The following is a 72,089-nucleotide window of genomic DNA, read 5'->3' as shown; positions in this document are numbered from 1 at the left end:
TTCAGTGTGTTATGAATGAGAGGTTCTATTTTAAAATTCCCTTATATTACGTTTTTGTTTATGTTTTACTTTGGAGTTGAAATCTTACACTTTGATGGCAGAGTCTAAATGCCAATTTTTGAAAATTTATTTGCAGAATAGAAACTATTTTGCAGGAATGCGTTGAATAGCATCAATATTGGTGACATAGGTGACATATATGACCCAGTTCTGAAGCTTCAGTGAATCTCACAACTGTTTTAGAATATGAGTTCAGTTGTGTCTTCTGCTGTGTAGGTGACAGTAAAATCTAGAAGAAAAGTTAAGTTGCTTCTTGCTGAGTTAAACGAGGTTCATTAGACAAACGATAATCTGCAAGCAGAGCTATCAATATGCACATATGAAAATCAGTAACTTTTCAGGCAGAAGAATGTTGTGGAAGATGCAAAAGTTGAAGTTATAACACATTGTGAAAATTTATTAGTAGATAGGCTATATCAAAAGGATTCTTCATCCATGGAGTTTGTTAACATTGGTAAATAGGTTACCATTAGTTATTAAAGAGTTTGTTATAGTCAATAGCAAGACTGTGAAGAGAAATGAAAAGGAAATGAAAGTAAGCATTGCCAATTTGCAAAATGAATTTCTTTTCCTTGAACTATTCATGATACATTTCCTAAACATGTAATAACTCTTCAAAAATATTGCAAAATTAGCTTTTTCTTTTTTTGACGTCATTCCAAAATCAGCTAAATATACAAAGAGAGAGAGAGAGAGAGTGAAAAAATGTCAATGCTTTTCACTTGATAAAAACATAGGTTAAAGGTTACGCTGACAGCATATCTCCATGGTAGAGATTTAACTACTTGCACATATTCTCAAGTTTTTTTGGAAAGTCATCCTAAATATTTTACACGCTATCATGAATAGGTGATATGTACTTTTGTAAATGTATACATTAAAATTTTTGTTATGAACAATATCCCACCACAGTCTAGCGGCTAAATCACTATTTTTACTATATATATATATATATATATATATATCCAAAATCAAATATGTTCCATGTTCGAATCCAAATTTTTTTCCTTTTTGATTAAATATTAAATTTCTTGGAAGCCCTTCCTAAATATTTTAATTGTTATCCTAAATGTTATATGTTCCAGTGTAACCTATAGGCTATATTACTCTTACTGTACTTGAACCACACATACATGCATTCAATTCCAATCGAAATTCATACACTTTCCCCTTCTAATTTAGTATACAAACGATTTAATACAATTTTTTTTATTAGCTAGCCCGATAGATATAACATCCTAACCCATCAGCTAGCCATTATAATCCATACGATATCATTCAGAATATGTTCTTGGAAGCAAATATTTTACACAATATATACAATTAAGTTTTGGCTATGAGTAATGTTACAGAATAGAACCATACCCATGCTGCATTTTTCTTCACTGTTACAATGCTCCTAGCGAGGAAAACATGTATCATCTTCTCTAACAATGCTAAATGCATCTCACTCAGTTTGCTTAGAGGGCCCATAAAATTTCTCTAACTTAACAATATTCCACTGTATTATAGCGGTTAAATCACTATTTTTACTATATCCAGAATCAAATATGTTCTATATTCATTCTCGTGGGAATCCAAATATTTTTTTATTTTTAATTAAATATTAAATTTTCAGGAAGCCCTTCCTAAATATTTTACTTGCTATCATAATATGATATATATATATATATGTGTGTGTGTGTGTGTAAGTTTGTTTATATACATTTTACTTGCTATCCTAATATTTTTCCTTTTAAAATATTAAATTTTCAGGAAGCCCTTCCTAAATGGTTTATTCACTTAGAAAAACATCTCAATATGAATATTTCCTAAAGATGATTTCCAAAGATTTTAGTATTCAAGAGGAAGATATAAGTTTGAGCTATGAAATTTTTTTGGAGTTCAAAAGTAGGGTTGAAGATGTTCCCTCAATCTCCATAGGAAACACTCGTCAACTAAGAAGTTTCATCGGCAAACCTTAAAGGATTTGATGAAATCTGTCGGTTGTGTGTAAATGTTTGTTGTTTTATATCAACTAAGCATTATTCATGATAGCTTTCCTAATTAAGCCTTCCAAGAAAATTTGAATCATGCATGTTCTTCGTGATTCAGGTAGCTGTAACAAGCAATCTACTGATTCATGTGCTTCTCAAAATTCTACATCACAATTTGAAACTTACCAAAACTGCAGATATCAAATCCTTAGTTTTTGATATCATTTCATTTCTAGTTTAAACTTTGTTAGATAAATACACACTAATATATTATTTCTGGATGCCCATCCAAAAATTTCCAAATGCTTTCCAACTTATAATATATAATTTAGGTTTAAAAAAATTTATGTGTTTGATTATAACAGATGATTATCTTCAGCCTAGTGGCTAAACCACTGCTCTTCCTAAACCTGAAAGTCACCCACCCCCCCCCCCCCCCCCCCCCCGCGTTCGATTCCCCATGGAATCCAAACGTTTTATGTTGGTTATATTGTTTTACTTACATCGACAAACAGTTGTAACACCCTTGGCCTGTTGGCCACAGACTATGATTTCATATCCTAGAGTTCTCGGGTTTGATTGGTGATATAGTTTTTTTCTCAAAATTTTACATCACAATTGAAGTCCTTATTTTTTTTTATCATTTCATTACTGGTTTAAACTTTTCTAGATATAAACACACTAGTATACTATTTCTGGAAGCCAATCCAAAAATTCCCAAATGCTTTCCAACATCTATAACATTTTTTCTATTTTTTTTTTTTGGTTTTCTAAAGTCATCCAGAATATGTAAAATGCTTTCTTGTTACATTCAGAAATCTGAAAATTTTACAACATAAATCTTCAACTGTTTTGCCTTGGCTCCAAACCAATAGGATACTTCAGCTCATGCAGTGCTAGCCTGAGAGGCACTGAAACTCTCATCGTGTTACTGTCATGCGTAACCAAGAATTGTTTTTTTCATATATGTTAATATTGGATTTTCTGGACACCTTTCCTAAAACTTAAAAAAAACCTTCCTGAAATAAAAAAAACAAGCCACAAAGTTTCACAAACACAAGCAATCGACTAGAAATATCATAAGCAAATTCAAGAGCCTACCAAAAATATTAGTATGCGTAAGCCAAACAAGTAACCAAGCAAATTTTTCCCTAATTACTAATTTGTTTGATTAACATAATTTTTTACCTCAGTATTCTGATTTTCTTTCTTAATTAATGGAGATCAATATGACTACACACTACACAGTCAGGCTCATGTTTCACACTCCTATGCAGTATCGATGGCTACTCCATCAATACCTCAGAAGGCCTAAACATTTTACAAATTCTACCTAAATTTGAACACAATAACTTCATTTAACCAATTGATCTTCCTAACCCCAAATTTAACCCAATTTCCAACACAAGATTGCATAAATAGAGTAGTAAATACTTCTCAAGAAGAAGAAAAACCACAACTCTAATCTACTTAAACCAATATTAGTTCTCAAGTAACTCTAAATCGCTTCTCATTTAGTTCTAAATCGCAAGCAGTTATCAGAGAAGAAAGAGATGATCAACATCGAGAACTGCCAGATCAGCCCTTCGTTTCCAATGTTGCTTCAAGTGCAAAATAAACTCAACTCAATCACACTCAGGAACACCGGGATTGCAGATAAAATACCACACAGCTGGTTCTCGAGAATAGTTTCTGATGTAACTCAACTGTATCTAGAAAACAACAGAATCAAAGGTATATTACCTCAAAACCTTGTGTTCCTAAATTTAGCAGCTTTTGATTTGACCTCCAACAACTTTCAAGGCTCTTTCCCTCGCTGGACAGCAAACAGAACATAGCTTTGTCTTTACTAGAACAACTTCTCGGGTAATGGTGTTTTTCTTCAGCTACAAACTGGCCTTAGACTCTTTCTTAGGAATCAGAGAATCAACAAAACCACAAAATGCATGAATGTAAGAAATATATCACAGAACCACAACCATATATATCGCAAATCACTTCTCATGTAGTTCTAAATCGCAAGCAATTATCAGAGAAGAAAGAGGAACAACGAGATTCAAAACCTCTTACCAAAGAATAACTTCACGAGATCGTCTTTGTACTTTTGTAGCTCAGATTTTCTTTTATCTGTTCGATTAATACGATAAAACAAACTGAATTAGATTTATAACCCAAAAAATCCCAAATTTTGAATTGAAAAACCCTAAGTATTTAAAATCAATGATAATAGACTTTAGAAACACACCATGATGGCGTCGGTGGAGAATCAGAGGTTCTTGTTCTTCACCGGAGATGGTAGCAGCTTCGTGTTTTTCGCCTAGACATTCTTCACCGGAAATGTTCTTCGCCAGAGAGGATGAAACGAAGTCGGGTCTGATGGAGAATGACAAGGTTTATCCTTGTAATCCCGTATATATTAAAAAAGAAGCATTACAACATATTTTTGTTGCCACATGTCATCACCACAATCATTTTTAGGATCATTAGGAAAATATGTTGGTCCATATAAATATATAATAAGCTTTTTATTAAACTAACCATAAATTAATCATAAATGTTCTTCATTGTTTCTTTAAATAAAAATCACGGAATTACCTAATGTGGATAAAGTATATATGACAATTAATGATTTTGAATAATAAAGATTTGATAAAAATTAGTCTATTCTCTATCATTTTTCAAAATTTTAACTTATTAAAATAAATTAAACAACCACATTAACTATATAATAAAAATTTAGATTTTTTCGTATACGTTATATTTTGAATTTTTAAAAACAAATATAAATGACTAAAGTTGTTAAAAATCTCACATTGAAAATTTTGTGATCCATGGTTTAAAATTTATGTTATAACAAGATACAAATGATTACGAAATTACATAAGTAGGAAATCTCATTTAATAAATATTATATATATGCATATTAATATTTTTTATAATAAATTATATACCATATAAAATACATAAGTATTTTAATTTAGAATTTGCTTTGAATTTTTTGGATAAACATTTTTAACAATTATTGAGAACTTAATATTTAGATTTTAAACTTTGCATTGAATGTTTTTAAAATTATTAACTACTAAAACTATTAAACATCCCACAAAGTTTTTATTGTTATCATTGATTTAAAAAATTGTTATAAAGAAATACAAATGATCAAAAATAATATGAGTATAAAATATTTTTTAACAGATGTCAATATTAAAAATATATTATATATCTATGTTAATACCATTTAAACTTAATTTTATACCATATAAAATAGAAAAAAAGTGTTTGTCTGGATTAATAAAATTTATTTAAGTATTTGTACCAATTTAATTATATATGTAATAGTTACTAAATTTTTAGTTAATCAATATATATTTATTATTTCATAATATGTAAAAATATATAATACTTAAAAATAATTTATATATAATATTAATCATGTCAAGGCGCGGGTCTTAACCTAGTTGGTTAATTATAAGAGGGCGTATCTAAATCTTTTTACCTATTAATGAAAGCTATTTAGCTGACCTTCAGTTTGAGAGGCTGTTTTTGGGACATGAACTTAAAAAAGGTCTAATTTGAAGAATTGCCCAAACTTTAATGTCGAAAATTATAAAAGGGAAGTAAACCACGAAAGATCCCCCTATACATTAAAAGAGAAGTCACTTTAGTGATTTTTGCTGAGGTGGCACTCATATAGAGCTTCTGAGGAAAAACGTTATAATTCTATTGGCTGGATTTTTTGAATTTTTTTCATATATTTTAATCAATCACTTATGTAGACAAGCCCAAAACTATTGTTGATTTCGTTAAGCCCATATATAGCTAGGGGATAATAATTATCGATTTAGTTTAGCTTTGGGTAACCGTTCGGGTTCGGTCGGGTATTTCAGATTTTCGGGTATTTCGGTATAGAGGTGTAGAACTCGTTCGGGTATTTCTGTACTTCGGGTCGGGTTCGGGTATTTTTAGTTCGGATTCGGTTATTTCGGATCTGGTTCGGATATTTAGATTTTGAAAAAAAAATTAAAATTTTCATTTCTCAAGTTTCTTATATTTAAAAATATAACTTTCAGTTAACAAATTTTTTATTTTTAATAGATTGAATAGTTAATAGATTTAGACATAACATTTTAAAACTAAAAAGGCATTAATTTAGTTTTTTTTTTTTAAATTTCGGATGTAACTTTTTGTTAATTTTTTAAATAAAAAACTTGACATGCATTTTAAGTGAGTAGCAAATCATTTTTTTCGTAATTGTATGTATATCATATGAACTTAAAGTATGTGTAGTATCAATATAAATATTTTATATAAAATGAGAGATGTAAACTAAAAATATAAGGTTAATTATACATATGTTCGGTTATCTTCGGATATCCATTCGGGTTCGGGTATTATCCGTTCGGGTTCAGGTATCCAATCTCTCCTTATTCAATACCCGTTCGGGTATTTTGCTACTTCGGTTCGGATTTCAGTTCGGGTTTTTCGGATCGGGTTTGGGTGCCCCTTCGGATATCGGGTAAAGTGCTCATCCCTACTAATTAGGTTGTTTGTTTTTAATAACTTACCTTTCTAATATAGATTACTTGCGCAAGTTGAAATTATTAAATATGCAAATAACTTATTGACAAAATTTGTCTTTAATAACTTACCTTTCTAATATAGATTACTTGCGCAAGTTGAAATCATTAAATATGCAAATCACTTATTCACAATATGGATTATTTGCGCAAGTTGAATACATTAAATTTTATCGATTTAGTTTACCATTGGGCAAGATTTATAATTAAGACAAATATTAAAAACTTTCCTTATTATTCAAACGGTAAACTTACGCATGTTGATATCATATTTATTATATTGCTTACAAAATATTTTAATGTTTCTAATTAGGTTGTTTGTTTTTAATAACTTACCTTTCTAATATGGATTACTTGGGCAAGTTAAAATCATATCATATGCAAATTATTTTTTGATAATACACATTTAATATCTTTATTTAAACGATTTTATTATTTATTGTGCAAAATATTAAAATCATTAATATGAGAATAAAACGACTGTATATATATAGGAGACACCTAAGGTCTTAAAATACAAACATTCTCTTTTTATTCTTTAAAGTATTATTCACAAATATCTCCTCTCATACTATTAAGGTATTACGACAATGCTGCTTGTGTGCTAAGATAAATGTTTTTAGACGCAATGGCTCCTCATCTTTAGAACCCTGAACTCACTTCTTTGTGTCTTGTCTCCAAAAAGCATGTCTGATCTATCTTTTTCATGTGTTGAATACTGGTAACGACAATATGGTCTTCTTTTTTTATATGTAGACCAGGTCGTGAGAGTGATAGTGATCCAGAAAACCTTGACTGAACATGCTGAGAAGCTTCGCCAAGTTAAAGCAGTTCTTGAAGAGGTTCTTTAGTACTTTCTCTCTCTTTGTTGAATATTGTCCGGGAAAGTATTACATAGTATCATTTAGTAATATTATCTTATATCATTTTTTTGTTGAATATACTATCTTATAAGTAAGCTAACATTATGCATTTTTTATTTAATTCATGAGGTCATTTTCTCACAGAAGAAAACCTTTTGGAATGGCGCAGGGAGGAAATTTCTCAGGGATATACAGGAAGGTTCAACTAAAGCCGTTGAAGTGGGATGGTGAAGGCGAAGAATAAAGACCTGTAGAGGCCCTTATGATTCTTAAATACGACGGTGTTCTAACTCACGCTGGTAGAAAACAGGTGTTTACATACTCTACTATTTAATTTGTCATTGTTATATATATATATATATATATATATATATATATGTTTTTCAAATATGGAAGAATTGTTTAACTTATTGACGTTTAACATCACTTGCCATATAATCTAACGAATATTACAAATAACATTTTATGGAAACTATTCTCGAAATTATTGAAAGACTAATAATGTTTTATTTATTACTTTTAATATATATAACCTAGAAAATAAAATGAACGAAATTTTATATAAGATAATTATAATAGTTTTATCCTCTACTTGATGAACTGTGTTCGAATATAATTATATAATAACTATTTTAAATATTACAAAATCCAAAAATGTTTATTAATATATTTTTTAATTATTTATCATTGTTTAAAGAATAAATTTATCATAATTTTAAAATAATTTATAAAATGCTTACAAAATGCAAGGTAAAGTTACACTTTCAAGAGTTAAGTCGAGATCTGGATTAATAGTAAAGAAGCGAAGTCGAAGACAAAAACATTGAATGTTGTCTACAAACAAATTTTTCAGAATATTCCGTAGTCACGGTACGTAATTTTAATCTACTTTTTCAAATACAAATTTTAAAATATATAAACTGTTACAATTATTTATTTTTTGTATTTGCCAGATTATTTGTGATGAGTTAGGAGACCGATGACGGTATGTCAATTTAATATTATTTCATATTCAATAAAATTTAGAAATTTATAAATCTATCAAATAGTGTTAACCCGTCAAATTGCTTACAAAATTTATTTAATTTTTTGCACGTTTCTAATTGAATTTTCTTTCTTTATCGAGAAATGTACATCATAATTTATATTATTTATGGATTCGGGGTCGGGTTATTTCAGTTAATGCTTCGGGTCGGGTTTGGGTATTTTTAGTTCGGATTCGGTTATTTCAGATCGGATTTGGATATTTAGATTTTGAAAAAAAAAATTAAAATTTTAATTTCTCAAGTTTCTTATATTTAAAAATATAACTTTCAGTTAACTAATTTTTTATTTTTAATTGATTGAATGGTTAATAGATTTAGACATAAATATAAAACTAAAATGGCATTAATTTAGTTATTTTTAAAAAAAAATTGGATGTAAGTTTTTGTTAATTTTTTAAATAAAAAACTTGACATGCATTTTCGGATCGGGTTCGGGTGCCACTTTGGATATTGGGTAAAGTGCCCACCCCTACTAATTAGGTTGTTTGTTTTTAATAACTTACATTTCTAATATGGATTACTTGCGCAAGTTGAAATCATTAAATATGCAAATAACTTATTGACAAAATTTGTTTTTAATAACTTACCTTTCTAATATGATTACTTGCGCAAGTTGAAATCATTAAATATGCAAATCACTTATTCATAATATGGATTACTTGCGCAAGTTGAAATCATTAAATATTATTGATTTAGTTTACCTTTGGGCAAGATTTAGAATTAAGACAAATATTAAAAACTTTCATTATTATTCAAACGGTAAACTTGCGTATGTTGATATCATATTTATTACATTGCTTACAAAATATTTTAATGTTTATAATTAGGTTGTTTGTTTTTAATAACTTACCTTTCTAATATGGATTACTTGCGCAAGTTAAAATCATATCATATGCAAATCATTTTTTGACAATACACATTTAATATCTTTCTTTAAACGATTTCATTATTTATTGTGCAAAATATTGTGCGTCATTAATATGAGAAATAAATCGACTGTATATATATAGGAGACACCCAAGGTCTTAAAATACAAACATTCTCTTTTCATTCTTTAAAGTATTATTCACAAATCTCTCCTCTCATACTATTAAGGTATTACGACGATGCTGCTTGTGTGCTAAGAAAAATGTGTTTAGACGCAAAGGCTCCTCATCTTTCATCGACTCTGCCACCCACTTTGCCTTGGAAGTATTATATGCTACTTGATGAATCGACTCTGCTACCCACTTTCATCGACTCTGCCACCCACTTTACCTTGGAATTATTATAGAAAGATTAATAATGTTTTATTTATTACTTTTAATATTTATAAACTATAAAATACAATGAACGAAATTTTATATAAGATAATTATAATAGTTTTATACTCTACTTGATGAATTATGTTCGAATATAATTATATAATAACTATTTTAAATATTGCAAAATCCAAAAATGTTTATTAATATTATTTTTAAATTATTTATCGTTGTTTAAAGAATAAATTTATCATAATTTTAAAATAATTTATAAAATGCTTACAAAATGCAAGGCAAAGTTTCACTTTCAAGAGTTAAGTCGAGATCTGGATTAAAAATCCTAATAACTGGTAAAGAAGGGAAGCCGCAGACAAAAATATTGAATGTTGTCTACAAACAAGTTTTTCAGAATATTTCGTAGTCACGGTACGTAATTTTAGTCAACTTTTTTTTCAAATACAAATTTTAAAATGAATAAACTGTTGCAATTATTTATTTTTTGTATTTGCTAGATGGGTTGTGATGAGTTAGAAGACCGATGATGGTATGTCAATTTAATATCATTTCATGTTCAATAAAATTTAGAAATTTATAAATCTATCAAATAATGTTAACCCGTCAAATTGCTTACAAAATTTATTTAATTTTTTTTGCAAGTTTCTAATTGAATTTGCTTTCTTTATCGAGAAATGTACTTCATAATTAATATTATTTATGGATAATATTTTGATTTTTATTATATTTTCTTTTAATATGTCTACATAAATGTTTGTTTATTATTTATGGAAAAATAATATTATTCACCTAAAATAAAGAATTACGAAACATATACAATACAATTCTAATTAATGATAATATAAAATCTGTTACTTCTAAAACTATACACTATTTATTCTATTTTTTGAATGAAAGTATCTTCGTAAACACACAAAATATTTTGTGACGTTGCAATTATACATACACACAATATCTGCCTCTTCATACTGGCGTTACTGTGTTCCCTCTCCTGAGATACGGACCGAGAGAGAACACAGAGTGCGGACCGATCATGTTCTTATGTCCGCACAGGGTGGGTGCGGACCGGTCACCTAGTTATAAAGTAATTCATTTATAAATAACAAATTTATTTTTAAATCACATAATTATATGATCACGTTCATTTAGGAAATATTCCATAAACACTAATAAAACATTGTCCATAATATTGTTAATAAAATTAAATGGTAATAGCACAATTAACGTTTTCACATCAATGCGTTGCTATTAGTTAAAAGATATAATGTTAATAAAGATTTGTCAACAGTTGTTAAGGGCCTCAATCTTACAAAGTATATTTTTATAAAATAAATCTCATAACTGCTCTAAAGCTTAGAATATCATTAATTGGTTCCATATTTTTTTTTGACTTAGCATATTTTTGTAAAAGAGAGTGAGTGCACTCTACTTTATATATATAGATTCTGGACTTTGGTAATATTAATTTTTTTTATTATATATTAACTATGTTTTAATATAAAGATATGACTTTAAAATTCAACCATATTCAACAAATCCATGTTTAATGGACATTTACAATTTTTACCTTATAATATATATGCAAATTCAATGAAAACATGATCACAAATAAACCATTTTGAGGTAACATAATAACCTTCTTGCCCATGATGCTTCTATTTATACCTCTGTTATCCCAGTGTACGGTGTAACATCACTGAAACCAAACTTAAATCATTCACATTGACATCTGTCTAACAAAAAATCCAAAACAAAAGAAGGCAGTTCCGAAATTCAGAGAGAGATGAACAATTTGCGCATTACTATTTCATTATTTTTGGCCACTCTTGTCTTCACCGCGATCTGTATTTAGCTTCTTTACCTCGAACTAAATTTTACATATTGTCCGCTACAATATGAATGAAGATTTAATTAAAATTTTCTTTGTTTTGGCAGTTTCAAACTCTGTGGTGGATGCCAAAAAAGAAATCATAATCTCATTCAAATGCAAACAGAAATCAGATTGTCTATCAAACATTGCGTGTCAGGCTTGTGTTGATTGCCGATGTGATAAGAAATTGTGTAGATGCCATGGTTTCAAAGAAGAAAACGGGAATACAACAGTTGCACCATTACCAGTTTAAATTACTCATCATTTTCCTATTAAAGATCTATGCCTTTGTAATGCAAAATCTATATAAATAAAGTTAAACTCTCTCCTCTAATTACGCTACCTCATCCGCCAAGTAATCTGAGTGTGCCACTTCATCACTGCTCACACCTTTCCCCGAATGAGATATTGTTTTAATTTCAAACTAATTTAAAATCTTGGTCCAGTAGCTATTTCAAAACATAAATCTTTTTATTGGGTTAAGAGTTTTTCTTTCTTCTCTTTAAATGATCTTCCTTCAACCGTGTTATTGTAACACCGGACATGCAAGTATGCAACTCCTGACTTGTTACGCCTGGGATCAACATTACATACAAGTAATTTAATATGTGACTAGATGATAACTCGCGCGCATACGCAGAGTGAGTTCTTATAATAATGTTCGTTTATGAAATGATTTTAATATTTTGCAATACTACAATGTTTATCGATTATAAAATGATGAATACAAATGTTGGTCTCTTAAATATATCATCGTTGTTGAAGAGTTAACATATTACATCTCATTTTAATTATTTTTATGATTTCATATGCACAAAAGAAAATTAAGTTTTGCGGCTGACACAAATCACCAAAACCAAATAGGCAACATCGATTGTACAATGACGAAAGGATATTAGATTTTCTGTTCTTGATTTGTTTATTATTGACTCTTCATAAATGATTTCATTTTCTATCTCCATAGAATTGTGCTTTCGTTCTCGTCTTTTTTCATTGATATGAATTAAGTTTTTTTTAAACTTATTTTATGATTTCAGTGAATTACATAAGTATCAATTAAAAAAAATGGACATCTGTAAAAATTAGTTTCACTCCATATACATATCTAAGGATCAATATTTTGAAAAAAAAATCACCGGCAAACTATATTAACAGGTTAGTGTTCAAATCTGATATATCAAGCTGTTATAGAATATAAGTGCAGACTCGAAATATAAGTGTTTGTGTAGTATACATTCACTAGCTCGGTCTAAAAATCATCTAATTAGAACCACAAAAATAATTACTTATTTCACCAGGTCGTGTAATATCTGAATCCGAACGGGTAATATCTGAACCCGAATGGATATCCGAAGATAATCAAACAGAACTATACTTAAATCTATATTTCTAGTTTATGCCTCTCATTTTATTCAAAATATTTATATTAATGATTCTTATTGCTCAAAATTAGATAATATATATATATAATTATGGATAAAATCATTTGCTACTCACTTAAAATACATATCAAGTTCTTGTTTCTTGCATTAACAGTTGCATCTAAAATTTCAAAACAACAACTAAATTAGTGTCTTTCTATTTTTAAAGTTTTATCTCCAAACCTATGAATATTTTAATCTTTTAAATTTTTTTAAAAAAAACAGCTAAGTTAAAATATATTTTACATACAAAAAACTTAAACTATGAATAAATTACTTTATTTTTTAAAAAATTTAAATATCCGAACACGAACATAAAATACCCGAACGAGTTCTATACCTTTATACTGAAATATCCTATACAAACCCGAACGTGTATCCGAACGCCCACCCCTATGATATATGATCATTTGTATCTTGCTTGAACAAAAAAAAATTAAACTATTGATCACAAATTTTTTTAATGCGGGGCTTTTACCATTTTTTGTAATTTATAGTCGTTTTTAAAAATTCAAAATATAACATATATGAAAAAATCTACTTTTTTTTATTATATGCTTAATGTGATTTTTTTTAATTTCTTTTAATATTATAAAATTAAACAAAAAAGAGAGAGGTTAGAATTTTTTTAATCAAATATGTATTATTCATAATCATTAATTGTCATATATATGTTCACCATATTAGGTAATTTCGTATCTTTTATTTAAGGAAAAAAAAATATTCTTTTGTACACTATTAATTAATTTGATACTTAGTTTAATAAAAAGCATAGTATATGTTTATATGGAGCAACTTATTTTTCTAACAATTCTAAGAATCATTTTCGTGATGACACGTGGCTACGAAAACATGTTGTAATGTTCCATGATTAATATATAGGGGATCAACATCCAATATCCCATACCTCTCATTATGTCTCATTCAATTTATGTTTCGTTTCGTCCATTGTTACTCCTATTGCTCTTCCTCATCAATCCTTCCAGCACATTCAAACTTCTGGCTGTTAAACCCATGCCAAGAATGTCACCTTCCCCCTTTTTTTTCTCCAACTTGAAGTCGTGGGTACTATTGGACCCAGATTCCGATTTGGTCCTAAGCGATGAAGTCGTCAGACTCAATATACGATCTATGTAGTTTGATTTCGATGGAAAAGAACGCTGAACTCGCTTTGCCAAAATGAAACAAAGAGTATTCGAGACGGGCGATCTTCTCTATCTAATGAATGGGGAGGGTTTCGAAGTACGCTGGAGCAAGAATGGAAACAACCCCGAGATTGTCGGGATCGAGTGAGCAAGAGAATGAGGAGATATTGGAGAAGTAAAATGACTAAGAAGAGTATAAAAGAAAGGAAGACGAGGGAAGAGAACATTCACACCCGGAAACATCGACCCGACATTGAGCTCTCTCAAACACATTGACCTCTTTTAATTCTTTGTGCTCAGCAATTAGCTTTCGATTCTTGTTTTCATTCTTTGATCTTGTAAACTTATTATCATCAATAATAGTTCATTCTCGTCAACTAAAACATGTTTACATCGTTGTTGTTCTAAGAAATTTTGCTAATCGATTACAAACACACCATACACACCTAGAGCGCCAGGCCGTGGGAATGATGCAGTTTGTGTAATTGTCGATCGTCTAACTAAATCTGTTCATTTCCTACCAATGAAATTTACAGACAAAGTGGAGACGTTAGTAGAGATGTACTTGGAAGAAATTGTAAAGCTTTATGGGGTACCAGCAAATATAGTATCTGATCGAGACCCACACTTTATATCTGAATTTTGGTGAGCTTTCCAACAACCACTGGGAACTGATTTTCATATGAGTACTGCATTTCATCCAGAAACCGATGGCCAAACTGAAAGAACAATCAGAACCCTAGAAGATCTGCTAAGGTTGTGTATTCTTGATTGGAATGGTCTGTGGGATAAGTTTCTGCCACTGATAGAGTTTTCCTACAACAATAGCTACCACTCCAGTATTGGTATGTCACCATATGAAGCACTGTATGTTCGACCTTGTAGAACACCAGTGTGTTGGGCAGAAGTTGGTGAGCGAAGAATGCTTGGTCCAGAAGTCGTTGATGAGGCTGCTGAGAAAGTAAGGGTAATTCAAGAAAATATGAAGAAGGTTCAAGACCGTCAAAAGAATTATGCCGATCGCGGTAGAAGAGAAGTCATCTTTGCAGTGAATGATCTAGTCTTCTTAAAGGTAGCTGCACAGAAAGAAAATGATTGTTTTGGAAAATTTGGAAAGTTAGCAACCCGCTACATTGGTCCATATCGAATTCTTGCTAGAGTTGGAGAAGTAGCCTACAGACTTGAAATTCCACTCGATATTCCTATGCACCCGGTATTTCATGAATCGATGTTGCGTAAGCATATACACGATCCCAATATGGTTGAGACACAACAACCAGAGAACTTGCAACCTAACCTCTCCTATCCAGAAGGTCATTTGCGGATAGAGGAGCGTCAGATCAAGAAATTGAAGAACAGAGAGATTTCTCAAGTTCAAGTATTTTGGGAAAAGCGACAGAGAGTTGCTATAACATGGGAGGATGAAGATAAGTTCAGAGCTGATTATCCATAACTCTTCTTAGAAACCCCAATCGTCCAGTAAAGGGTGTACACTTGTATTTTGAGAATTCGGGAACGAATTCTTTTGAGGGGGGGAGAAGAGTGTAATGACCCTCACGAACCAATGAATTTTTTGTCGAGAAAAATCTTGTTCGACCAGTTTGGAGTTGGTTCGAGGGGAATTAAAAATAAAAATCGAACCGATAAATTAATGTCTCGACGGGACTATCTCGTGGTAAAAAGACATTCCCTTGAAATAACAACCAGAGAACTACGAGGACGGGACAAAGGCAGACTGATTGATCCAACTCGCCGAACGGGCGAGTATGATGCCTCGGTCGATCCAACTCGCTTGCTCGGCGAGTTGGACGGTTTGCTCCATCCAATTCGCCGAACGGGCGAGTTGGTAGGTGCATCTGGTCCAACTCGCCCCTTCGGCGAGTTGGACTATGGGTGTTTCGTTGTCCGGGATCCGTTGTCCGAGGCTTTGAGTAACCCTTCTCGAAGACTTATTGTGTGAATCCTATTAGGAATTGTTACGAAACTCGATTTAGGTGTTCCCGCTTCTCTTATATTTTGAATTTTATCTCTCTTTTTCAAAGAGGAAATTTCCGGGGAAGTTTTCGACGTTGATTCCGTCGTAACCGATTTTGACCCCAACATACACCATATTGTCCTTTCCCTCCCATGAAGCAGTTTCCAGCCAATCATAAATAATTAAAAGGGGAAGCAAGCACACACACAGCTTGTGACTGTCATGTGTTGTTACTGGAGAAGCTAGGCAAGCAGGCAGGTGCAAGTCACGGGACAGAATAAGTGAACACACAGGCTGGTGGAGGACATAACTCAGTTCAAAAATTATTTGGAAGTTGGTTGATCGTTTTAAATAATTTTTCAACCAAATATTCCTTGTCTTTGGCTCTCGTCTTGCCCTAGAAAAATATCGCCCAGTTTAATAAAAATTCGACCAATATTTAAGACTCGACTAAAATTATCAAGGGAAGGTCTTTTGACCACAAGACAGTCTCGTCGAGAAATTACTCTACCAGGTCGATTTTTAATTTTATTAATCCTGGTCGAACCAACTAAAAACTGGTCAAGCGGGATTTTTCTCTACCAAAAAATTATTGGCTCGCCCCCCCCCCCCCCCCCCCCCCCCCCCCCCTCAAAAGAATTCGTTCCCGAATTCTCAAAATACAAGTGTACACCCTTTACTGGACGACTGGGGTATTTGAGAAGAGTTCTGGGCAATCAGCTCGGAACTTATTTTCATCCTCCCATGTTATAACAACTCTCTGTCGCTTTCCCCAAAATACTTGAACTTGCAAAATTTCCCTTTTCTTCAATTTCTTGATACGACGTTCGCCTATCCGCAAAGGACCTTCAGGATAGGTTTGGAAAATATGGGAAGTTAGCTACTCGTTACATTGGGTCATACCCAATTGTTTCTAGAGTTTGAGAAGTTGCCTATAAACTAGAACTTCCACCCGATATGCCTATGCATCCGATATTTAATGTATCGATGTTGCGTAAGCATATACCAGATCGGAATATGGCCTAGCCGCAGCGACCAGAGAACTTGCAACCTAATACCACCTTTGTGACACCCCGATCGTAGATAACCAGAAATGACACGGTCGATGTTCTCCGATGGTCGACCCAAGGTTCTCGGAATATATCTGCTCGCCTTAGACCAACAACCAAAGAACACAGACGCTCCTATCGGATATCACTTTAGGTTTTTCAACCCGATAGAGCAATATTCGATAGTTAGTTCATCCCGGACAAGGACTAATATATATGAGAACTCTTGATTTATAAACATCTTTTATATATTATTTATTTACTTTAAACATCTTACAAAGTGTTATAGTTTTATCTTACGGCCTATCGCCCAACAACATTTTAAGTAAATATACATCAAAAGGTACGTTGGAAGGACAACGAAATACTACCGCTGGTTGGTCGCTCCTTCCATCCAAAATAGTAAAGTGTCTCCCGCCTAAGGGGGTTACCTTCACACACAAATGAGTCATGAGTAACTAGTTTACTCAGTGAATCTAGAATCACAAAACAATCAATAGTAAACCAAACAATTATCAAATGCATATACAGGACCATGCATGTACTAGTACTATACTTTAATATCAATCATCATTGTGAATTCTTATTTTAAACATCACTTCCACAACACCCACCCGTTACCATACTCATATAATACAATATATAAACTAGATCCGAGAAACCACTAAGGCTAACCGAGACTAGTGAGTTAGAATCACCATCATTGTCGAATGTATGGTATGAACAATCCGACACTGCATCATCATGCAGTACACGGTCTCCAAGGAACTACCCCATCATCCTGTCTTCATGACCTTGTTCCGTTCGCATGACCAAGTCACGGTAATGCGGGGACTTTAGGGATAGTGAATATAATAAGACTTCACACGATTTTCACTTCTATGATTATTCCCGAATTAATCCATAATTATTCTTCAATTAATCCCAGATTAATCCTTAATTAATCTCATATTAATCTTTAATTAATCCAATATTAATCCTTAATTAAACTAAAATTAATCCTTAAATAATATTAGTACTTGAGAACAAGTACTAAGATTAAGATTAACCTCACTTTAACATTTTGATTAAATCTTCAAGTAGTGTTTACAACATCCATCATTTACTTTAATTTAATCATGCACTCTTGATGATCTAACTCAACATCCATCTAGACTCACCTAAAAGATTAGTTTTGAAACTGGTTGGATACCTAAAGCCTTATCCAGATGGTTCTCCTCTTTAAGGCAAGCTTGCGGCTGGACTTCTAATCTTTCTCAAATCAACAAACTAAGCAAGGGTTGAAGATTAGATCACCAACAATTTTTCTTGATTTATTTTCCTGAACTTTTCTCACTCATTTTCTGTTATTCTTTCTCTCTTTTTCTCTTTTTCTCTTTCTCTCTAAATTCTCTTGATTTTTCTCTAGGTTTCCGGACGTGGGAAGCAGCTGGAGAAGGGTTAAATACAACCTGTGGTTACTTCACATGAGGGTTTAGCTCGTAACAAAGCTTGGCTGAGACCAGACAGCTGGCAACATGTTTCATCATCTACACCATACTGTCATTTCCCTCTCATGAAGCAGTTTCCATCATCTTTGGCTCTCGTCTTGCCCTCGGAAAATCTAGTCCAGTTTAATAAAAATTTGACAAAATATTTAAGACTGGACCAAAACTATCAAGGGAAGGTCTTTCGACTATAAGACAGTCCCGTCGAGAAATTACTCTACCGGGTCGATTTTTACTTTTATTAATCCTGATCGAACCAACTAAAAACTGGTCGAGCGGGATTTTTCTCGACAAAAAATTTATTGGCTCATTTAGGGTTATTACCGGGGGTGTCACAAAGGTGCAAAATTTATTTCTTCCTAATCAATTACAAACACACCATATATACTTAGTACGGGTTTAGGATCCACATTTTTGCAGCGTATGTGGGGAAGATTACAAAAACGCATCCTTTCTAAGAACCCGATCTAATGTTTAAAAGCAGCCAATGGATCCCTCTCTCACCGAACCACAAGTCGATGATGTCGATCTTCCCGGATCTGAAACTAGCAATGAGACTGATAACTTGCTCACTGATAGAGAACAAAGCAAAACAGTGGTGGCCAAAAAGACAAGCCTGCCGCATAGAGCATCGAATCCCTTAAATATCTTGGGATACTCTACGATCCCCAAACAAGAAACTGCCTCATCCAAAGGAAGCCACCACCAAAGGACAACATTCTTTTGCAGTAAACAGCCCGAGCAAGAACAAACCATCCACTCATCACCTCAGCAAATGTTTCTCCTTCCACAACCGAAAATGTCATTCCACAGAAGAATGTCGAGCTGTACTAAGAAATAAAATGAAAAATAAGAACAATATTAGAATGCTTGTGGTCTAGAGTAGCTAACTAGGACCATGTTCTTAGATAATTGGACGCAAGCGGAAGCATGGTCCTTTGTCTGATCTACTTCATATTGTGCTAGGATTGCTAGAAACAAGCGACAGCTGATTAAGTTAAACCTAGTGAACATGTTCAAACCCGCTCGCTAAATCTTGCTAGAAGAGACGTCGATGGACAACTCCACAGTTGCATCGATCGACTGAAAGGTTTATCGATCGACTATCCATTGATAGCATCAATCGACACTTTCTCAAGACCAACAAACGACAGTGAGGTCTTAGATCTAGACAATAGATAATATAAAAAATGGAAGTTGATAGATTATTCCTTAGTTGGAGTTCTAGAATACCCAATATACAACCTTAGTCTCTATACTACTATAATCCCGATTGTCTGAATAGAATCCTAAACGCCTTTCATAACTGTTCAAAACCTCAATCAACCAACCGAGCAACTGCCTTGCTCACTACTGCAATTTATATTACAAATACTTGTCTAGCTTAATCATAAACTGTTTAGATCTATTGTGTATCCTAGCTCCCTGTGGATTCGATCCTTAAGTACTACAGCTCTACTTCTTATTTGAGAGAGAACAAATCATTTATGTAATTTGAGTGATATCAAAGTCCAATAAAAGTATGACTAATTTTTCAACTCACAAATTCTCGCTACACCCAATAACACGACTATTAAAATCACGACTATTAAAATCACGACATATAATCATACATAAAACAATATAGCTATGTTAGGCTTGATCCCTCGGCGAGGTACGTGGGCAGCTAAAGATCGAACACAGCCACCTTCCCCCAGTAAAACCTTTGCGTCATACAAACTCAGGAATGCACCTTTCCGAGAAAATTCAAGTTCTACTCCCCATGCAAAAAGACACCAAAACCAAAGAAGGTTGGTCAAACACCCTAAAAGACCTTTAATGCATTTTGACATTCTCCTCAAAACGACTGACAACCCATATAAATTATTTAAGAATGAAAAGCCGCTCTTAGAATTTGAAAACCACTATTAGTTCATCCTGTTCCTCACAACATCCAAACGAACTTCTGATAGAGACAATCAAGCTGTTGGCCTTTCCTTCTCTCACACTACCACCTCCTCCTCCGCCCATCAACTTCAATGGTCCACTGACCAGCGAAGAGAAAAAGGTGTACGATAAGGTGTAAACATAATCTTTTTTTTTGAATGAATGCTAAATTTTATTCATCAAAAAACCTTTTTACATCAAGTGAACTTTTATATAAAAGAAAATCTACTCCTATCCCTTTCCATATACATCATTTCAAAAAAGGAACAAAACTTCCTAACCAAGCAACCCTGTATTTACACTCTAGTAGCAAACCAGTACTGCAAAATGTTCTCCAATCCTTTGACTCCCTTCGACTGAATCAGGCTAAGCTTGTTACGGACAGCCTTGTCTGTGAGCTTAGATAACACCCTTACCGGCAGGGCTTCCTCACCGTGTCGCCTCTTGTTTTGTTCCCTCCACAAGGAGTACAATGTCACTTGGAAGGTGTAGCGGAAACAGAAGCGCTTCTTCTTTTCCATGCCCGCATCACTAAGTAACCTTAAGAGATCATCCCATTTAACAGAGTACGAGCTGCGTAATATACCTCCCATGAGATGTTCCCATAGCTGTGAAGCAAAAGAACACTAAAAAAAAAGATGATTACGCGATTCAGGGGCGCTTTTGCATAAGATACAAGTTGTGTAAACACAATCTCGGATTACATTCTTTACCGAAATGGAGACAACCTCAAACTTTACAAGATGGACAGCATTCACGACTACCTACGTAACAAGCTGGAGGTTGTGAGGACACTCTTCTCTGTCTAGATTTCCACTAGTCAATAGCAGAGGAAGAAGCTAAAGTATAAGAAAGTTTGTAACATCTATAAATAAAAGTGTTGAGGTCCAGTAAAAGTATGATTAATTTTTCAACTTGCAAATTCTCGCTACATCCAATAACACGACCGTTTACTGATTCTAGTCTCTGATCAAGCCTACAAATGTAACGAAACTGAAAAATTAATGTTCTACAAATGTAACCAAACCAAAAATATATATTGTTCAAAAATTAGAGAAATATAAGAAATTATCTATAATATAATTTGTACATATTATCAATTAAATTTTATATAGCATAGTCATCATTCTCTTTAAAACCCAAAATTAAACATAATTAAGAAAAATCATTTAATTTAATCATGTACCAAACTTAAATATAAATTACATAAAAATATTTAAAGTAAGAAATCACTTACAAAAATATAAATTAAGTTAAGTAAAATTATGTCAACTAAATAACCACGCGCTTTAAAAATGCGGGTCAAATTCATTTACTACTTTGTGTGAAGGTTGAGATGAAAAAATTAAATAACAACAAAATATTGAAAATGAAATTTTAAATAAATTAGTTTTCATCTAACTTAAAATATTTAGATTCAAAAATCACATATCATAAGTCAAAATTCTCTTCAATTCCACAAACTTCAGTTTATCTATACAACTTGATGGATTGATGGGAGCAAGAAACCGTCACGCAAGTCTCTCACCTCTTCACTCGGAGGTGGAAGCATTAATATGGACAATGGAGTGTATGAAAAATTTACGTTAGTTTCAAGTCACGTTTGCAACGAATTGTTTTCAATCTGTGAAGATGGTTTCAGAACCAGAAGAATTGCCAGCATTTGCAAGTTATTTGGTAGATATCAAGAGTCTGAAAGAAAGTTTCCTCAACTCAGAGATCATTCATGTACCTCGGACGGAAAATTTAAGGATGGGGAGTCTAGCACGCAGGATCAGAAAAAAAATTATCTTTCATCGTTCACATGGATGCAGAGTTACCAGCTTGGTTTGCAAAGTTAATCTGAATCTGTATATGTTGATGACCAGAAAAAAAAATCTATACAACTTGTTAAATTAAACCATCTACACAAATCTTAAAATCATTTTAAAACACACATAAATTAGGAAAAATAATTATAATTTTTTTTAAATAAAATTGTTATTGACTAAAATTTAAACATGCATTTTCAAATCGAAGATCAAAATCTAGTTGGCAGTGAAAATTCATAATTAAAGCTGAATTTATAAACCAGCTGTTGGTTAAAATTAAAATATCATAAATTTATTTTGAGTCATAGAAAGTATCCTTTTGAGTCGGATACAGCTGGTTGACAAAGACAGATGTCATTTCACAAATAATGGAAAATACACGGTGAAATTTGCGTACCAAGTAGAACGTGTCTACCCTGACAAGGATAAACAGTACCAGTTTTTGGTACTTCAGTTGATATTTTGAAGGCGTTTTGCTGGAAAATAAGATGTTCACCGAAAATGAAGCATTTCTTATGGAAAATAGTATCAGGATGCATTGCAGTTAAAAAAAAATTGCAAACAAGGGGGATGCAAGGAGATATTTTCTGTGCAAGGTGTGGAGCACGGGAGGAATCAATAAACCATGTATTTTTTTAATGTCCATCGGTGATACAAGTTTGGGCACTCTCAAACATCCCATCAAATCCAGATGTTTTCTCTAATCTATCACTTTTCGCGAATATGGATCATTTGTTTTGGAGAGTTGTTCCACAAATGGAGGATCATCAATTTGCTTGGATATTATGGTATATTTGGAAGGGAAGAAATAATAAAGTTTTTAATAATATATATATTGATCCTAGGGACACTTTAAAATTGACAGAAACAGAGTCTCTATTGTGGGCTGAAGCACATGTTTCATTAGCACAAAGGGTTTCCCAAAATATAGAGGTTGAGGCCACAAATCTACTAATCATTCCACATAGATGGTGCTTTACGGATGGGTCATGGAAAGATGAGGAGATTTTTTTCAGGACAAGGATGGTATAGCACTTTGGAAGGTTTGGATGGTTTGATGGGTGCAAAGAACACAAGGGTGAGTCTGTCACCCCTTCACGCGGAAGTAGAAGCGCTTATTTGGGCAATAGAATGAATGCAAAATTTACGTCAGTTTCAAGTCACATTTGCAACGGATTGTTCTCAATTAGTGAAGATGGTTTCAGAACCAGAAGAATGACCAGTTTTTTCAAGTTATTTGGATGATATCAAGATCCTGAAGGAAAGTTTCAATAACTCGAACATCATTCATGTACCAAGAATACATAATACACTGACTGATTGTCTTGCACGCAGTGCTAGGAAGCATCCGTCTTTTATCGTTCACATGGATGCAAAGTTACCGGTTTGGTTTGCAGAGTCTTAAGAGTTTGTATACGGTGATGAACAAAAAAAATCATAAATTTATTTTTGAAATAATTAATTGCAGGCTATAACGGCCGGATTATAATTTAGAGGTTGATTGTTTGTGGTTTTTGCTTTAGTTTTTGGTTTTTGTTTTTGCAAAAACCATTTTTCATCCAATCAAGTTTTAGTTTCTAGTTTTTGTTTTTGTAGAAACCATTTGATTTGCCAATCAAGATTTCTAATAAATAGATTCCCTAAAATTTAGGGAAACTAGTTTTTGAAAAGTTTAACCAATTTGTGAAGAAAAACCAAAAACCAACTTTTGTGAGCTTTTAAAAGGAAAAACGAATTTTGATTTTTTTGGATAGAAACTACAACATTTAATTAATTAATAATTAATAAATAATATTTTCATAAAGATAAATAATCATACAATTTTTGGTACATTAGCTATAATTTAAACAATAATGTGATATAACTTATTTGTGTTTAATATCTGTAAAATAAATTTATATAGTTTATAAATAATATTAATTAATTTTAAAACTTAGTTATTAATTTCTCTATATAAAATAATAGAATAATTTTAACATGGTCCTAGTCACATTAAAAATAACTAAAATTATAAAAACATAATATTCTTTAGTAATACAATATATTATAAAATTAAAAATAATTTATATAAGAAAAATTTCTAAGTAGTTTCAAACTTTTAAATATTTTTATTTTTTTTTCAATTTATATAAATTTTATGATAAATATTTTATTATAATATAATTTTTAATAAAATTATAATAATTAAAATATGTTATTATGTTTTAATTTAAAATAATTATCACAATATTTTGATAATTTTAATTGTAAATATAAATATTTATTTCTATTTTGTTGTATTATTTCAAAGTAACTCATTAATTAATTTTTGCAAAAATAAAAAAAAATACTGCAAAACCAAAAACCAAAATCTAAATCTAAAAACCAAAAACCAAAAACCAAAAGCTGAAAACCAAAAACTAAAATCTAAAAACTACTGAAACAATCATCACCTTTAGTTTTCAGAACATATTTAAGTCAATAGTCTCCAAAATATAGAAACCCAGCTCAAGCCAAGCCCAAGCCCAAGCCCTTAAAAGCTTGACTGATAAAGCAAGCAAATACTAATATCGTCTTGTGTGGGAATCGTAAGGGGGGAGAGATATCCCCAATTGGGCATCGGGTTAGGGTTTTCAAGAGGATGTCGACCGGGAAACCTACGCAAGAAGGCGATACGAGATTGGTGGTTGCCGCCACGACGGCGTCGGCATTAATGGAGGCAAAGAAAGCTGATAACGGAGGAGGATCTACATCTATCGTGGAGTATAAACCTCCGGTGATGCTCGAAGACGAAGAAGATCTAGAGATAAAGCTTAGAAGAATCCTGGAGAACGTCCCCGTCCGCGTTAGCAACACCTCTGGTAGTTCCGCTGGTTCTGGATCCGGTGATTTCCACCAGGTAATTAATTCCATCCTTGCGAATCATAAATTGCAAAGAAGAGAACTTGAACCTTCTTCTGTGTGGTTTCCAAGTTATAAAAATAAGTTATGTGTCATTAGTAAGATAGGGATCTGAATGTTCTTAGTGGACATGTGTTTTGTTTTTTTAGTTTTCTACTGATCACCATGTGTCCATGTCTGGTTAAAAGGTGATAGAGCTTGAATTTAGAGTAATTCTGTGCGAGAGGGTAATGTGAGTTGTAGTGATTAGTCAGTTGCTTATTATTGATTATAGCCTTAGTGCTTTGAGATGTTTAGCCCTGCAAGTTTTAGTTTTGGCTTTTGATGGCATCAAGCTGCACTTGTCAAAATGTTTTCTGTATATAGAAAGAACTTGTATACGCCCTTTTCTTATTTGGTAGATATCTCTAGAGTTGTACCATAATGATGCATCACTCTCTTTTATACAGTACCGGCAAATGAGGCGAAGAGAGCAAGACCGACTCACAAGGATGGATATTGACTACAACAAGCGTTTGAAAATGGCGGAATTTACTATAAGAAGAGAAGAGAAACTGAAAGCTGCAGAGGAAAAAACATCAAAGAAGCGTTTGAAACGTCAAAAGAAGAAGCAGAGAAAGCAAGAGAAGAAGAGAAAACCAAACACTGAAGAAGAGCAAGGAGAGCAACCTAGAGAAGAAGTATCATCTGGGGACGAAGGTAATGAAGAAGAGTCTGTTGTCGAGGCTCGTCCACGTCCGATATTTAACAAATCAAGGTTTCAAGAGAAGCGTCCATAATCTTTCGTTGTTACATGTATCCCAAAACTGTCGTTGCAAGATGCGTTTCTTTTTCTCCTTTCATTTTCAGCATTAGATGAATCTATAAGAAAAGAATTGTAGCAGGTCTTGACTTGTTTGTGTACGTACGCAGCAAAAAAGTTGATGGAATTGATGGATCTCTTAATAGCTAACCAGATTTTGACTCACTTTTTTAAATTGTGGATTTATACTTTAAAATCTAATTTTAAAAGTAAAAATACATGTTGGCTTTTCATAATTTTAAATTTAGTTACATTTATAATCCAATATACTTATGTAGAATGAATTTTTATTTAAATTGGGCCAAAGAAGTTAACTTATGTTCAAAACAATTAATTAAAGTGCGAGTTATATGGGAACAGAAAAAAAATTAATTTATAAAAATTTATAAATGCTTTAACTAACTAATAATATATCTTAAGTTATTTTAAAAACTAATTATATCTTCAATTATATTGTATGAGTGGTTTTATCAGTTTTCAAAAAAGTACAGCTGCCTAGGCGACGCTTAATCGCATAGACAATTTTAATATTGTAACAATAAATAATAAATATTTTATCATTCATAAACTATAATAATTAATATATTATAATATAAAATCTTATGAAAAAACAATATAAATTTTATTATTCGTGAAGTCATCTACTGAACCATTTTCCTTTTTTTTTTTGTTGCTCGATATATCGTTTATACACACTTACACAGTTCTTCTGCTCAGAAACGAAATGTTTCAAATGCTTCTGAAATTTTTTTCTCCCACTAGACCATTTATGAATAATGATATCTAATATAAAACATTACTTATATTTAGTTCTAGATTTTGACTTGTGCTTTCAAAAGGCGAGATTATTTTTTGTTGATAAATTTAATAATATGTTTGTTTGTTATTTAATATATTTAGACATGAGCATTCAGTTTTCAATTCAGTACTAATTTATTTTTTTTTTTTTGGTTTTCGGTTAGGTCCATATTCGGTCGTGATTTTTGGTTTTTGTTTTTTTGGTGGATTCACAAAGTTTCCTAAAACAAAATTTCTTTTGACTCAAATTTTTTTTCTAAATTCTTTTCATGAGTATCAATACTTTTGTTGTGTTGTAGAAACAGATCAAGACTCAAGAACAAGCTAGACTTGTTTTTATCACTAAGAAAACATTTTTTGTTCAAAGAGTATACCTGGTTCAAGTTTCTTTTAAAGAATGGATAAAGTTATCGAAAACATAATTTGAAGCAAAAAAACTCTTTTATTTTGTCAAAACCAAAACGTTTCTCTTTTTCAGAAATAACAAACACAAACAAACCAGTGTTACACTGAACTAATATTATCAGGTTTTTTATAGTGCCTATGAGAGTCAAGAGAGAATGATTTAGCATTTGTCACACAAGAGTTGCGGAAAGCTCTTGATTCACTCATTCTCTTGTTTATGGATATGAAACACCAAGACAAGATTGACCAGGGTTCACACTCCCTGATAATCAAGTTGTTTGTAAGAACAAATGAATCATCAAAGTAATTTTGTTGAAAAATATACCTTTTCTTCTCGGGAAAAATATACCTTTTCTTGGGCCTCTTCATTCAAAACTTGGACATAAATTTTCTGGGACATGTTTGCATGTGTTCTTGACTTACTCTTTATGGAAGAATGCATTGATTTACCAGAACAAGCAAGAATATCATTTGGCCATCAGGTGACCTCCATAAGCCAATATTACCGAGAAAGTGAATGCTTTGTCCATCTCTCAATTCACCATGATCCATGCTGATTTTTACTCGATTAGAGTTATCCAAAATTCTCTTTGAGTTCTGGTTGGTCATTCTTTTTCCAAAGCTTTTCCTTTGTCTATTTTGGGTAGTCTTGATCAGTTGCAAAACCGGCTGGGATTGTCTCAAAAGCTATAGATTTATTCGCAGTCAGAAATATGATGATTTTTGCATTACTTCTTGGGGAGAGTTATTGAAATCAGAATTTAGAAGGAGTTAAGTGATTTTAAAAGTTGACAGATTCTTAGAAGTTAAGTAGAGTTAACAAATATTCTCCAAATTTCTATCAAATACTTTGAATTGACTTTTGGGCAATTCTTCTAAATAAACTCTTTTAAGTTTTCATCCCAAAAGCACCTCAAGCTAGCTGAAAATCACAAAAATAAATTCAGTAATAGGCTAGAAGACTTTAATACCCTTACATATCAATATAAATATAATTAAAAAACAAAAAAAAAAAACTTTTGTTTCTCTCTCGACATTCTAGTCGACGAAACCGGAGACGAACACCGGCGACGGCACCGACGACGACGCCGGCGACGACAACAGTATTAAAATCACGGCGAATCTACATTGTAAGTTTGAGTGTTTTCAATTGTTATTTGTAATTAAGAATTTTTTATTCAAAATTTAGGGATTTCGCTTCGGTGATGTTGCAGGAGAATTTCAGCTGAAGCAATGGGAACCTTATTTGTATTCTCAGTGAATCTTACCATGGCTATGGAGATGATTGGGTTTTTTGTCAAGCTCTCTTCTTCACTCGTGGTTTCAGATTTATAGGCTTGGAGCTTCTTTTGTCAACACTTCACTACCCCACACGGATTCTGATTTACAGAACAGATTCGTGAATCCAAAAATCCTGCTATAGACATGCAATGTTCAGGTGCTGAAGAAACCTTGGGTGTTTCTATCTACGACCCTCTCTTTTTGAAGAGACCGAAACCAATATGAATTCACCAAAGGTAACACATGTGACTCTTGTTTATGTACTTTGTTTTTAGTCAGGCTTATGGCTTTGTTTAGTGTCGAGTTTGTGTAATTTTATCTACCTAGGTTTCTTAATTTAAGTTATTTTCCTTGTTTGTATCTGGTTCTTACTCTAAATGGTTTACCTGTAGTGGATGAAATACAACATACTGAGTCTGGAGTTCTTTGTTGTTTGCGTAAGATTCTTCGTGAGTTTATAAACATGATCAAGACAATTTGTGTAACTGTCTGAAAGTATTCCAGAAGACTTTTGCTTATATTTTTCCTTCAACCCGTATTGATTGTTGTTCTGGCCTTTACGTAGCTATACCTATACTAGTATGGCGCATTCATGACTTTTCCCTTTATACTTATCCTATATTCTCCCCTAACGGCTTGGTGTTTTCCGGATGCTTCATTAGGCATTACCACTGTGCTTTATCTCAAAGACGAGATCACAATTGCCACACCTGGAGCACTAGATAGGTACATGCACTTATTTTGTATATAGGGTATTGCTACTCCATAGGATTTATAGCTATGTTGTTTACATCCCTATGGTTATTATTATGTTTTTGGTTTCAGGAAAAGAGAGCACATGGTATAGTATCATTGTCGCATGACTCATGTGAAACCTTACTCACAACATCATGCAAGAACGACATATCTGATTTTTAATATATACACTTCTAAATTTTTCATAGTAATTGTCTAGTACTATGAGAAAGTCCTCGTTTTGAACTTGTTTAGTTGTTTAATTTTTATTTGAGCTTGTTTTGTTGGATTCTTTGGCTTACTAAGAATACTAGGATAAGATCCGCGCTTTGCGCGGAATTAAGTTATTATTTTTATTATATTTTGGAGAATGAAACAATAGTTTGGCTTCATTTGGATTACGGGTGTTCAATCCGGATATCGGGTTGGTTTCGGTTCGGTTCGGCTTTTTTCAGTATTTGGTTAGTAAAATATAACTACTATTCTAAATCCATATTTACTTTGACTTTAGTCTTTCACATACTTTTGAAAGATTTCAACTGGACGACAAAATTTATCAGCCAATCTTGTTGCTTTAAATCATTAGTGTTTATATATATATTATTTAGTTTGAATATTTATTAAATAAAAATTCATATGCGTTATATTTTATGATCATTTGTAACTTATTATAACAAAAAAATAATCTATTGATCACAAAATTTTCAGAGTGGGAATATTCAAATTTCTAATAATATATAGACGTTTTGAAAAATTCAAATATAACATATAAAAAAAATATAAATGTTTTTATTATATATTTAATGTGATTTTTTAATATCTTTCAATAATATAAAATTAAAAAAAAAGAACAAAGATACCAAAATTATTTTCAAATATTTATTATTCATAATAATTAATTTTCATATATACGTTAATCATATTAGGTAATTTCGTAGCTTCTAATTAAGGAAAGTGCAAAAACAATTTGGTAGATTATTTATCAATTCGATAGTTAGTTTAATAAAAAATATAATGTAAGTCAAGATGGACCAACCTATTTTTCTAAGAATAGTATATTTTATATAGTCATTTATTAAATGAGAATTTATAAACATACAGTTCTAGGATCATTCATATCATTTTATAACTGAATATTTAAATCATCGATAACAAAATTTTCAATGTGAAATCTTTAATAAGTTTATAATTTATAAATGTTTTTGAAAATTCATTGAAAGTATTAATATTAAAATATTTATGTAATCTTATGGTATATAGTATAATCTATATATATATATATATATGTTTTATTATTAAATGATATTTTTTACTCATATGGTTTTAAAATAATATGTATCTTCTTATAATATTAAATAAAAGTTCATATTAATACAATTTTATGATCATTTGTAACTTATTATGACAAAAAAAAATCTATTGATCACAAAATTTTCAGAGTGGGGATCTTCAAATTTCTAATAATTTATAGACGTTTTGAAAAATTCAAAATATAACATATAAGAAAAATTATAAATGTTTTTATTATATATTTAATGTGATTTTTAAATATATTTTAATAATATAAAATTAAAAAAATAAATAAGATACAAAAATTGTTATCAAATATTTATTATTCAGTATAATTAATTTTCACATATACGTTAATCATATTAGGTAATTTCGTAGCTTTTATTTAAGGAAATTGCAAAACATTTTTTGGTACGTTATTTATCAATTCGATAGTTAGTTTAATAAAAAGTGTAATATAAGTTAAGATGGACCAACCTATTTTTCTAGGAATAGTATATTTTGTATAGTTATTTATTAAATAAGAATTTATAATCATACGGTTCTATGATCGTTCATATCGTTTTATAACAAAATATTTAAATCATCGATAACAAAATTTTCAATTTGAAATTTTTAATAAGTTTATAATTTATAAATGTTCTTGAAAATTCATTGAAAGTTTTAATATTAAAATATTTATGTAATCTTATGGTATATAGTGTTTAATATATATATATATTTATTTTATTATTAAATGATATTTTTTACTCATATGGTTTTAAAATCATGTGTATCTTCTTATAATAAAAATGTTAAACCATTGATCATTAATTTTTAACATAATAATTTTAATAGTTTTAGTCATTTATTGTCGTTTTTAAAAATTCAAAATATAACATATACGAAAAAATCTAAATTTTATTTTTATAGCTAATTTGATTGTTTAATTTATTTTAATAATATAAAATTAAACAAAAAATGATGGAGGAGATATACATTGTTATCAAATCTTTATTATTAAACTCATTAATTGTCATATATATATTAGTCATTTATGGTAATTCCGTAGGTTTTATTTAAGGAAAGAAAATATCATATCATATCATTATATCATATAGTTTGACCAACTTATATATCTAACAACATATAAAAATCGAATGTGGACCTACTTATTTTTCAATTGAATGTAATTGACTACCTAATTGAGTGCCACCTATGCATTGGGGCCTCTTTTAATTAATACAAAATTGAGGTTACATCTTTTCAAATGTTCCTCAATTAATATATAAGGGATTAAATCTCTTTGCCTTCTCACTACGCATTTAGAAGAATACTCTAAATTGATGTGATTAAACACATGCTTTTAACCAAAGTCAGGTCTTCTTTGGATGTATTTTGCATCTTTATTGCATAATTGCCACTAGTTCTGGATGGCTATCCTAAATTTGAACACCTGGAGCACTAGACAATAAATTTGAACACCTTGAGCACTAGTTCTGGATGGCTTTCCTAAATTTGAACACCTGGAGCACTAGTTCTGAAGACTTTGTTCTTGCTCGGGATGACTATCTTAAATTTGACCAAAGTCTTACAAAACAATTCAAAAAGAATAAAATTTAATCTTAATACAATCCTTGTTCAAGATAACTATCCTAAACTAGAACAAAGTCTTCATAAACATTTTAAAAAAGCGAGTAAGGAAATCTCTATTCAGGATGGGTATCCTAAACTTGAACAAAGTCTTCGAAAATCGGCAAATTAAAAATTTTGCTTTGAACTCCATTCTCCACAAACAAAAATAATCTCAACAATATGTCGAAAACTTGTTAAAAAGATCAAAACCAAATCTCAAAAAGATCAACCAACTGTGAATCAGAGACATTTGAACAAAGCCCTCCAAAACAATTCAAAAGCATACAAGGTAATCTTAAGGCAATCCTTGTTCTGGATGGCTATCCTAAATTTAAACAAAGTCGTACAAAACAATTCAAAAAGAATACAAAGCAATCTTAAGACAATCCTTGTTCCGGATGGCTATTCTAAATTAGAACAAAGTCTTCCAAAACCTTTCAAAAAAGCGAGTAAGGCAATCTCTGTTCAGGATGGCTATCCTAAATTTGAACAAAATCTTCCAAAAGCGGCAAAGCAAAAAAATTTCTTTGAATTCCATTCTCCACAAATACAAATAATCTCAAGCATCTGTTGAAAACCCGTTCACAAGATCAAAACCAGATTTCAAAAAGATCAACCAGCTGTGAATCAGAGACATTTGAACTAAATCTTTCAAAACAATTCAAAAAAGCGTTTAAGGAAATCTTAAGGCAATTCTTTTTCTGGACGGCTATCCTGAATTTGAACAAAGCCCTCCAAAACAATTCAAAAAGCATACAAGAAAATCTTAAGACAATCTTTGTTCGGGGTGACTATCATAAATTTGAAAAAAGTCTTACAAAACAATTAAAAAGAACACAAGGCAATCATAAGACAATCTTTGTTCAGGATGTCTATCCTAAATTAGAAAAATATCTTCCAAAACATTTCAAAATAGCGAGTAACGCAATCTGTGTTCAGGATGGCTATCCTAAATTTAAATAGTCTTCCAAAACCGGCAAAACAAAAAGTCATATATATCATATTTATGTTAGGAAGATCCTACAAATTTCAAATTTTTTTGGAAGGTTTAATACATAATTAGGAACACTATCATGAATAGTATAAGAAAGTATAAATTCATTAAAAACAACACTAAAAGTAAAAGGTGTTGGGGTCGAAAACGGTTACGACGAAGTTAATGTCCAAACCTCCGCAAAAATGAGCGTGAGCATCTTTTTACGAAAGATATACATCATAAAAAAATGTCTTTACAAAGAACCTTGCGGTAAAATCTTGTTCTAATCTCGATCGCACCAACTACCGATTGTCTCAAGGCAACGGACATGTATCCAAATCAGCCACAGACAAGTTAGAGTATGGCAATCGGACCACGGACAAGCCAAGCTCGGTCGCTACGTAGCGACCGAGCACGCGTACGGCTCGATCTCTACGTAGCGACCGAGCTCGAAGCCAAGCTTGGTCGCTACGTAGCGACCGAGCACGTGTACGGTTCGATCGCTACATAGCAATCGAGCTCTCTTAAAACGTCGATACGACACAAATCCATGCATTCTCGTCTACTCTTTAATGATATCTCCCGAAAACCGTGGCTAAACCATTTCATGTTTTTTGTCACTCGGAGTCATCAATCAAACTTTACGATAAAAACCGCGGAAAGTTTGTTTTTTATCAAAGAAACCATAATAAATGTTTCGAGTCAAAGACGGCCCAAGGAGGCCTAAAACGCAGCTCGAAGCCCACTTACGATTTTTTTAACCAAAAGCCCATAAGCCGTATGACGGTTTATGCTTGGTTCATAAAAAAATGATAAATGTCAAGTTTCCGCGGATAAATCTGAAGTTTAACCAAAAGCCCATAAGCCGTATGATCGGGAAAATTGAATATCTCTATTTTTAAGCTATGACGGCTTAGGACAGAAGGGGAAAAGCGTAAACCGACCTAGGAGCAAGTATATAAGGAGTCCTAGGCGAGAGGCAAGAAGAGATAACTTTTTTACAGCAAACTTAGCACTTAGAGCAATTAGGCAACTTTCTGTTTTTGTTATTTCGAGCTGCGACTCAACTAGGTTTTGCAGTCTTAGGTTGTTAGAACTAGCGATCTCACCGACAGCTCTTATAGCCGAGGCTTCTACCTTGTTGTAACGCGCATACGCAACTTCGAAATAAGACACCTTTTGCTCTTTTTACGATTTCTTATTTTATTACTGTTCTCGTTTCGTGTTCTCTGATTGCTTGGCGTGTGGTATTAACAGATATCCGGGACCTCCGGGAAACTAGGGTTTTCTTACTTTCCTAATTTAAATGGAAATCAACAGTGCGAATTTCGGTTCCAACAAAAGGTCTGAAATGATTTACATACTCTATCCAAACACAAGATAACCAACTCTCTTTCAATTTCAAGATAAACTTTGTAAAAATTACTTGCTTTGACTATCGTATGTTTCATATATGGTGTCCACATTTATTATATACTTTATATATGAAAACTTGTTGTAGCAAGTGTTTCTGAAGATCAAATTTGTCCCTTGATGTTTCTCTCTTCTTTGTTTGGAAAACGTCCAAGAACACCAAGATTCCCCATACATAAAGGATCAAGCTTGTGCCCATGTAAAAATCTACATTTGAAATTGTTGGTAAGATAATTGATCCAACTTAACATTGTTGCACCAAATAACAAACTCTGACATTTATTTTCTTGATCCTTTAAACAAAAACTGACATTAGCGGTTAGCAAAAGGCACATAAAAGCATTTTCTATCTCTGCAATTTCAGCTTCTCATTGTACCATTCTCCAATATATGTGTATCCAAAATCATCCTCCTCTGAAACATTGCAACTAAAATGTTTTGTATATTAGTGTAAGCCTTTTGCATATTTCTTCTTCTTACGTGTAACAACTAAAAATTCCATGTGACAACTACTGTAGCTCTTTTGGGAAGCAAATTCAGTAAAGTAGCTCTTTGTTACTTAATTTCTATGATTTAGGAGCCAACATATGTTTCTTCTTCCCATGCACTTTGTGTCTTCTTAGAAACATTATGTACATATGTTTCTTCTTCCCATGCACTTTGTGTCTTCTTAGAAACATTATGTCAAACACTTTGTGCACAATATTCTTATTCAAAACATGAGGCCCTTATTCCATAGCTAATCAATCCTCATGATGAATCACAACATCAATTTCAGGATCAATATTTATTTCTCCATAGCTAAACATTATTTCAATCATCGTTATGTTACTTCGTAAACAACATAACCAATCTAATTGAAAGCCTTCCACAATGGTTTGAAAAGATTTTTTTTTTTCAAATAATCAACCGTAGAAGACTATGGATATGATACACCTTGATGATGATCATAATAAGATACAACAAAACTGAGAGAGATCGTCGACGTCAAAGCTGAGGGAGATCGTCGACAACGACGGAGCCGAGGGAGATCGTCGACGGCAGAGCTAAGAGAGACCGTCATAACTGACTTTGACGGAGCTGAGAGATTGTCGCAAAGCTAAGGAACAACGATGGCAGAACTGACAGACGATGACGGCGGATCTAGGGTACGGCGAAGGAGAGTAACGGTGAGATGAAGGAGGTGAAGACGATGACGATTGAATAATTTTGGATTCAGTTTTTTTTTGTTTTTAATTAATTGGGAAATTAATGAAAAAAATAAAAAGTTAATTGACCATCTTAAATGAAACATTTTTGTGACATTGGACCTTGAAGTCTAGATTGGAAAAAAAAAAGTTGGCATATGGCTATTTAAGGCCCTTTCTCTTTGATTTTTTCTTTCAATGTAAATAAAAATAACAAAGGTAAAAGATAGAAAGTTGAGAATGGTTTTAATGGAAAAGAAACCTTGCTTTTAAACCAATTTGCAAAAGTTTCACCAAGTTAAAGTATTATTTAAATATATTTTAAAAAGCATGGCATTAAAAGGATGTGCGAAGAACAAATAGGTACACACAGTTTTGGAATAAAAAAGGAGGGTCGCTCAGTTTCTGGTATTGGTTAGATCGCTGCAATTTCTCCTCCTTCCATGGATAAAAAATCTCATCTTCTTCAATCTATCGGCAATGCCTCAGGTTCTCTCTCCGCTTCAATCCTAATCACTGTATTCGATCTCACCGCTCAATTGATTTTCCGCAGTCGCCGATTTGGTTATGTGGAAGAACAAACGCGGAGGGATTCTTCTGCTGGGATCAGCGACGTTGTTTTGGATCCTCTTCGAGAAATGTGGATACAGTTTCTTTCCCTTTGTTGCTAACATTCAGCTACTTGTCGTCATTATACTCTTCCTCTGGGCCAAATCCGCCATTCTCTTCAATAGGTTAAATCTAATCTAATCTTAATCTTAATCTAATCTTAATTCTCTGAATCTTGAAAGTGTTATGTCATCTTCTGGATTAGGCCTATGCCTGAGCTTCCTAATCTTGAAATCACTGAAGCATCTCTTCTTATGATTGCTGATCCTCTACGGCTCTTGATCAATACTCTTCTCTCTATTGCTCGTGATATCTACGTTAACAGAAACGCCAAACAACTCTTTCGGGTCAGATTACTATTCCCAAGTGGTCTCGTCCTTTTCGTTTTACTTTTTTTCTTCTTATAATTTGTGATTGCTGTGGCAGGTTAGTGTTGTGTTGTGGACTATATCACTTGTTGGCAGTTTCTTAAACTTCTTCACAATACTCTATCTTGGTGAGTAGTCTTGTTTGCCTTTCACTTTGTTCAACACTTATGTAGAGAGGGAAGAGTTGTCTTTTTTCAGTTAAACTTCTGACTTTCTCTGCGTGATTTAATTGGACAGGTATTGTTCTCGGTATGTTGATTCCCATTCTGTACGAGAGGTACCAGCATCACATTGATGAGAAGCTATCTGTCACACATCGGATGATTCAAACACAATACAGGAAGATTGACGAAAGATTACTACAGAAGCTCATTGCTAAGCCCACAAGCAAGATTAAGAAGATGCAATAGGTAAGCAGCATTCACAATGCGATTTTGAATAGGTTTTCTCCTTTAAGTGTAGTGCATGACTATTTCACTAGCCTATGTATGGTTAAGAACGTTGTGGCTTTTTACCATTTTACCTGAGTCCTGAATGTTTAATGGCGTGTGTGCATTGGTCAAGAGCTTTTTAGAAATTTCTCTCGTTAATGAAGTTTATGCTTTTGTGAATTCAATTTAAAGAGGAGTTGACTGGTTACCATTTTCATTAGCCTTGTGTTTTATAGTATACAACTACTAATACATCAAGAATATATATGCTTAGATGTTAAGTATATTAGGTAGACATCAATGGTTCGGAAATATTGGATGATCTGTGCTAACCAATTGCCTATTTATTTCTTTGTGCAGAACCCACCAAATTAAGTGTTACTCTTTTATGACCGCGAACGACGTAACAAGCTTTGAGGATAGATGAATAGAGGCGTTGAGACTTGAGAGTTTTATACCACAGAAGTGTAATGTAGTTTTGTCACTTGGGTCAACGCTTCATTTGATTCTCTTTATAGGAATACTGTGGATTAACAAGTCCATGACTATGTGTAACTTCGGGAATTATTGGTGACTCTAATTGGAATATGGGGGCTGTTTCTGGTTAGAAGGTGTGTTTAAAGTTTGATCCGTATTTTGCTTTAGGTTTGACGTTAGTGCCTGAATGCGATACGGTGACAGATTCACAAGATACTAAAGAATTACCAAAATCATTACAAACAAAACCAAAAAAATAAGAGCAAATCATTGGTCAAAAAAAATATAATGGAAAACAACAAAAAAAAAAAATTAATGCTCAAATCTTCATTGAAGTATGGTTCGCGTAAAACTCACAAAACTAATACTTAACATCAAAATCCACAAATTAACTTTTATTTTATAAACTAAATCAATTTTCTTGTAGAATGGATTATTGTTTCCGAACATTACCAATAAAATATATCAAATTTAATAACTATTGGAGTGAAATGTATTCCTCAACAAAACCTTTCGTTTTAGTGAATTCGGCCCTATAATCATAATAGAGGCGGCTAAAGCCAAGTCGGCTAAGGAGAAAATTCTTCCTGTAAATATAAATAGAGAGGAACTCGCAAAGAGGAGCTTCATATACACATGAAGTTGGCACAAAATACAATGTTATATATATTTCTATTGTTCTTGACAAATTAACCATTTTTAGCCAATTTCAATACACATTTCCTTGTAATCCATTGCAAATCTTATAATAAACAGTTTTCAAGTAACTCACCATCGATTTTGTGATTTCATCTTGGCCACGCCGAATTCATATTCAACAATTGGCGTTGTCTGTGGAGAATTAAAAAGCAAAGCTAAAGAAAATCTACGATAACCAACATAGATAACACTAAACATCAGACGCAGCTCGATGCTCGAAGGCCACACCACTACGACCGTGCAAACAAATCTTGAAGCAAACTTAGCCTTGTGAGGGATATGATGCAAACACTAGTGCAGCGGCTCGATAGACAAAATGCATAAAAACGACTAATGAGCAACTTGATGCCCTAGCTGCGATCTACGGTCAGCCACTGCTTCAAGATTCCAGTAGTACTCCAAGAATAGTTTTGTTTCCCCGACATGACACCAAGTTGTGGAAAATCAAGTAGGATTGCTAAGTCAAGCAACGAATTATGAAATTGATCCTATCCGAAACTAGCTAAAAGATAACTAGTCAAAAGTTTATCGTGCAACTAGTTTTGCTCCAGAGATCAAATGTGTTCTTGCTGCAACGCAAAAAATGCCATTCAAGACAAACATCACTGGAACAAAAGTTTGACACTCGATTAAACTCAAGATCCCAACTTTCTCAGGAGAAACAGATCCAAGCAATCACATAAGAACGTTCAACATAGCCGTGGGACGAACAAACTTCACTACTGAAGAGAAAAATGCGGGATATTGTCAATTGCTTATAGGGAGCCTTAGCGAAACAGCGTTAACATAGTTTTCAACACTTAACGTGAATTCTATTGATAGTTTTTGCGAACTGTTGGCAAAATTTGTGAAACATTATTTATTGTTTATCAGACAAAGAGCATCGGCCACTGACGTGTGGATGACTGAGTTTCCCGGACTCCATCTTTGTTTCATCTTCTTTCTCACTATGTTCCACAATTTCACCTTCCTCTATGGTGAGTATCGAGAAACAAGTGTTAGTTCGTATATAGACACATGGATTTCCTTGGAGACACTTCAGACCATTCTACTTCCTCTTCAAACAGTTGTTCAATTTCAGTTAAACCCTCTGTTCCTGCAACAATGGCCATGTTGGTTTCTGAACCGGTGGTTGTGCTTGATTCTGAACAAGTTATTATACTTTTTTATGTACTGATGGCTATGTAAATTTGGGCTTGTTCTAATATAGTACCCATTTTCATCCAACACTAATTATTATGTATTGATCTAGGGATGTTATAATGGGTTCTGCTTGTGGGATTTTAATGCGTTTGAAAAATAAATAAATGCATATTTAGACCCATTTATCTTGTTGGGTTTTAAATGAGTAACCCTCTTAAGACCCATTTACAAAATGGGGGTTTTGGCTAAAATAAATGGGGATCTACTTAACCCAGTTATAGTTTTCTGTAATTTGAAAATGTGGTAATTTTGTGTAAGAGTGTTAATTTCATAGTTTTGACGAAAAAAACAATTTCTTGGTTTTGGCGGAAAAACGTAATTCTACGATTTTGGCGGAAAAATGAAAAATTCTCGGATTTGGTGGGAGAACATAACTTCTCGGTTTTGGCGGGAAAACATAATACTACGGTTTTGGCAGGAAAGCATAATTTTTCCAGTTTTTATGAAACCCATATTTTTGTTTTGGTGGAAAACGTAATTTTATATTTTTTCCGAGAAAATTAAAAAGTAAACTTATTTTCACAAGGGTTTTAGATTAGTTTTGCATTTTATTCAAGTTTGGGTATAAGTTTACATTTCAAATCAAGCTTTGAGTCATATTTGGCAAATTCTCGTTAGAAAAACTACATAAGTAAACATTATTGTTGTTCATAACAAAACATAAGCAAAAGATAAGTAAACATAAGCAAAATATAAATAAACATTAGCAAAATATACGCAAAATAAGAGATAAAAATATAAATTATGGTTTTACAATTTAAAAATAAATTTTAAATACAAAATGCTAGGTTTTAACTAAATAATAAATTATCCTAAACTAAAATTCATTAAAATTAGAATGCATTAACTTCTTCGGTTTGATTGTTGTTCATATGAACATTCTTGTTGTAGGCACAGTGTTTTTCTTTTTAGTGAAATATTTGAAGCAATGATCTGAAATCAAATAAAATGCCACAACTCTTTGAAGCAATTAGGGTCATTGATTAAGGGAAACGAAATCGCCAGCCACACGTCAACTTTTCTAGTGTTTCAGAGCATTATAATATATAAAAGTTGAATTGATGGATGATGTAATCCTTTATTCAAAAAACATACAATATTCATTGGCTTATTTACAAAATACTAAACAAGATTTCTACGACAATTTGGACAGGTGTTTGCATTCCACCAACGTAAACAATGTAAATGGAATCCATGCCTACATATATAGCGTATTTGCTAATATGACGTTAGATGCAAATTCTTCTAAGCAAATATTACACTCTGCTTTCCCATGCACAAGTATGAAATTTTCCCTAAGTACATGAACTAACTGTACTTCTTGATGTCCATTAACATCATCAACATATCAAACCCCTAACTCTATATCTCTAGTACTTACATTTGGTACTGGAAATTGAGTATTATAACTATAGTTATATATTAATCTGATTATGCAGTACAATAGCACACCTACGCATATACTTATCGACACAAATCCTAGCACCAGAAAGCTCTGGTTTTCATCTAAAGAACCACTATCATAGTGCAAAGACATTTATTCATCTGAAATTCTCAAATGCTGTGATTGGGCACGAAAAAACAAACATATGCATATTTTCTCTCTCTCTCTCTCTCTCTCTCTATCTTGTTGATGAGGTTTCACATAACTCTGTAATCTTTCTAAAGAAGCAAGCGAGAAACTTCACTTTGAGATGGAATATAACAAAATAAAGCCGCTCTGAGGCTGCCAATGAAATGAGGGATGGAATGGAGCCACTACGAAGAAGGTCCGGCCGGGGGGTTAAAACGAGACTTTGAGTTCATATTGTTCCTGGGTAAAATATACATCAAATCGAGACAGTGTGAGAATCCTAAACTATTGTTCTTTCATTTACAAAACATAAGAAAAAGTTAAGGAAAATATTATCAAACATTAGTAAAATATAAGCAAAATATAAGATCAAAAATAAATTATGGATTTACAATTTAAAAAGTAAACTATATATATATATACAAAAATAACTGGTTTTCAAATGAACAAGAACCATTATAATAAGGTGAAGACAACTACGAAAAAAACATAAGAAAAGTACAAGACGTAAGTTTAAAATAATCGATCAGTTAAAGAACTTTGAAACAAAACTTAATTCAACTACACTGGATGGTACAAAGTTGATCAGCAGATAAAGTGAGAAAGAAAAATAGTGAAGAAATGAGCGAGAGCGAACCCTGAAGAAAGAAAACTATTACCTGATATTTGGTTTTATATTTTGTCTGTGGGTTATGAATGAGGGAGAGCGAAAGCAATAGTGTGAGAAGGAGGTTCCAATCTTTTCTTAATAACTTTTTATTGTCTTGATATATTACCACCCATTGATTACTTTTTTTAACATAACAAACCTGAAGAACAAAAAAGAATATGACAGATATCATCGGCTAGACTATGGGGTTCAGTACATCATTATCAACAGAACAGTTTATCTAATTAAATATTTCAAAATATTTGATAAATAATTTTTTTTTGAGAAATCGATTATTAAATATTATTAGATTATTAGATTTTGAAAATAATCAATATCAATGCACTTAATTCGTATAAGATATTTTCTAGAAAAAAAACGCTAGTTATATTTCAGTTGGTATATGTAATGGTCCAGTTTAATTTTATACTTCATTATAAAATAATTATGATATAGTTATGGTTATTTGGCGAATTTTTTTAAAAAATATGGAGTGAAGAGTGAAGACTGGACCATGCGTTTTTCCCGATGTTTAATTCGGGCCCAGTTTCTTACCATCCGTAATAAAACTGCATGATGATTGCAAACTGTTACAACATCTGTTATAATTAAAAATCTGGAGGGAGGAAGGAGGAAGGAAGCGTTGCTTACCAATAATTATATTTTGAACAAAATTTCACACAAAGTAACTCGCCAAACTTCATATGAACTATGGAAATATACTTTATCTTCGTATAAATACCTCAAAGTGTAGGGGTGATTGGCAAAAGTTGTGGTATCGCCACTAAAGAAAGTCATTGTTAGACATAAAACAGTGGATATGCACATAAATAATGGTAGTGCCTATCGATTTCTGGTATTTAAATCTGAAATATCAGATATTCATAAAAATACAGTAATAGAATCAATAAATGCATCTTTCTTCGTAAATATTTCCCATGCATGGAAAAACAAAGTTTAAAACGAATTCAAGAAGAAAGAGATGACGATAATGTCTTAGAAATTGAGACAAATGTTGATATCTTTAAATGATATTTTAGAAAATAAAAGATGAATCTAGAAGGAGCAAAAGAGCTTTTTGATGAAGATTTCTTAATGGCATTTTTAGTAGAAAATGATCCAAAAACTTTGGCAGAAGCTTCGACTCTATCATGCAAAATTATACATGGTACTTGACGGATTTACCACCTGGCTGCAAAGCATTAAGAAGTAAATGGATAAGAAAACGAAAACTAAACCCTGATAGAACACCTGGTGGTAAATACATGGCTTTGACTATTTTGACACTTATTCTCCGGTAAAGAAAATAACATCAATAAGGCTGATGATAGCAATCACAACTTTAAGAGGCCTAGAAATCCATCAAATGGATGTAAAAAATCGTCTTTCTAAATGTTGATTTAGAAGAGGAAGTTTACATTAAAAACCTGAGGGTTTTGTCATTCACAGGAAGACAAAGTATGCCGACTTGTAAAGTCACTTTATGTGCTTAAATAAGTTCCTAAAAAATAGCATGAATAATTTGACAACACAATGATGTCAAATCATTTCAAAATTAATGAATGTGATAAATGCATATACTATAAAAATACCAAAAATATGTATGTTTTGATATGTCTATATGTAGATGATATGCTCATTATTGGAAGAAATAAAGACATCATCAATCAAACAAAAAACATGCTCAAAGAAAATTTTCAGTTGAAAGACATGGGATTAGCAGATGTTATTCATGGGTTTAAAGTCACAAGAAATTCAAACAGAATTATCTTAACTCAATCTCATTATGCTCAAACAATATTAGAGAGATTTGAAAATTACTCTAATGGCACGAAAAAACTCCGTTAGATCCCTTACTTCACTTGACAAAGAATCAGGTGACGCAGTTTCACAAAATGAGTATGCACGTGTGATCGGAAGTCTAATGTACTTGACCAATTGTACTAGACCAGATCTTGTGCACGCAGTAAACATAATGTGTCGATATAGACCAGATCTCGCGCATGCAGTAAACGTATTGAGTCGATATACAAGTAATCCAAGTCATAAACACTGTAAAGTTATAATGAGAGTACTCAATTACTTGCGCCATACCAAAGCTTTTGGGCTTCACTATGGTAAAGAAACATCAGTTTTAGAAGGATACATTGATGCTACCTGGATATCGGATTCTAAAAACACAAAATCCACAAGTAGATATGTCTTTACACTAGGAGGAGCTGTAATATCTTGGAAATCTACCAAACAAACAGTGTTAACCAGATCCACCATGGAATCTGAGTTCATAGCCTTAGACAAAGCAACAAAAGAAGCTGAATGGCTAAGAAATGTTTTGGATATATTCCTTCGTGGGAGAAACATGTGTCAGCTATATGCATACATTGTGATAGTCAATTAGCTAGCTATACTCAAAATAATTTCTACAATGGTAAATCTCGTCCCATCAAAAGACGACATAAAACCATTATAAAATTTATCTCAAATGGTGTAATCAAAATAGACTACATCAAATTGGCTGAAAACCTAGCAGGTCAATTCATTAAAGGTTTGCCACGAGATATTGTTGCTCAATCATCAAAAGTAATAGGTTTAGAGCCTATAATGAATGATGATGCTTGATTGCAACCCTACCTATCATGACCGGAGATCCCAAGACATAGGTTCAAAGGAAAAACTAAACTAAACAAAATCTACCAAGAGCACTTTAAGACAGAGTATTCCTTTTCCAGCTCCTAAGATGATAAAAGTTCTAACGAATGTGAGTAGGATAAGCATTGACTTTTAATGATTCCATAGCTTCTAAAGCAGAGTATTACTCAATACTTGTTATGGTCAATCACCTAATGAGTGTGAAATAGAGACGTTTCTTGGAGAATGAAGGTAAGGCTATATTCTTTAAGTTCACTCATGAAAACCAAAAATTGTTCAGGGTTACAATTAACACAATACATAACTAAGTTCTATGAGAAAATGAAGATGCGCTATGCATGTTGTCTCAGTCTACATAAAACACCAGTTGGTTCAAGACATCATGTTCACCTCCTGGTAAAGTAAACCCGACATATATGAACTATGAATGGTTCAAGGCTTAAAAATGCCACCAACTAAAACACAGTGAATATTTTGCAAACACTCTCGATAAGTCTGTCTAGTGTAGTCAGGATTTGTATAAGTATAGTAACTAGAGTCTATCGAGTGTGCATTTAGTCTGCATATGTTTAGAATCATTTTTATATTCATGTAGAGATTGTTGGATCAATTAAAAAGCCATGAGATTTTAAATTAAATGTGAAAAGAAATGGTCAATGGGCCAATCTGTTTTAAGCCTATTTGGTATAAATGAAGAGAAGAAGAATTGTCCCACATCAGAGAAGTAGAGAAGAGAGGAACAATATAGTTATGAATGCTCAAACAGCTTCAAAAGATAGGATGGCTCCCCACGCGCGCGCTGCCGCTGTTGTCCGGCCGGTTCGGCTCGGCTTGGGATTGGGTTTGGACTTGGGAGAATGTGGCCCCATGGCCACTACAAAATATTCTTTTGGGCCCAATTAAGCTCTACATTTTTGTCCAAAAATAGCATGCATTTTTGTTTTAAACGATATGTAGTTCATGATAAAACAACATGCTTTCTCTCTTCTTGTCGATAAGTTTAAACGAGAAAAGCTCTTGCAGAATAAGTTTCGTAACGCCTCACCTCCGACATTTTCGCGAGATTTCCGCTCGCTAATGTGCGCACACTCTGCATCATTTACGGAAAGTGGCTCGTCTTCTCCTCTTTAGAAATTTGTCTCCTTCTCATTTAATTTTTCACGTTTAACACAATCAAAACCAGCAAATCTCCAGCGTATGTCTAGAGAGTATTTCATAATATATCCAGTTCGTCGAGATGATTACAAATGACGTGTGATTCGTCTTACATGGTTGTGTCATGGGACCTGTTATTTCGCTAGTTAAGAAAAGAGATTGTATCTCAATTCCATGTCTATTTTTGAAAACGTTATCATAGCGCTTTTCATTTCGTCTTTTGAATCGTTTATTTCAATAACATTGCTTTTATTTATATCGTTTATGTCAATTCGGTTTTCTGGCTTCTACACATGAACAAGTATAAAATACAAAATAGACATACATAGAAACTGTGCACGATGGATAGAGAAAATCAGTTTCAATCACTCTTGCAAGTCGAATCACTCATGGTATTTGGAAGGAACTTAACGTAGTCGGCCGTATCGCTCACGTTTTTGTAGATCACTCTATTGACAAAGAAGTCAGAGCTGCACAATCTCGCTCAATCTTCACCTCGAAAGCACACAATAGTGATCTGTAAGCATGTCCGTCTAACGCGTGTAGCCTCCCCTGTTTAAACAGAACCGACCACAAAATGCTCTGTTTTGTTTTCCCCTTGGAACTGGGAATGTTTTTGTTCTGAGCACTGCAACTGTTATCTTAATTGGAGAAGCTTTGCATTTGTGATCCAAATTCTCAATTGGAGAAGATTGATTGATTGGCCTTGTAGAAATATACATTTAAATCTTGTAACATTTCTTGCTGGCAAAGAAGCATGTGTTTCGGCAGTAATAAAGTGGTTGAGTCGACAACAGTTGTTTCTCAATTATAAAAGATAACAAGTCTCTGCATTAAACGTTTATGAATACAAGGCCTGCAAAAAGCAGAAACTCATGCAACTTTAGGAACGAAGACTGATTCAGAGTTGGGCACTGTGACGGACCGCAACAGCTCTAAGGAACAAACAAGGCCTAGAAAATGAGAAAGCAAGGTGTTGGCCGATGCCTGCACAAAATGGCTCTCAGGTCAAACAATGGCTCCATCAAAAGGTCTTAAGTAGAGGTTTTACCTGAACGAGGAAGACATCGAGGGCAAGAACGGGGCTGTATCCTTGAGAGACTCCTTGGTAGAAAGGGTTTGCTGAGGTTGTTAAAGCCTTTGCAACTAAAAACCCAACCGTTGCTTGCATCCCGAGAATTGCAGCTCCCATTCCAAGAAGGTTAACCATAATCCCACTTCTCAAACCTTTCACAACATCAGCACGAGGCGGGGCCTGAACCCAATACAAGTCTCTAGTGAGCAAATCAAACAAGCCAACTTTTAAATACAACGAACACACTTAACCTTGGCAGGGTCACCGGCAGTTCGGCGGAGCCTCTCAGAGAGGCGAATATAGCCAAAGGACCAGAAGACAGAGACAAATGCAGCAGCGATGCCACTAGCGGTGGCGTAGAAAGTAGCAGGGGAAGTTGGTTTGCCAGTTACAACAATGGAGAAGGATAGAATGACAGCAGCCACAACAGTTGAGACAAGCTGCCCCCAGAAACCAATACTCCCAAGCCTCTTGAAGTACCTTGAAGTCTTCTCTAGTCTCTTTGCAACCTGTGAAACCACCACTTAAAATACTCAATATAGAATCGTTCATCACTTTCAACATTATCATTTCGATTCGGCAAATAATTTCTCAATTCATCACTTTCAAGAAACGTTCACCTGAGCGAGTTTTGCCTTGTCGACTTCATTATCAGCTGAAACTGAAGCAGGAGAGGAAAACGCCACCGTGTAAGGTGTGAAGCTAGGTTTAGATCCTCGAATTTGGAAACCGTAGACCGGTAGAGATGACGGAGACTGGTAAGAAGAGATGGTGGCTCTCCTCTTCGGCGAAATGATCTGGGTTGGAGCCAAGCCGAGTGGATTAAACAATGGCAGGTGGCGATTTGAGAGGCGTTGCTGGAAACCTGGCCTCATCGCAACGGCGGATACGCCGGGGAAGCTCGCCGGCGACAAGAGTAGTGACCGCATGTTTACGTTTGGGTTAAAGAGTAAAGGTTGCAGATTCGTGCTTTTTAGGCTTTCGTTTATGCTGTTGCAGTGGGCTTTCTAAACGGCCTTTGGAAAGAATACTTTGTTTTTCCCCTTTCTTTCGTTATTTGTTTCTGGTCCCAAGAACATTTTGGATTTTATTTTATTTTTTTCATTTTTTACAATGAAATGAATGTTAAATTTATTCAGAAATTCTGTACGTGCAAATCATATTTCTAAATTTATTATTTTCTAACAAAGACTGCACTTGGTTCTTATGGTTTTCTCTATAATCCTTCATGCTAATTGCGATAGCAATGGAAGTTCTTTATGCCTACGCTTATTTCGTTCTCTATACCTCAGACTAGCTCTGAGCACATTTATCCAAAACCGAAGAACCGAAAAACGAGGTTTTGTTCGGCTTTGGATCTTATCAACTATACTAGTGGATCCTATATCTCTAGAATCAAAAATCCGAAATCTAATAGCAACCAAACCGAGAGCCGAATGGGTATCAAAATTTCTATAATATAGTTTATATACTTATAAATATGTAAACTATATTTAATTTTAAAATAATCGAATCATTTCACAAATATTATTTATAGCTTAAAATGCAAAAGAAAAAAAACAAACTACTATAATACTTTTTATCCAAAATATTTTAAATTATTTGAATTATCAGAAAATTTATAAAAAATTTGATATTTAATCCGAAAACTTGAATTTTGACATTTTAACCCGAATTAACCAAACAACAAAACCGAACCCGAACCAGATGATTTTACAAATATTATTTATAGCTTAAAATGCAAAAGAAAAAAACAAACTACTATAATACTTTTTATCCAAAATATTTTAAATTATTTGAATTATCAGAAAATTTATAAAAATTTGATATTTAATCCGAAAACTTGAATTTTAACATTTTAACCCGAATTAACCAAACAACAAAACCGAACCAGATGATATCCGAAATTACCTCGGATATAAGCCGGTTTCCAACTTTGTTACCCTAATCAAACAAAAAATTGAAATAATCAAACCGAAACCGAAGTGAACTTTCTAAATACTCGAATGGATCCTAAACATCTAGAACCGAAGAACCGAATGCCCGGCTACCTCAGATGAGTAGGAACAGTAAAAAGGTGGTTTCATGACTCATCATACGTAGATATTTCAGAGGATAAAAGTATAGTTATGTTATTATTTTACTATTAGCAACATCAGTGATCAAACAATGATTGAAGAAAAATAACTCTAGCAAAGACCCATTTACACATCACCGGAGTTTCAACCCAGCTTCTTTCGTTTCAATTTGACGGCCATATCCACCGTCACTGACTTCAATTCACACTCCAAACTTGATTTAATTACTCGCTGACCTTCATTTGAAGGTTCCTCACTCTCAAACTCAACTATGGCGTCGAGGAAGGTTCTCTCCCTTGATATGATCTTCGATGCGGCGAAAGTCTCTGATGTTGTGAGTGATGTTACTGTATATCTAGGGTGGTGCACGAGCAGGCTCCACTTCCAAAATAAATCCTCGACCAACATAACGGGAATATTGCTTCACCTCAAGCTAAAATTATGGAATCTCAACCTGGAAGAATTCCTTTTGTTCAATCTATGAGAGCTTGGTTGAAACCACATCATTTCACACCTTTCCCTATCCCTCCAGAACCGGGAACTCCAAGGCAAGGAGTCACAGAAGCTGTAAAAAAGATAGCTTCTTTATGGTCAACTATTGGCAAAGATATCTCAAATAAGCAACCCCAGATGAATGGTCTGGTGCTACCAGTGGAAAATACTCCACCTCCAACTCTCAAGGATAACAAAATCTTTCATTTTCCATGGCCAGCTCGCATGAACCAAGCTTCAAGAAATCTATTTTGTGATGTTGAGCCGATACAGATTGGATGGCACACCTCAAGTGACGATTCTTAGACTAGGCCTTGAGAATAAGGAATAATAAATTGTTGTCCAGTTCTATTTGTGTTCAATCCCACCTAGTAGTCTCATGCATGATGTATTGAATAGGTTATGGAGTCGGGAATGTAGGATAACTTATCGGAAGCTAAGTGACTCTTTGTTTTTGTTCCATATTCCCAATAAAAATACCCGTAAATGGGTTATTAAACGGGGAGTATGGCACATTGATGATTGTCTTCTCTTTATTGCTTCTTGGAATCGTGTGAACTCTTTCAAAATTTCTTAAATTTCTACTTTACAGGTGAAGGTTAACCTTAAGAATATCCCCGATTCATGCTACTCTAGATTAGGTTAGTCATATATCATATGGGTTGGGAGAGTCAATGCTTAGTCACAATCCTAGTTTAGATCCATAAAATATGGGGGACGCTAAGATATTAGTTGAGGTCGACTTAGACAAATATTTTCCGAAACTAATTGTGCTTGATGTCAAGCAAGGCAATATATATTTGGTTGAGGTTGAGTATTCTTGGATCTCAACTACTTGTGAAGGATGAAGAGCTCTTGGTTATAAGGATAAGAGGTATCTCCTTCCTCCTAATCCAAAAGATTCTGTTCTTACAGCTAAATAAAATCATGTATCAAGTGAAGAGGTTCCAATAGTGGATATAACTAAACTGTTGCAAAACTCTTCTGAAACAATAGTGAGCACATTGAAGCCTAATTCACAGTCATCTGCCCATCAAGCACATGAGATCACTGAAAATGATACTGCCACTATACTAGTCAAAGTTGTAACTGCAACTACGTTTACACGTTCACATGAGGTACATTTCCTCCTTGCTCAAATCTTGAAAACACTTTGCCTATGTTAGCAGTTGGAAACACTGCTCTTTCTCAGTCACATGTTGTGGAAGAAATTCCATCAAAAGTAATCACTTTTGAGTCCTAAAACCTCTAAAAATGAGCAATCAATTGGTTCTGACAGTCCTCTCACTTTAACCATCAACAATTCCATATGGAGCCAGAGATTCCGGTAATCTATGGAAAAGGGACAGGTTTTGATGAGTTTAGAGAGACTTTTAGTTATAACTTAACTAAAGGAGGAAGAACAACTAAGCCAACCCAAAAGTTACAAGATATGGAATGGACTAAAGTTAGTGGAAGAGGCAAAGGCGGTCATCGTGGCCGAAGAAACCATATTCTCTAGTTAGTTTTTTATCGCTTGTCTTCTAATATTCACAGATGGATCTTTCACTAGGATCTTGTTTACTTGTTGCAAAAAAATTCAAACTTATGGATGAAAATTCGTTGTAATACTTTATGCCTTTTAATATGAAAACCATTTATAAAAAAAAGTATATCTATGTTCTATTTTATTTTTATTCTTACAGAATAAATGATGGATGAAAATTATGTTCCTGAGAAAATGAAGGGATCACAAATACTTCTAATTTTTTTAGCTATCCACTCCTCATCCACTTTTAATTGTGGTCTATGTGAGCTAGAACACATAATATATATTTTTATAAATTTTTTTATTGATTTATATAAACAAGAAAAAGTTTTTTATGAATAGAATTTACTAAGAAAATTTAGCCGAACTTGATTTGTATTGATTTAAAATCTAAAGATTATAGAATCGGCATTCGGTTCAGGTTCGAATATTTCAGTATTGGGTCTAGAACCCGTTCGGGTATTTTTTAAATATCGGACCAGGTTTTGATATTTTTAGTTCGAGTCCGGTTATTTCGGGTCGGGTTTAGATATTTAAATTTTGGAAAAAATCAAAATTTTCATTGCTCAGTTCTCTTTTAGTTAGAAATTTAACATTAACTTAACTTATTTTCTAATTTTAATAGGTTGGAAAATTAATAGATTTGAAGATAAAACTTTGAAATAAAAAGACGTTAATCTAATATGGTTGTTATTTTGAAATTTTAGATGCAATTTTTGTTAATGCATGAACAAAAAGCTTGACATGCATTTTCAGTGAGTAGCAAATCACTTTGTCGAAAACTATTTGATATTATCTGATCTTGATCCATGTGCAACACCATTATAATAAAAGGCGATGCTTCTCTCTCTTGGATCTATTTAGTCTCTTCCGTTCTCCGTTGATAGTTTCGTATGCTCTCACTCGACTTTCGGAAACTGTTTTGGATTGTTTTATGAAATTTGTTCCGTAAAAACTTTCTGTAGTTTGTTTAAAGAAGTTTATTTAGTAAACTTGCTTTAATTTGAATTACAAAAAATTTTCCGTAAAAGATTTTTGAAGTTAGTTTAAATAAGATTGTTTTGTAAACTTGCTTTGATTTGCTTTACGAAAGTTTTTCCTTAACAGAATTTCAAAGTTAGTTTTATGGAAGATTGTTTCGTAAAACTGTTTTGATTGTTTTAAGAAAGTTTCTTGTAAAAAGTTACCGAAGTTAGTTTTACAGAAGATTGTTTCGTAAAAATTATTTTGATTTGTTTTACGAAAGTGTTTCTTTAAACACTTTCTGAAGTTAGTTTTACGGATGATTATTTCGTATAACTGTTTTTAGTGTTCTACGGGTTTTATGAAAGTTTTTTCCGCAAAAAATTTCCAAAGTTAGTTTACGAAAAACAGTTTGCAAATTTTTTTGTTTAGTAAAAACATTCTGAAAGAAAGTTTTCCGGATAAGTCTTGTTCGCACAAAAATCTCTTTATTTCTTTTCTGAGAAGAAATAGATGGACTTTGCAGTCCTATGTTTCTTTGTTCAAGTTGGCACGGGTATGTGGATTGTTCTCTCGACCTTTCTTGTTTATTCTTGTGAAGGATATGATTCTCGGGTGATAATAGCCGTTGATTTCCTTAGGACCGGTTTTGACTCCAATAACAAGGACAGAGCAGAAATAAAACATAAATTCGCTACAGAAACTCTTTGTAACTTAGAACATAGGCTTTATAATTTTCAACTGTTTGCGCACGAGCTGCGACTGAAAAGGAACTTTAGGTTTGGGTGGTTAATCTAGCTGAACTTAGAAGCTTTACTGCCTTTGCATACTGTTCAGTTGTAATATCACTTTCAGACGAGCCTCTTGTATGGTTTCCTTTCTTGAAACGCTTCTGCTTAAATTTGGAATAAAGAGTCTATTTGTTATTTTTATTTTTTACTTAGAATAATTTTCATGCCATATTTTGTCCCTGATTACGTGTAGTTGGTTATAGCAGAAAATCCGAATCCCCTAAAAAAAATATATATATTTTTTTTTATAAATTTGATTGTGCGAGTTTTGGGCTCACACAACCTACTCTATGAAATTAAAGTAATGTGTGTTCCTATGTACGTGTCATCTTCCATATTGCTGCTGGTGATGTACTCTCAGGGAATACGATTCTGATTATATTCTTCTAAGATGAGCCAGAACACAGAATCTGACCAGGTCTTCTTCAGTGTCTGAAATCAATCTACTGGAAGCGAAAATATACTGTAAGCTTTTGAGTTCGGAAAAGGCAGACCATTCTTTGCTTCATTCACCTTTAAGAATTTATTCCCTACAGCCTTTCTTCTAATGCATATTTGCCTTTGTGCTTGCTTTTACGTTCAGCAATTTCAAACTTTTTATTCTCTCATTTCTTTCTCATGCGGCTTATAGCTTGAGTTGAGATAAGCTCTGTTTCTTTCACTATATTTCAGATTTCTGGAAATTTTCTTTTCTTTTTCAATATGGGAGCTAGATTTTCACGTATAGCGAAAAGGTTTCTTCCCAAGTCTAAAGTAAGGATTTTGATGGTGGGTCTTGATGGTTCAGGGAAGACTACCATCCTTTACAAGCTAAAGCTCGGTGAAGTTGTCACAACAGTGCCTACTATTGGTATGTTTTCGTTAGTACTTTTGATCATTCTATGTGGATGATAGCTTATCTGTAATCCGTAGATAGTTAACTTTTTCACCCTTGATTGTGTTTGCATCTGTGAGGAAAACAATCTTGATAGCTTGATAAAATTCTTAACAATGTTCATGGTTCTTTTTTTTTACCATGTACAAAGGGTTCAACCTCGAGACGGTAGAATACAAAGGCATCAATTTCACTGTATGGGATATAGGAGGACAAGAGAAGGTAAGTTCCTTATTTATTTCATCTTTTACTCGTCTCTCTGAAACTGGATTAGTCCACACAGAAACAGGGCCATGATTTACTCTAGTACCTCTCGACAAGTGTATAAAACAGATTTGTTTTATTTTTTCTTTATTTCAAGGCTCAACATGTTTAGTTATATCCTTATGGAATCTTAAATCGTTTTTATTGATCTGCCAAAATTTGTAACAGATTCGAAAATTGTGGAGACACTATTTTCAGAACTCGCAAGGACTAATCTTTGTGGTGGATAGTAGTGACAGTGCAAGGTTATCAGAAGCTCGTAATGAGCTGCATCGAATATTAACCAATGTAAAATCATATAGAAATGCTCTTTCAAGTGTTACTAAATTTCTCCTCTTTCTCTATCTTTACAACTTTCTGTATTGATTAAAAAATGTACAGAATGAACTACAGAATGCATGTGTACTCGTCTTTGCGAACAAGCAAGATTCAAGAAATGCTCTACCGGTCGACCAAGTTGCCAACAACCTTGGTCTGCACGGCCTAACCAAACGCTGTTGGTAGTTACAAAACGTGTTCTGTTGTTCTTTCTAATTTACAATATATTTAGCAGTAAGAGAATGAACAATAGCTTTGTGTATATTTATGATTGGTGCAGGTTTATACAGGGAACATCAGCCATCACTGGGCAAGGCTTATACGAAGGACTTGAATGGCTCTCCAAAACTATACCTAACAAAACTGAACGATCTAGTTCGCTTGGTAGTTTCCGAAGTGATTCCTCCGAGAGAAGGCTTGTACGAGGTGTGAAGTATTAAACTATTAGTAGACTATGTTGTCTTCTAAGTTCTATGTATTTGTATGGTTACGGCCTTTTGTTGTTTTTTCATGTTTCTCAATGACTTGTTAAGAACCGAGATTCACTTCCGATCAATCCTAACCGCTCTAGTTCAATTGATTTGTGCTTGATTCGATTTCGTTTATGATCAATCTAAAGCAATAGACAACACACACAAATTGTTTGCCCAGACTTCGTTTCCTACTGTCTGGGAAGAGATCGAAACTATCAAGCTTTTCCACTATTGATCGATATGATATACAATAAGGAAGATGATACCAAAATTGTTATTGTTTGCTTTCTGTGTAGCTATTACAAGCTTCTACACAAGACGTATACAGGAGAAAACTATCACAGCCACTACAATGAGGATGACTCTTTTTCCTTCTCTGAGTCTTCCAACGCCAAAAACTTATAGCCTGAACCGGAGAAAGAGCTTGGATCTCAAAAGCTATGAATACTTCAGGATCTCTCTATCTCTATCACGATCTTTCTCTCCCAGCTGTAATCGAATCTCCTTGTATCTCGCTTTCTTCTCTCTGTTTCGGATAATCTCTCTCTCTCTGTATTGTGAAACTATGAGGAAGACAACTTAGTTTGTTACTTTCGGGTCCGATTGTAACAAACTTTCTCCAGCTCAGCATGAGCTCGTAAACGGGTGGGATTTTATCAGGCCTACTCATTCTTATTGTCTTTCTATTAAATGCGATAAGTCTAGTAATGGCCAAAGACCAAAACGGCACAGCATCCACAAGAGTGAATAAATTTAGGGTAGAAATCTATACTATTAAAATAGAAGTCACTCTTTTCATGTGTAATATTTCATTTTGGACAATCTCCTAGAAAATTGATTAAATGATTTTTTGTATACATATTTGAATTAATTTAACTATTCTAAAAATATCAAATAGATATTCCCATATTTCTATGAATTAAATCGGAATAAAATCTTTTTTTAACACAAGAAATAAAATCTTTTCATAACTGTTTATTTACAATATAAAATATATTTCATTTTCATTAAAGTAAACATTTTAAAGTATTTAATTACTTTCATAATTATTTAAAATATAAATGTATATTTCATTTTTTATTAAACAAACCTTTTATATATTTCATTAATTTTGTAATTAGTTAAAATCTATACTATTCAAAAAAAAGTCATGACTTATTTCAGGTGGAATTTTTTTTTAAAATTGGACCATTCCTTATAAAATTACTTAAATAAATATTTGTACAAATATTTGAATTATTCTATAACAAATAAATCAAGGGGAAATTTTATGTTTACCACTTTCATGGTACCACTTTTCATCTTTAGCACCACTAAATGGATATTTTCAAAAATAACTTCTTCATTAAGTGACAAAAGACTCTTATACCCTTGTTATCTATATATATAATAAATCATAATTTAAATAAATAACAAGAAATAAAAATAATAATAATAATAATAAATAATTTCTTTTTATGTTTTCGAATTTTACTTTTTCAAATTCAAACTTTTTAATAATTTTTTTTCGAAATTTTTTTTTTTCAAAATTTCTATTTGAAAATCAAAAGTTATGTTTGAAACTTTTTTTTAATTATATTCATAAGTATTTATTTATATTTTTATTAGAATCCTAAATTTTACATTCCAAAAACTCTACCACACTCCTCAACTCTAAACCCTAAGTCTAGATTAGTTAACCCAAGGGGTATAACTGTCGATTACCCTTCATAAAAAATGAGAATAAAAGTGATTAGTGTAAACATGAAAAGTGTTACTATCCTTGTTCGGAAACTCGCTAGGCACTATGCGTGCGGCACACTTGGGCCTAGCGATTTATTGATTAGTGTAAACATGAAAAGTGTTACTATCCTTGTTCAGAAACTCGCTAGGCGCTACGCGTGCGGCACACTTGGGCCTAGCGATTTATTGAAAAAGCGGGAAAAAATCGGAGAATACGTGGGGAGAAATTTTTGTACTTTTATACATATTTTACCACATTTTATACATATAAATTGACATTTTAAGTTGTTGTTGGTATATATTTATGGTCTTATATATGTAAAACGAATTTACATAGCCAAAGTGGTTAATGCCCAACCTTATAATGGGAAAGAGAAGCAGATTATCAAAAAGTTTAACTGTTTTGTTTATATATTTACAGTTTTATAAGAGCGCAAAGGTTCTCTACTAGTGAATTGGTAAATGCAGCATTGATAACTATTAAAGGTAAAGAGTTTGATTCCCTTATATTTGCTTTGCCTGTTATTTAGTTCTTTTTTACTCATTTATTTAAAAAGGGTAATATCGTAATTTCGTTTTCGTCTTCTTCCCAGACCTATTTTTTTTCTGTTTGCGGCCGCCATTGTTTTCACTCGAGCTTCCGACGATGTCATTAAGTAAAACACGCACTACTCACGTATTTCCAATCCAAAACAAACACATCTTGAGTTTTTTATGAGTGCTTACGAGATTTGAAAAAAACAAGGTTTCAATTCGAGGCCGCAATATCTTATTCCACGTTCTAAGCGGATACTACGTGGGGGTACTGTTCAATACAGCCGAATCGTTCATAATCAGTGCGCTCATCATCCGTGGAGCGTTTAAGCGGCCGCAAAATCGGTAACACGGCCGCATTTTTGAACAGATGTTACTATGAATGTGGTATTTGTGGCAATTTTCAATATAATTACATATACAGAATGACATATATTAATGAATTTTAAAAACTACTTCAACTTATTAAAATAAAATATTAATGTAAGATATAAACAATAAATATTTTTATATTATAATATACATATTCAAATTAGAATATTAAAACATTAAAATATATTTGAATTTGTTAAATATACAATAATAAATTTAGTTGGTATCAATATCAATACTATTACAGCATAATCATTTTAAAAATTTACCGTAAAAGGTTGTTGGACATATTCATTATTAACTTCACATGTTTTATTTCATATTTACCAAAAATATAGCCAAGTTAAAATATAAATAAAATTATAGAAATTAACATACATTCCTAAAAAATGTCGTGGACATTCTAAATAGTTTCTAAATTTCATGTATTTAGCATTTTATAAAAAATAATTTAGGTAGCTAAATTCAAATTCACAAAGGCATGAAAGAAATTTCTTAATTGATATGTATAATCATATACTATATCATATAACCATGAATGGACCAATCATTCTTTTTTTTTTCTTCTTAATTTGAGTTTATCATGTATGGTATAAACATACAATAATTACGCCACACATGAACATGAGAAACCTTTAAACCAAAAAGACACATGAATGTGAGAGATTTGTGTTTTTAAACGTAAGAGAATTATGAGATATGTTTTTTGTATTGTGAATAGATTTGTTATCTTCTATATACACACACATTCATTATTGATTGAAAATATTTTAACAATTCTAACCTCATGTCTTAAACTCCTATGCCTTATATACACCCGTAAAATATTAAATATATATATATATATATATATATATAAGTTTATAGAATATGAAATTATTAGAATTTTGATTAGTATATTTTAGGTCATACAAAATCTTTGTTTTGTTTTTAAGATGATTCTCTTTTAATAGTATAGATTAAAGAATCACAAATCAAATAGTTTATTCATATTTTTTTTTTGAACAAGTATTCAGATACTATTAAAAAGTATTATCATTTTTTTCTAAGAAAATATCATCAGATTTATATAGGTTTTTATCGAGTTAACCATTGTCGGATCGCAGATGGGCTTTTGAGTTTTTACAAAATTTTATAAGATTTTTACTTATCACGTTTTAACTAAATCCGAACCAAACTATACATAGATCACCAAATTTACCGGTTTGACCACGGGTCTGGGTTGTGTACAAAAACACTAATAAAAATTATTAACAACCCTACGTATCTATTCTAAGTAAATATTATGTCTCACCAACTTAACAAATGTAACTCTTATAAAATATACACACAATATAAAGATGATATTGTAAAATAAAAATGTACTAAAAAATCTCAAATGAACTAATTGATAAATTATATAATTTTAAACAAAAAAAATCATTTTTCTTCTTTGATATAATACAACTTTGTAACTTTATTATGCATATCAAAACCATAAAGTTAATTTATATCTAACAATATTATTATCGGAAGAAAACCAGCGCTTTCGAAGCGTGGATCAAAATCTAGTCATTACTTACATCCTTAATAAATTTGTTTCCTCGTTATTGGGACATTTGGTCTGTTGTTTCTATGCATTGGCATATTAATACAGAGTATCCCCTATATATTAATTGAGAAATATTTGAAAATATGTAACCTCAATTTTGTAATAATTATAAAATGCCTCTTGCTTATGTGTCAATCAATTAGGTAGTTAATTAGTCATACGTGTCAGCCTCACATTGAAATTGAAAAACATGTTGGTCCAATTCGATTTTTATATCTCACTAGAAACATTTAATACCAACTATATGATATCATATGATATTAACTAAAGCAATGTGACTATTTATTATATATTATTTTCTTAAATAAAACCAACGGAATTACCTAATGTGATTATGATATATATAGTAATTAATTATTTTAAATAATGAAGATTTGCTAATAATCTGTATGATTTCTATCATTTTTGTTTAATTATTTACTATTAAAATAAATTACACAATTACATTAATCATATATTAAAATTTTAGATTTTTTGTATATGTTGTATTTTGAATTTTTTAAAACGAGTATAAATTACTAAAACTATTAAAAGTCTCACATACACTTTTGTGATCAATGTTTAATTTTATCTATTAAAAGATACAATGATAATAAAATCATATAAATAAATAATTTTATTTTAATAGGTGTTTATGTTAATATATATATATATATATATATACTTCATATCGTTTAAATTTAATTATATATCATATACAATAGATAAGATTGATTGTTTTAATTTATTTATTCTAAAATGATTGCGAATAAACAAGAGTGATCATTTGATTTATATGTGCAAGCCCATTTATTACATAATAGTAACTGATTTCTTAGTTATTTAATATATAATTATAATTTTATTATTTCATAATATGCATAAAATATAAAATAAGTATATATTCTACCCAAAACGCAGATCTTAACCTAAGTATGTATCTTTTTAATAATTTTGAATCTTAAACATTTTCTAAATCTCATGCCAAAAAAAAATGAGAATAAACTCAAAAAACAATATTTATATTAAGCAATAACCAAAATGACACAAAAAAGAGAAAAATATCAAGGATAGATAGGATTGGCACGTCGTAAACTTCTCGTAACCATAATTAACTTTTAAATTGCTAAATCATGATATAAAACCGAGTGAACATAGTTTCATTGTAACCAAATAGTAGGCATGAGATTCTTCGGCCTAAACGTTAGGTTTTTATGCGATAAATAATTTTTTGACCTAAAATATTTTTAAAAATGAGATCAGTTCATTAGTAAACAAATTATGTAATTAACAGAAAAGGTTTTAAAAAATTGTTTAAGAGCCAAATATATTAATTCGATCAATAATATAATTTTTTCGAGACGATATTTTTTAAATAATTTTTATATAAATTTACGTGCGCAAGTCTTATCCTAGTTCAGTTGTAAACTGTAAAGTTTAAGATCTTCCATTAAGCATAAAAACATGATTATTTTTGCATTTTAATTTTTTTTTTTAAAAGCTAAACATTAGGAATGATTGATTATTATAGATGAAAACAAAAATAGATATAACATTTTTTTTTGAATGAATATAGATAGATATAACATTTCTCCTCTGGTTTCAATAACTCAGCAATCTAATGAAATGAGCTGTGATAAACAAGATTTATAATTCATCATGTAGCTTGAGGCCACTATATACAACATCCTCACAACTCTTAACAAAGGGAAAAATCTTGCCCGAGTTTTTTCCCCAGTCAGCGTCACATCCATGAGACGGGGGAGTCAGGTAACAAGGCTCCATCGACGTGGACCGAACACACGGTGGATCAGGAGTTTTGTTACCCCTTGGCGTATGAAGCAACCATGGCTTTAATCCTCCAATACTATAAGAAACATATCCGAATGTAGACCATGCACTTGTGACAATGTTTTCGGTTAAGCTCAGAAGATACATCTCCGCAAGCGCCTTTTGGTCGTGAAGCTTCTTGTCTGTTTGCTGAACCCTTTCTCCACTTGGCTGACTAACTTCAATAATCTCTCCTGTCGAACTTGGTCTCTCCCAAAACATGTTCTTTAAGTTGTCAGAGTACTCTGGATACAGAGATGTGACAAGAACAGCTTTAACCTTTGGGGTATAGGTCATGTTGGCTTGTGTTTCCTCTTGTGCGGCCAATTCAGGCAACAGTTTTGCTCTTTGTGTACAACTTACGATCTGGTCCATGACGTGTTGGAAATATCCAGCGTCTTTTCTGAAAACCCGTATTTGAATCCCGAGTGTCTCGTCTGCTCTTGCTAAGTGAGCATGGTAGTGCCTAGTGATCATACCCCAAACTTGATTCGTCGGGTGAAAAAGATAACGCGCCAAGTGGTGAAACACGGTATCCTTCTGCGGGAACAGCTTCATCAGTTCGGGTTGGAACGTTGGATTAAACCATAGAGATGGAACGAAGTAGACATTGGCTTGAATAATCAACCAAGGGACTTTGTTGATCAAACTTTGATCTTTTTCGCAAAAGAACATCTTATCTTCATCCCTTGAATCATGGAGGTTATGAAGATATAGATGATGCGGGATCGAAGTTGAGTTGATGGTATGATTTTTCACCATTGTTCCATAGCAACGAGGGTATTCCTTGTTGTAGCTATAAGCATAAGTATAATTCATCAAGGGAAAGTCAAGAGGAAGCAACCATGAAGTACCTGGAAACGGCTCGCATAAGATATCATTAACGTCTTTGCGGTTGTCAACAAGAATGATTCTCTCTGTCAAGAGAGCGTAAAGGAACACAGAAGCAAGAGTTAGCATTCGGTTTCCAAGCCCGTAACCCGCGACCCACACAATGTATCTGCATTCACCAACAGATTTGCTTGCATAATTCTCATCGCGAACAAGATTTTCTGTGGCTTTCCTGTAAGCATTTGTGTCTGGACCGCAACGTTTGTGCAGCCGCTCATTGCTTCTAAGCTTAAAGACTAGATATTCAGAAGGCTTGTATGGTGAAGGCTGGCGGTACAAGAAAGATTTATGATACCTACTCAAGCAAGAACCTTCATCAAAATCAGCGGTTAAAAGGCCACCTAACAATGTATCTCTCGGTGTTTCCTTTGAATCTATGACAAGAAAATGAAAACGTAAAAGTCAAAATGAGGATTCATCGAGTTAAATGTAAAACACAGAAGATGTATGAGTTATTTTTACCGCTAGTTGTATCATCAAGAAAATGGTTCTTGAAGTTGTTGTTTGAGGATGATAGTAACATTGTAGACCAAATTAGTACACAACTAAAGAGGACTGTTATCAGAATCTTCATCTTCAAACCCAAAGCCATGAAGACTTTGCCAGAGATCTGAAATTTGTGATACATGTTGACCTTTGTTTGATTGCTTGTGATGAGGAGATTATACAAAATGAGTTATATGGCTAGCGTCATTACAACTCTTATTGGTGATTTGAAGTTGAAGAAACTTCGTATTTGTTTATTTATAAGTAACACGTAATATTCTAATGGCGTGGTTGTCAAGTCGTGACTATCAACGAAGTCCGGAACATGACTCCACTCTTTGTTTAATGCAAATAATGTCTGGAACTCAATTATTTTGTTGCGTTAGTCTGTATGATTTTCCATGTAACGTGTGTCTAATCTTTAAAAAAAAAACTGAAATAGAATCAATGGAAGTTGTACCAATGAAACGTATCATTTTCAAAATTAAGTATTGAACTAGTGAATCATCTGGAGGAAAGAGGGAGGAATGTGATATTTCACTTGTCATGCAAACTATAAAGTTATTCTGATAATTTATGATAGGTTTTAGTATGCAGTTTTCAGTTTTAATTAGTTTTTAGCATGTGCCCTTTTAGCTTAGGGATCATATATTTTTGAAATGGATAAAGCGATAGAAAAAATAGATACAAAATCAAAATTCTAAAATCTAAGCTTTGATATATCAAAATTTTTGTAAGAGAGAAGTAAACAGATGAAACAAATCGAAGTATCGAACCACTATACAAGCAACTCTTGTAACCATATTGGAGAGTTTGTTGCATCGTATGGACATTTCACAGTTAAACTCTCTCCTTTAATTATCTGTGACAGGGACTATGTTTCAATTTTGCACTAGTTGGGTGGAGTAATCAATTTTAAACTTTAGTAGTTAGTCAGAAATATATTAATTAACATGAAATCAGTAGGTGTACCCGGGACTGGGTAAAAAAAATATAGATCCAACAATCCAAACCCAAAATATCAGTGTGGATCGGGTTTGGTTATGTACCCCATCGGATTTTGTATTCTACCAGAAAATGGATACTCCAAGAGAAAAAGAGAAAAAGACTAAGATAGCACCAAACCAAATTTTTGTTCCCAAATTAGCACAAAATCATAAAAATAGGTTTCATTAAAGAGGTAAATATACACTTATATTTCTTGGGTTAATTAATCCAAATCTTAGAGTTTAGAGTTAAGAAGTGAGGTTTTGGAATTAGGGTTTAAAATTTTATAAAAAATAAATACTAAAATAAAAATTTTAAAAACAGTTTCAAAAAGTATTTTTAAATTATAAAAAGAAAATTTGAAAAAAAAGATAAAAAAAAATTTCAAAAAAAGAAATTTCAAAAAAAAAATTATAAAAATTTCGAATCTGAAAACATATAATCTGAAACTATAAAAAAATTTCTTTTTTTCATTTTTTTATTTTATTTTATTTATTTTTATTTATTTTTGTTTATTTATTTAATTTTAAACCAAGGGTATTAGGGATATTTTACCCTTTAATGAATGTCATTTTTGTGACTTTCTCTTTCTAGTGCCATTTTTGAGACATAAACTTCAAAAGGTGCTATTATTGACAATTGCCCATACTCGAATGGTGGAGTGTATTAACTCCTTTTGTGTTATATATTTCGGTGTCTCATATTTGTTTTCTACTTTTTGGTATATTTTTTGCTGGATAAGCTTGATTTCCAAGTTTTCTTTTCCTTAATAAGTTGTGGTTATCCTTAGGATTAGGAAATATGATTTATGATAATACTATTGAAACTAGGATTTGTCTAGTTATATATATATGGAGATGCATATTGTGTTGCATAATATTTATTGATATGTGATTTGTGCTTTGAGAGCTTTGAGATATTGAATAAGAGAAGGACTTCTTATTAGCTTTATTTGTGATTCTATATTTGGTATCAGAGCCTAACACAAAGTTTCTTGAAGATTACATACAATGAGTGACGTGAAAGATGCGATCGTGTTACACAAAGACACCGGCCCCTCCGCTCTCAAGTTCCCGATGTTAACTTCCTCTAACTATACTGTCTGGTCCATGAAAATGAAAATAGCGTTAAAGGTCAGTGAAGTATGGGAGGTAATAGACCCCGGGACCAAGGACGAAAATAAGAATAACATCGCTATCGCGTTCTTATTCCAGTCTATACCGGAAGCGTTGATCTTACAAGTTGGTGAGATCGACACATCTAAAGGAGTATGGAATGCGATAAAGGCACGCCATGTTGGAGCCGAACGTGTGAAAGAAGTTACGTTACAAACTTTGATGGCAGAGTTTGATAGACTCAACATGAAAGATAGAGATAAGATTGATAGCTTTGTTGTAAAATTATTCGAAATTTACTCTAAATCTGCCTCCTTAGGAGAGTTGATAGAGGAGCCAAAACTTGTTAAGAAATTCTTAAAGAGCTTGCCGAGAAAGAAATATATTCACATTGTTGCATCACTCGAACAAGTTCTGGATCTCAATACAACAAGTTTTGAGGATATCGTGGGAAGACTAAAAGCATACAAAGAAAGACTCGCTGACGAAGAGGATGAAGAAGAGACACAAGAAGATTCTGAAAAATTGATGTACACCAATGCAGATTCGAATTCAGACAGTTATGGCTATAACAACCGTGGTCGAGGTCGCAGAGGAAGATCCAATTGGAGAGGTAGAGTGAAGAACCCTAAGGAACGAACACTCAACCGGATTGGAAAGATATGAACTCGATCCGTAAGGAAAGAGAACTGATAGTATGAACGGTGACACTAAGGGTTGCGGAATAGCCCAAAGATACTACCAGACTTCGATCGTTGCCGGATGTACGCACCGGTCCAACAAAAGAAGGATCGAAACTTGGAGATATTTTTTTTTTTTTTTTTTTTGAATTATACAGAGGTATCCTGGCCCCACATAAGTGATCCAGACTAGTCACGTGTTGCCACGTGTCGGTCCTCTGTCCCTGGCGATGCCGAAATGTTAATTCCCCAGTGGCCGGAATTCGAACCCAGGTGGCGGTACTCACAGCTGTAAGCCCTTTACCACTAGAGCTAGAAGCCCCGGTTCGAAACTTGGAGATAACCTCACCAAGAAACTAAGAAATGTTCTATCAAAGAACAAAGAGAGTAAAAACTCAAAAGAAAAAAAGCAAAACGAAATTATCTTATTCAGATCTGATGGTTACATTATATAGAAGTTCTAGTCAAAAGACTTAAAGAAAAAATGTGGGAAATCTAAACATAGAAAATGATAAAATTGACCAGATCTGGTCAAGGCACGAAATCACACTTTGACTAGTGAAAAATCCTTCAAATTCCGTCCAGGTTCATTGCTTCCTGAAGCATGTCCTGCGGACTGGGCCAGTACACAAGCAGGACAGTCCAAAGTAGCCAGTTTTGAAGTGTCACAGCCTATCTTGAATTCCACTCGTCCGAATCCAAATCTGTCTCGACCGTTGCTCTTAAAATGCCAATCAGTACGGGAAATACGAGCTCCAGTTCGGTGAATTCGATCGTCTGGACATGGGTATTGATGAAGCCTCAAACTGGACATCCGGGCGGTACATGTGGTACTGTCCAGAAATGTATAGCAATGACCTAACTCAGGATCCGTGCGTCCGAATGCGATTCCGTCTCGACTGTTCTTCATCAAATGGAAAACAGGACGGTGAAGACAAAGTCCAGTATAGTGAAATCGATCATCTGGCCATGGTTCCAGCCAAAGCTCACACACGAATGCATTTGGGACAGTCCGGTCAGTCTGGCCAGTATGGTGAAAATCATGAACCTCGGTTGAAATGTTCAGAACGTTCTGATCTCCAGGCTGGTTCGGCTCCATGTACTGATCCGTGGACCGCGGTCTATCATTCCCTCCTTCTTCAAAAGGATTTGTCCTCAAATCCAAAGTACCTATATCAAAAAGAGATGAATCAGATACAAAGGAATTAAAATTCATGGAAAATTCAGGGAATGAAAAATATGGACAGAAACTTCCTTGGAGTTTTGAAGTCATTTTCATCAAGGAATTCCAAGTACTTTGGCGTCCATTGGTGCTTGCTTTCCTTAGAAACTGATCATGCTTATCTTGTTTATTCAAAGCAACTAGAGAAACCACATCAAATCTGGTAAATGAATAATCAAAGGGTTTCTCTATCCTTAAGACACCAAAAACAGGTTCCAAGCACTTAGGATAATCATCAAGGACGTGGGCAAGCATTAAGCAAGTAAGCTGGTTGCCAAAAATTGATTTATCAATCTCAAAATCAGGCCAATGTGAGAAACTGTTATGGAAAGAAAGAGACAACGCCAAATTTGAAAAATTATCATCATGAACGAAATCAAAAGAATTCTTTGGCCTAAGCAATTTTGGTTCATGCCTTTTCCTAAACAAAATCTCTTTCAAAGCACAGCTCAAAGAACACAATTCATGAAAAGGTTTGAGCAAAACGTTTTTCAACCACGTAAAAATATGTTTTCTCTTTGAAATTCTCGGTTTCAAAACATTTTCATGAAGAGTGGAGGCAATCAACTCATGATCCTTACAGTGCTTTTGGTTTAGACAGGAGAATGACTGAGGAAACACCTTTGGTTCATGGAGGATCGGTTTTGGCTCAGGCCGATTCTTTCTGGGGCATGAATCTCTTTTAGAAATCTGGTACTCGCGGATAGATGGACTGAAGAACCTCCAGTTTGGAAAATTCATAACTTCTTCATCCGTGAAGATTTTCATGCAATTCCAAGCCTCAGTGAATACCGTTTGAGTTGGCTTTCTGGGAAAATTGGATTCATGACAAAAGGCCTTCGGAATGTTGAGATATCCTCCTTGGACTGAACCTCTGTCGCTGGTATCAAGGTAGCCGGTTTCAACAAAGCTTCTCCAAAACTCAGACTGTTGGGCACGGTCAATGCTTTCAATTCTTAGAGGCTGAACCTGTCTTTCCTGTATACTCAAAATAAACACTAAAAGACCAGGATCAAATGTGCAAGATAAATATTTGTTCAAATCACAAATCAAGATATCTTTTCCAAGAACAAATTGCACATTTTTCAGCCTGTCAAGGTGTTCATCAAAGTAGATATTACAGACAAGAATTTTATCAAGGTATGCAACAACAGTATTCATTTTCAATATGGGCATATCCTTCCCAACATCTGAACACACAAGCTTAAGTTCAGTTTGAGAATCATTTATCAAAAGTTCAAGGCATTTTTCAAAGAATGTGTTGTAAACCAAAATATCATCAGAACTCAAGACAACACCATTATCACGAAATGATCTCAGAAAATACCAAGTCTTATCAGTTTCAAAACTTAAGAGATCAGGCTGCAAAACAGAACCACAAAATTCAAGATCACGAAAATCATTTTCAGTTTTAAGTGATTTCTGTTCCAGTAACTTCTGAATCAAAATTTCGTCCAAGGCATAAGAGGATGCAAACAATTCATCAGTGATCAGTACATGTCTAGAAGAACTCAGATCAAAGCCATTTCCTTTGCAAACAAACAAATCAAGAGATTTTTCAGCACAAAAATCAGTTTGTTGCAAATCAAGATCAAATGGCCTTCCAAGAAGATGAAAACCTTTGTTATGTTCCAAGAACTGATCAAAGCTCAAAATAATTCCAGAAGTGATGCCATTGACACTTTGAAAACGTGATTGATCAAGACATTTATCAGGTTCAAAGATTTTTAAAGAATTAATCATGTTATCAAAAACAGATTTTGAAACACAAAAATCTTTCATCTTGTCAAGACCAAAACGAATTACATCATCAGTACTGACTTTCACAACCATGTCAGACAGAGAATTAAGAGAAGAAGGTTCCTCACAGTGCTCTTGAAGATCATGAAGCAAAGGGGCAGGAGATGAAGGAGCAGTAGTTGTGCCGGAATCAAAGCAAAGATGGCTCTCCATAAAGGTGGATATGATGCTTGTTGCTTCTTCATCAAAGACTGGATCAGGTTCGTCCTCCTCATCAAAGATAGGTTCTGGGACTTCATCCAAAGATATCCAAATGTCAAAACATGGGCACTGATGTGGAACATCCAGTGGCTCTTCCTCAAAAACCTGTTGAGACAAAACAAGGCTACTCGGATGCTCCGGTTGCAAAACAGTTAGTTCTACATTAGCTTGTTCATTATCAAGATTAAACTCAGTTTCAAGAGAAGGAAGATCACAATCTTTTTCACAAAACATCAAGCTTTCAATTAGCTCTTCATCAGATTCATCAAAAATGGGTAGAGAATCTGAAAAATCTTTAAGTTCTTCAAAATGGTTTTCAGATTCACCTTGGGCTTTCTTACTGATGAACAAGGATGGCTCAGCTACTGGGGCACGTGTGGATGTGCTCTTCTTTTGGCTCTTGTTGAAGTCCTTAAGGGCTTTGTCCACTCCCTTCACAAGGTTATCACAAATTTGTTGGACATCAATTTGAAAGGGTTGCCTTTTTGGATCAGCCACATCTCTGGTTGTTTTTCTCCTTATAGCTGGCTGTTCCTGCACACTAACAAACTCATCAAAATAATTCAAAGGATATTTAAAAGGAGTTTGAGAGTTAGAATTTCGTTGAGGCTTCTCCTTGTTACTTTTCCTTTGCAAACCAAACATCATAAACCTGAAAAATCTCAACACAAAAGTTAGTAGATAAAAACCTCACACTCTCAAGTGTTTGATCCTCACCCACACAAGTGTTTCTCTCAGATTTAGGTGATCACACACAAGTTTCTACTCAATGTTCTAAGAGAACAAATCAAAGAATCCCAATGGGCAAATCCAAGCAAACAAGAGAATTTTCTCAAGATAGAAAGATAAGAGATTTTTGATTTTTGAAATCCGTTTTAACCACCTCAAAGGCTGGATTTCTCCTCAGCCAGCAGGCTTTCTCTTCCACCACCAATCCACAAAACAAACTTTGGAATATCTTTTTTTTTTTTTTTAACTTTTTTTTTTTTTTTTTTTTATAGATCTTTTTTTTTTTTATGGGGTAATGAGGGGCCCGGGTTCAAGATAGATAGATAAGAAATTTAGATGAAGAATATGGAAGATGAGATGAAATGGATTGAAAAAGAGTTACCGAGAGAGTGGCTCTGATACCACTTGATAGAACCAAAATAAGGATCACTCTTTCGGTAAGGTTGATACGAAGGATCACTTTAGCTGGGTGTTGGATATGATCCGAGAAGGCAAACAGCACTTCTGGAACTGAGATGGATTGAAAGGATCGTCAAGAGATGCGGAATGGCTCTTGACATACCACGATCTAAGGCTAACCACCTAAGAACAAATGTAGTGTGTTGGTTAACCACCAAACGACACACAAAGATGATTGGCTGACCACCAAATCAACAAGCCGGTTCAAACCGATGAACTAGCTAAAGAACTCTCTCTCTCACTTAGAGAAGAAACGAAATAAACTCAAAAACATAGACTAATTTTATTCATAGAAGAGCTTACATATTTATACTACTTGTGGTCAAAGAAAGATTAAGAGTTTTTGTGGAAAACTAGAAACTTAGAAAACATAAACAAAGACTAAGACTTTTGACTAGAAATAAGTGTGTTGTTGAATGCCCCTTGATATGACCACGACTTTGACTCCTTTTGTTGATATTTCTTGATGCAAATGGGCAGGAGACCATCAGCAAAGTCCTGGTCGAATTTGGTGTAAAATCGACCCAAATTGAATTTGTTATGAATTTTTCTTTGGGCTGAAAAAGGTCCATTTCGCCCAGCAACTAAACCAGCTCCATCCTCAGTGTCACTTAGCTCATTCAGCTCCAAGCTAGTGTCACTTAGCTCACTCAGCTCATCCAGCTCATATATGTAAGTGTCACTTTGATTCAGCTCGACTAGCTCGCCCAAATAAGTGTCACTTCGTCCAGCTCGTCCAAATTTAGCTTCTGGCTCGTCCATGGTTGCTTCATCCGATGGGGAAACCTTGGTTGGGTCGAGTTGTGCAACATCCTGGCCCGGGTCTACGATCCAGGGCACATCATTCCCTCTCTCTTCAAAAAGATTTGTCCTCAAATCTGAAACATTAAAAGGAAAAGGATTATAAGCAAAAGAACCATAATCAGAACGTTGCTCACCTTGAGTTCGGTCCGGTTTGTGAATGGAAGATGGTTCTTCTTGATGACCACAGTTTTGCTCTCCACCTGACCCTTCCTTCGGTTCATGTGCATAGTCATCGAAAATTGGTAAAATGTCTTCCTTTTCTGGCTCGGTTTCAACTTTTTCCAAAGTCACCAACGATTTCTGTTTTTGGCACTTGTTTGCATAATGACCGACCCTATGGCATTTGAAGCACCTGGTAGAAAGAGCCTTGCTTGTGGTTTTCACAGCCTTGCTTTTATCAGAAGACAACACATTAGTTTTCAAATCAGAATTTGAAAGAGAAGAAGAATTACTTTGTTGTTTTGGTGCTGAAGAAGTGTTGTTGTTTTCCTTCTTTTTGAGTTGCCGGACAACATGAATCGCCTTATGCAACATCTTTTCCAAGCTGGCATAAGTATGAAGCTCGCTCTGATCAGGCACAACACAGTTGCTTCTCTTGGCTTTGGTGAAGGGACGATCACCACTTCTGACCCACTTCTCATCATCGCACCTGTTTTGTCTCTTCTTTTGTTTCTGCACAAAGTCAAACTCATTAGAAGCAAACTGTTTCTTATCAAAAATCAATTGATCCTTTTCAAAAACAGTTTTAAAAGGAAAGTAGACGTCTTGTTGTGGTTTTGATTTCTTGAGAAGTCCAAACATCCTGAAAACACTTAACAAAGTTAGAAAATAAAAATCCTCACACTCTCAAGTGTTTAGCTCTCTATTTTTAAATGGTCACTCAGAGTTCTTTCACTGGTTCAAAGGATGATAGGCAGTCAAATTCAGCAATCAAAACCCAAAACAAACTTTGTGGGAAAAGAAAAGAGAAAGATAGATGAAGAGAATTTTGATATGGATCCGCCTTAACTGTCCTAAGGCTGGGTTTCTCTTCAGCCAGCAGGGTTTCTCTTCCACCACTCCCCCTGGATTTCTCTTCAGAAGTGATTCAAGCCAAAACTTTTACTCTTTTTTTTTTTCTTTTTTTTTTTTCTTTTTTTTTTTAAATAACTGGCGATCACAAGGGAGTAAAGGAACAGCCCGGATCCAAAAAGAAATAAGAAAAGAAAAATGATGAAGATATGAGAAGATGATAAGAAGAATGAAAACAAACCAGCCAAAGTGGCTCTGATACCAACTGAAGAACCCTAAGATAGGAAGGATCACTTTAGCTGGGTGTTGGATATGATCCGAGAAGGCAAACAGGACTTCTGGAACTGAGATGGATTGAAAGGATCGTCAAGAGATGCGGAATGGCTCTTGATATACCACGATCTAAGGCTAACCACCTAAGAACAAATGTAGTGTGTTGGTTAACCACCAAACGACACACAAAGATGATTGGCTGACCACCAAATCAACAAGCCGGTTCAAACCGATGAACTAGCTAAAGAACTCTCTCTCTCACTTAGAGAAGAAACGAAATAAACTCAAAAACATAGACTAATTTTATTCATAGAAGAGCTTACATATTTATACTACTTGTGGTCAAAGAAAAATTAAGAGTTTTTGTGGAAAACTAGAAACTTAGAAAACATAAACAAAGACTAAGACTTTTGACTAGAAATAAGTGTGTTGTTGAATGCCCCTTGATATGACCACGACTTTGACTCCTTTTGTTGATATTTCTTGATGCAAATGGGCAGGAGACCATCAGCAAAGTCCTGGTCGAATTTGGTGTAAAATCGACCCAAATTGAATTTGTTATGAATTTTTCTTTGGGCTGAAAAAGGTCCATTTCGCCCAGCAACTAAACCAGCTCCATCCTCAGTGTCACTTAGCTCATTCAGCTCCAAGCTAGTGTCACTTAGCTCACTCAGCTCATCCAGCTCATATATGTAAGTGTCACTTTGATTCAGCTCGACTAGCTCGCCCAAATAAGTGTCACTTCGTCCAGCTCGTCCAAATTTAGCTTCTGGCTCGTCCATGGTTGCTTCATCCGATGGGGAAACCTTGGTTGGGTCGAGTTGTGCACCATCCTGGCCCGGGTCTACGATCCAGGGCACATCATAGAGGCCGCGGGTCGTTTCAACAACA

General features: G+C 33.2%; 6 protein-coding genes across 6 annotated transcripts; 4 read left to right on the top strand and 2 right to left on the bottom strand.

Moving 5' to 3' along the window:
* The first annotated feature begins 25,009 nt into the window (after positions 1-25,009).
* On the top strand, positions 25,010-26,294 carry LOC125576671 (PRKR-interacting protein 1-like). Its single transcript, XM_048737233.1, has 2 exons — positions 25,010-25,340; positions 25,792-26,294. The coding sequence occupies exons 1-2, from the start codon at positions 25,083-25,085 to the stop codon at positions 26,119-26,121; spliced, it is 588 nt and encodes a 195-aa protein (XP_048593190.1). The 5' UTR covers positions 25,010-25,082; the 3' UTR covers positions 26,122-26,294.
* Positions 26,295-34,358: 8,064 nt separating this feature from the next.
* Positions 34,359-37,858, top strand: LOC106370352 (reticulon-like protein B10). Its single transcript, XM_013810374.3, has 6 exons — positions 34,359-36,332; positions 36,397-36,577; positions 36,658-36,799; positions 36,879-36,948; positions 37,058-37,230; positions 37,612-37,858. The coding sequence occupies exons 1-5, from the start codon at positions 36,287-36,289 to the stop codon at positions 37,228-37,230; spliced, it is 612 nt and encodes a 203-aa protein (XP_013665828.1). The 5' UTR covers positions 34,359-36,286; the 3' UTR covers positions 37,612-37,858.
* An 8,609-nt stretch (positions 37,859-46,467) lies between these two features.
* On the bottom strand, positions 46,468-47,660 carry LOC106371533 (protein TIC 21, chloroplastic-like). Its single transcript, NM_001316186.1, is given in 4 exon segments — positions 46,468-46,643; positions 46,708-46,911; positions 46,983-47,240; positions 47,352-47,660. Coding segments are annotated over 4 exon segments (885 nt in total). The 3' UTR covers positions 46,468-46,529.
* A 5,491-nt stretch (positions 47,661-53,151) lies between these two features.
* On the top strand, positions 53,152-54,619 carry LOC106371535 (probable ADP-ribosylation factor At2g15310). The gene is made up of 5 exons (XM_013811620.3): positions 53,152-53,433; positions 53,609-53,679; positions 53,890-54,009; positions 54,103-54,221; positions 54,320-54,619. Exons 1-5 carry the CDS (start codon positions 53,286-53,288, stop codon positions 54,477-54,479), a joined length of 618 nt encoding a protein of 205 aa, XP_013667074.1. The 5' UTR covers positions 53,152-53,285; the 3' UTR covers positions 54,480-54,619.
* Positions 54,620-59,971: 5,352 nt separating this feature from the next.
* Positions 59,972-62,658, bottom strand: LOC106371534 (probable fucosyltransferase 5). Its single transcript, XM_013811619.3, has 2 exons — positions 61,894-62,658; positions 59,972-61,805 (listed from the first exon to the last, which is right to left on the bottom strand). The coding sequence occupies exons 1-2, from the start codon at positions 62,057-62,059 to the stop codon at positions 60,358-60,360; spliced, it is 1,614 nt and encodes a 537-aa protein (XP_013667073.2). The 5' UTR covers positions 62,060-62,658; the 3' UTR covers positions 59,972-60,357.
* A 1,256-nt stretch (positions 62,659-63,914) lies between these two features.
* On the top strand, positions 63,915-64,685 carry LOC106369652. Its single transcript, XM_013809775.1, has one exon. It carries the CDS (start codon positions 63,915-63,917, stop codon positions 64,683-64,685), a length of 771 nt encoding a protein of 256 aa, XP_013665229.1.
* The last annotated feature ends 7,404 nt before the right edge of the window (positions 64,686-72,089 follow it).

The sequence above is a fragment of the Brassica napus genome, chromosome A7 (assembly GCF_020379485.1).
Source record: "Brassica napus cultivar Da-Ae chromosome A7, Da-Ae, whole genome shotgun sequence".
NCBI lineage: Eukaryota > Viridiplantae > Streptophyta > Magnoliopsida > Brassicales > Brassicaceae > Brassica > Brassica napus.
This window is presented reverse-complemented; position numbering and strand designations above follow the sequence as displayed.

Excerpts from the sequence above, each read along its gene's own strand:
- LOC125576671 (XM_048737233.1), top strand. The coding sequence starts at position 25,083 with ATGTCGACCGGGAAACCTACGCAAGAAGGCGATACGAGATTGGTGGTT. Across the intron at positions 25,341-25,791 it reads GATCCGGTGATTTCCACCAG|TACCGGCAAATGAGGCGAAG; the intron begins GTAATTAATTCC and ends TCTTTTATACAG.
- LOC106371535 (XM_013811620.3), top strand. The coding sequence starts at position 53,286 with ATGGGAGCTAGATTTTCACGTATAGCGAAAAGGTTTCTTCCCAAGTCT. Across the intron at positions 53,434-53,608 it reads CACAACAGTGCCTACTATTG|GGTTCAACCTCGAGACGGTA; the intron begins GTATGTTTTCGT and ends CCATGTACAAAG. Across the intron at positions 54,010-54,102 it reads TGCATCGAATATTAACCAAT|AATGAACTACAGAATGCATG; the intron begins GTAAAATCATAT and ends AAAAATGTACAG.
- LOC106370352 (XM_013810374.3), top strand. The coding sequence starts at position 36,287 with ATGGATAAAAAATCTCATCTTCTTCAATCTATCGGCAATGCCTCAG. Across the intron at positions 36,333-36,396 it reads ATCTATCGGCAATGCCTCAG|TCGCCGATTTGGTTATGTGG; the intron begins GTTCTCTCTCCG and ends GATTTTCCGCAG. Across the intron at positions 36,578-36,657 it reads TCCGCCATTCTCTTCAATAG|GCCTATGCCTGAGCTTCCTA; the intron begins GTTAAATCTAAT and ends CTTCTGGATTAG.
- LOC106371534 (XM_013811619.3), bottom strand. The coding sequence starts at position 62,059 with ATGTATCACAAATTTCAGATCTCTGGCAAAGTCTTCATGGCTTTGGGT. Across the intron at positions 61,806-61,893 it reads TCTTGATGATACAACTAGCG|ATTCAAAGGAAACACCGAGA; the intron begins GTAAAAATAACT and ends TTCTTGTCATAG.
- LOC106369652 (XM_013809775.1), top strand. The coding sequence starts at position 63,915 with ATGAGTGACGTGAAAGATGCGATCGTGTTACACAAAGACACCGGCCCC.